The 72,089-nt window shown below is 33.2% G+C and overlaps 2 protein-coding genes and 2 long non-coding RNA genes across 4 annotated transcripts in view; 2 read left to right on the top strand and 2 right to left on the bottom strand.

The window, feature by feature from the left end:
- Positions 1-899: 899 nt before the first annotated feature.
- Positions 900-8,099, bottom strand: LOC143044929 (uncharacterized). Its single transcript, XR_012968806.1, has 3 exons — positions 7,816-8,099; positions 3,984-4,136; positions 900-1,151 (listed from the first exon to the last, which is right to left on the bottom strand). It is a non-coding gene; the product is annotated as an uncharacterized LOC143044929 (long non-coding RNA).
- A 17,638-nt stretch (positions 8,100-25,737) lies between these two features.
- LOC143046775 (neuropeptide FF receptor 2-like) lies at positions 25,738-66,507 on the top strand. The gene is made up of 6 exons (XM_076219851.1): positions 25,738-25,839; positions 54,858-55,317; positions 56,348-56,781; positions 64,111-64,209; positions 64,617-64,785; positions 66,170-66,507. Exons 2-6 carry the CDS (start codon positions 54,960-54,962, stop codon positions 66,259-66,261), a joined length of 1,152 nt encoding a protein of 383 aa, XP_076075966.1. The 5' UTR covers positions 25,738-25,839; positions 54,858-54,959; the 3' UTR covers positions 66,262-66,507.
- LOC143044928 (uncharacterized) lies at positions 52,460-53,310 on the bottom strand. The gene is made up of 2 exons (XR_012968805.1): positions 53,249-53,310; positions 52,460-53,084 (listed from the first exon to the last, which is right to left on the bottom strand). It is a non-coding gene; the product is annotated as an uncharacterized LOC143044928 (long non-coding RNA).
- Positions 66,508-69,812: 3,305 nt separating the features above from the next.
- The window catches only part of LOC143044927 (QRFP-like peptide receptor), a 7,038-nt gene continuing 4,761 nt past the window's right edge, over positions 69,813-72,089 (top strand). The window contains exons 1-2 of the mRNA XM_076217190.1: positions 69,813-70,794; positions 71,046-71,437. Of these exons, the coding sequence (XP_076073305.1) occupies positions 70,422-70,794; positions 71,046-71,437 (765 nt within the window). The 5' untranslated portion in view covers positions 69,813-70,421. The remainder of the gene's footprint in view (positions 70,795-71,045; positions 71,438-72,089) is intronic.

The following is a 72,089-nucleotide window of genomic DNA, read 5'->3' as shown; positions in this document are numbered from 1 at the left end:
ACTTTTTAGACTCGGGTCAATTTAGAGATTGTCAGGTTTAAAATATTCTGCTGTGATTAGGATGATTTGATTAGTAAATAAAGTAAACGCCGGTAAATTGTTTAAAAGTCTGTATGCTGACTTATGAATGCTGCTCACTTAATATATCATGTATATGTCTTTTGGTTATTTATGTTATCGTTTTTTTTGTAACTTCCTTTCTTAAAGTTCACCTGCAAATTTATAGTTAATATGAATCCGTTTGATCTTATAGAATAAAACTTCAACGCCCATCTTTATATAGAAGTGTTTATTGCAAAATGGCGATTGTTGTTGATAATACGAAATGTCATGAAGTACAAACATACCGAAGGTTAACGATAGATATAATTTTTAAATATATTATGCTTATGGGTGAGTATTACGAATAGGATTAATGTAGAATATATACATTATTTTTATTTATGTAAGTAGATAACGAGGTCTTTGGTGGAAGTTGTCCGTATGTACTTTTAAAGTACTTGACTGGTTGCCAGTTCTCAGGAGAAGCAACACCACGATGCTACGAGCTGTTATCTTAACTTCCATAGGCTTATATACATAATAAACTTGATAACAAAGTTAACTGTTAATACCCTTTATAATTAATTAAGGAATTTTATGAACTGAAACCTCAAATCAGCACTATCATTGGTCACTGAAACCCCCACTAGGAAACCCCAAACCAACATCTTCATTGGTCTAATATCTCCTAGAAGCGGAGTACGGTCTATACATAGTTTCAGCTGGATACGTAATCGCTTGCATTTGTGATCTCGGCGAGTCAACTGCATACCTGTAACCTCTGTTGTTACCCGAATGAACCATCGGACGCTCCATCATGTATTGTTTTTGGTTAGGGTTGTCATATGTCATGTATCTTGTTTCAGCTGGATAATTATCTACAATCTTTCTCTCATCGTAACTGACGAGACTATCTTCGTCATCGTCGCGCCATCTACAAAGAGCAATGACCAGTAGAATCAACGTGGCAAAAAGGAAGAGCGCTGCTACTGAAGTAACCAACATTGACCATGGAAAGTTGGTGGCGTTGTACTCGTATGTTTCGATTTTCTTGATGTCGTTGATATGGATGTAAATGAAAAATCCTAAACTCACGCAGTAAGCCACACCTGAAATCAGAAATGTCATTTTAAAATTAAATTGACTTGATTGTTTTTTGCTTAACGTCCAGTGGCAAGTGTCACTCATATTCAAGACAAGTCATTGAAGACTTCTACAAAATATTTTTAAAAAGAGAGAGAAAAAAATGCAATAGGGCATTCGAAAATTATGTTCAGCAGACAAAACCATTGCAAAGAATGACGAAAGTACAACCACAATAATAACACATAACATAGAAATCATGACTCAGCAAAAAGAATCCCAAACATGTGTGAACGCATGTGCTTCAGATGTGTAAGCAGTTCCTGCTCCACATGTGTTACCCGTTGTGTAAAAATCCGTTAAAATTCGCATTAAAATTTAACAATTAAATGCAGGAAGGGGCTGGTGTTATGAAAAGTAGAACAAATCCGTTGACTTGTTAGACATGGTCAACTTAACCATGATGGCGTCCATAAAACCTTTAAAGGAACGACTTCACTATAAGTATGCACTTGGAACCCTTGGTGTATTAGCTTCTTTGTTATCAGTAAGCCTCGATCACGGAAATTATGATGGGGAACACAAGCCCTTGGATATCGTATCAACTTTGAGACTGAGATTTATACTCCGTATGCAGGCACTGCTGCAATGTTTCTACTCAAAAATGGAAAGTTCACAACTGGAAAATTAAAATCGTCTCTTTTGTCGTAAAGCTAAGTTTCCCACCGACCATCGTTTTCAATGTCTAGATGTTAGTCTAGATATAAGAAAGACTTAACTAAATGCGTATAGTAGCCTTTAGAATGAAATTCAAAACAGTGTAGCTGTGGCCATTGATTGACACATTAAAATCATCCATTGACTGGGACAATTTTAGGTTAACGTTTGTATGTAACGACCAATGCTCACTATGTACTTTTTAAAGACACTTAAACTATGGGGTCACCAAAGGTTCTCAACACCTAAATAAAGTAATTCGAAAAATTAATCAGAAATAACACGATATTTTGATTTATATCAATTATATAAATCAAAACACAAAGGTTATTCCTGATTAATTTTTCGAATTATTTTATAATTAAAGGCGTTAAGAAACCTTTGGTGACCCCATAGTATAAATGTCTATCGTAGGTACGTCGTGAACAGTGGTCGTTACAGACAAACGTTCACGTCAATGGATGATTTTAATGTGTCAATCAATGGCCACAGCTACACTGTTTTGAATTTTATTCTATATCAATTCATTGGAATAGATGAAGGTGTCATAGTTGCCAAATTTTGAGTAATTCAGTGAAACAAAATAAAGAATGGAAATAAGGAATTAGTCAAAGAGACAACAACTCGACCAAAGAGTAAAAAAAATGATACATTTATGTAGAGGAAGGCTAAATTTTAGCTACTTTTCATATTTTTAAGAATATGCATATGTAAAAAAAAAAAAGAAGATGTGGCATGATTTCAAACGAGACAACTCTCCACAAGAGACCAAAAAACACAGAAATTAACAGCTATATAATGTCTACCTCATTAGAATTAAGGGATAAATATAAGCGGTTTCTGATAAATTATACCTGATCATATATTTATACCACTGTCGTCCTTCGAGATGAAAAATAGGTTAAAAATACAATAATTGTCTTGCTTTGAGATTTCTCAAGGTGAAATTCATACTAAAAATTCATAACAAACGTAAACACCTTTCTTTTCAAATTTGTAATATATATTTCTCTCCCGATAAAGAATACAGAAAAAAATGTGTGTTTAAATATAAAGAATGGAAAATAAAGGGGGAAAATAGAGAATAGAGAAAAGAGAAAAATGGCCTTAAAAAATTTACGAATACAGAAAGATGGAACTTATCCAGACCCCCATTGATGTCCCGTTTTCTGGTATGGAATGAACATTTCTCTGCAATTGTTGGAGCTTTAAGAAGTTATCAATCAACCTGATTCAAAACCTTAAAGTTACCAATGTGTGATAATAGGGGCACAGTAAATCCACATCGGAATACAAATAACTTGACAAGCATGCTTTATCTCAAACGCAACGTATACACAAATCATTAAACAACATGAGTGCACATATCGCCTGTTTAAATATTGATGTTTGAATATTATATGTTGAAAGTCATAAAGATTAAAGGATTACACAAAGTTGTACTTAACTTTAAAAATGATCAATATTCAATGAAAATTTGTCAAGATCAGATTAACACTGTCAGACACGCATGTTCAGCTTACAATCATTACATATCGAATTCTAAGTTGACACATTTCTTATAGAATCTAAGGAAACTGAATATTTACAGACGATTGAATTGAGTGTTAAAGAATTATAGACTACTCCGACAGATAACCAATCTATCTGTCTTTAGGACTAGACTACTACGAAAGGAGGGTAGTATACATTACCTAATTATTACTTCACGGTTCAGCTAACAAGCAAGCTAAACAAAGATATTACCTTTACCTACACACTCGATGCAATCGGTTGTAAATGAGGTCAAAGTCTACATTTTGTATAGATGAATATTCACTGGATTAAGTGGCTTAGTGTCCAAGTTTTTATTAGAAGTTCATCTACAGGAATCACTACTCTGTCAACTCGGAGGTTGTGAGTGACACGGTGCATTCGACTACGATCTTAACGTAAAAAGGGTTTCAAGTTTTCTTGCCGAATGTATTGGATGCGTGTTTCAACTGGCAAGACAAAAAAGTGTCATTCTATTCTTAACATTTTGTGGTAATGTTATTTATAAAGCACATTAATATAAGAATGTTCCTTCCATCCCGTATTTTACAACCACGTGTATCGTGTGGCAACATGCTCGTTACTAGTTTTAACGTTATTATACTTACACGAAAATGCTATTAGTATCCCGGCCAAGACCATCAGTCCTTGGTTATAAGTCTTGGTAACAGAGGAACCGACAATGATCATACAGGAAATAAACAGGAGGCCCAAATTGACAGACATGGCTATCTGCAACGTCAGCATAGACGCAGACTCCACTGAAATAAATGATAAATAAATGTAAGCATGACATAAAATCAAGGGAAGTCGACAAGACATTGTTACCCTTTAGACATAAATATCTCTATTGAAAAGAGGAAAGTATGTGTAAATAGAAAGTCCCCCAAAGTTACCAGGCATATAATTTAATACGCCAGACGAGTGTTTCGTCTACATAAGACTCACCAGTGACGCTCAGATCAAAATAGTTATAAAGCCAAACAAAGTTGAAGAGCATTGAGGTTACAAAAAAGTTATGCCGAATAAACTCATACCAAATTTTCATAAAAAATGTTAACACATTTCTTTTTTTTTTATGAAATAGAAAGTCCCCCAAAAGAAATGACCTTTTTATTGACAATGTCCATGTAATGCTAAATTGAAGGACAGTATTTTATAAGCGAATAACAACAGTAGACAAGATACAAGCAGTAAACATAAGCCTTTGAAATTTCATCATCTGGCCAAGATCACAGAAAAATGGTATTACTTTTAGAAACTCGTTATCGCAGTTAGAATGCTCGATTTCTAAACTCTACCGATTTTTTCATAAATGATTGATAGATGTTCTGTTAGTTGTCGCTGTAAAACAATAGATCACGTGCCTCGATGAAACATCTGTCATTCAGTAACTGATAAAATGTGAATACACTGTTGCTATATATATTGCATGTTTGATGAGGATTTTTTTTATGATGTATTTAAAATCAGTGTAAATATCGTTGAAAAAATGCGGTTGCCTTTATTTCTCTTTTTTTTTTTAGAAAATTCTTTACACGGCTAATACAACATAAGTCTAGAAGCTTAATTAGAAATCGTGTTCGTGTTTTTGTTGTTGTTTTCTTTTTTGTATCAGTTAACTCGACCAATTGATGAAGTGTTATTTTCATTGAAAATATGCCAAATGCATACTAATAAACATTTTTCAACCTAGCAAATATCTGTAACATTACGTTGTTATTTACGGTCATCAAACTCAATTTGGCTTAAGGATGAAGATTTAACCGTCAATGAATAATGATCAAGACCCTGTAGATATAGTTTATGTAATGTTGCGATGGGCTATAGGTTTGTAGAACAAATGTCTTTCTGTAATATATGCAATCTTGGTCTATTAAACTTTGTACTTGTCTTAAAAACAGTGTCACACCCTATGACTGGCTATGATCATTAAGGCAGATACAATTATATCTTTGTTTCCTAATGTCATTCAAAACCACGGGGTATCGACCCCCTTTTTCCAAATATTTTGTTTTAATAACTTTTACTAATATTTATTCTATAGCTACTTTGTGTTGATAAATGTTTTTTTACTCTTATCCATACGATATTAAAATAAAAGTATACATACATGTATTTTGTATTTGATGCCCTCTTCTTATTTTCATTGTGTACAAACTACTATTTTATTTCCTCGGTATTGTATCGAGTAACAAGGCTAAAATATTAGCGAGTATTAGAAAGTAGAAGAAATTAGAATAAAAGGGAGCGCCTGTGTTTTAAAAAACGTATATAGTAGATATTGATATATTGATATGTGCTACTAATGATTTGTAGTAGTAATAGCCAGTAGTATGGTGTGATTGTAAGGTTTATATTTTTTCATTTTAGTTCATGTTCCACCCTGTTTTGAATTTTTGAACTTTGATGTTGTTAATTTATAACGGAGTGTTCTAAAACAAGCAACAAAGCATTGTTTTGAAATAAGACAGTTATCGTATGATTTAAATTGCACATAAGTAATTAAGTGCAGTTCTGAATTAAAACACATGTACATATATGTGTACAACATTGTAACTTGTGTATGGAGTCGGACGTTTCCTGGCATTGGATGATTTGATCAAGAAAAGCACTAGCTACGAGATATATATAAACAAGAATTGTGTCCAAAGTACACGGATGCCCCACTCGCACTTTCCTTTTCCATGTTCAATGGACCGTGAAATTGGGTAAAAAATCTAATTTGGCATTAAAATCATTAAGATCATACCATAGGGAACATGTGTACTAAGTTTCAAGTTGATTGGACTTCTATTTCATCAAAAACTGCCTTGACCAAAAACTTTTACCTGAAACTCGCACTTTCATTTTCTATGTTCAGTGGACAGTGAAATTGGGGTCAAAACTTTAATTTGGAATTAAAATTAGAAAGATCATATCATGGGGAACATGTGTACTAAGTTTCAAGTTGATGTAACTTTAACTTCATCAAAAACTACCTTGACCAAAAACTTTAACCTGAAGCGAACGGTACGACGGACGGACGGACGGACCAGGAAACATAATGCCCCTATACTATCGTAGGTGGGGCATAAAAATAAAGTATGATTGGTTTTGTCAATCATTAATGACAGTGAAATAGTGAAAAAAAAACATGAATTTGCATTGCTTTTTGAAAACCTTTGTTATAGGGATTTCTTATGGTATTATAAATGTACCGTTCAGAGTGTTTTTGTCGTTCTTAGAAATGTGTAAAGTTTATCGACAAAAGAAAATCGCCAATCTCTGAAATGATCTGCATACATATTAAAAGAAGAATGGTTTGAACTTGTATTAAAAAAAATTACATCACCACGTGATAAAGTCCATGCATTAGAAGCGCTTTTCTGGATTTCCCTTCATTATTAACGTTCACAGCCGAATATTTTAAAGGCAAGGATGTATATTAGAACCTTAACAGTTGAAGAGCTATATTAATGAAAATGACATACAAAAATGATGAATGTCAAAATCCATCTGCGGCCAACTTTGCCGGAGGGAGTTGAAAAGAAGTTTTTCATTAAATGAAAAATTCATGTATGCGTTGCGTTTTTATAGTCATTCAGTATACAATTATGATAAACGATCAATTTGTCACTGACTATTGAATTTGACTGAACTTGGAGGTAGGCATTGTTTTCTTTAATAAACCTGTATAAACGGAGATGTATTGTATATAATGATTTAAATGGTATGCGGAAGATATACTTGTTGTACATGTACGTGGGTTGGAGTTATTTTCGCCTATTAAATAGATTGGAAAAACAAACGAAAAAAGTCTATTACAAGAAAGAGGGTTACGCAATTTTTAAATTTATGTGAAATCAATAACGACCAAACATGTACGAGTGTTATAAATATATCTAAAAAAAAAAACTTTAAAAAAATAATAACAGAGTTGCTGAGCAAATAAAGAGTGTCGTAAATAAATCTAATACGACGTCAATATAACTAGCTACCTTAAATCCACTAGGGCTAAAATTTTGACAACAGAATTTATTACATTTGAAATGTCAGAAATGTGTTGTCCTGGTCGAACTGATCAGTTTATTGTTCCATCTGACCATCATGTTCATATTTCCTAGAAACTTAATTTCAAACCTCTGCTTTTGACATAACGTCAACGTAAATGTATAGTATATATAAGTCTTAAAACTCATTTTTTTCTCATAAAAAATCAATGGTCCACAGACCCGAATCAACAGATAAAAGCGTAGAAATAAATCTTTATTATTTTTTTTAAACCGTTTAACATAGATGAGGAAATTAAACTCAGGCAAATAAAGAACTGTTCAAACAGTCCTATATGCTTTTGTATAAATAAGTTATTTGAACTTGAAAGTCGAATGAACCGTGATCAGGTGTCACTACAACCCCCCTTTTTTTCTACAGCAGAAAAAAAAAAAACCCTCAACTTACCTAATGATTCAATTTCAACAGGAGCATTTCCCATGGAGTATTCTGTACAGTTCGATACACTGACTTTAGATGCACAATCTAGACCAAACACAATTCCAATGAAGAATCGGTCCGTCGTGGATCCTGCTGCACGAGCCACAAACCACCATGGCAGAAGATATCCTAAAATCTTTAAAACTAGTGCTATGGTGGCGAACCACAGAATCATTATATATAAATTTCTCCACCTCATGGTTCCTGTTTATTCCTTGAGTCCTGTTCGACTAACGGCCTCTGTATCGAAAGTGTGTTTACTGTGGCACGCCTTCTAATAAGAATGCGCTCTACCCGTTTGTCAAGTCTTGACAATAGACAATTTTTAACTACACACAGAACATTTCTATAGCGGATTTAATAATAACGATTGGTCACGGTTAATGAGCAGGTAAATACACAGGTAATCCTATACTAAAGGTGTAATATTCCGACCTGATGTTGTACCCCTCGGGAGTCTGATGAATTAATTATGGAAGAAAAGTTGTACTTTGTAAATGAATATAAAAGTAGTCTTTCTCTAAGAACCTTGTTTATTAAACTTATTGTACCAAAAGTGTCGATTTCAATCAATAAATCTATGTGATGCTATTATTAGATTCCAAAATACTTAAACAAATAATGATACTTTAGCGTCAACTTTAAATGGCAAATATTTTACACAACTATAAATAAAATGTATTGTATTTCATTGCATATCTATATCCAACAATATATTAAAACGATTCAAAATTAATAAAAAATTTTAAAAATATGAAAAACTAGTATATAAATTAAAACTAATGTCCTTTTGAAGTATAATTTGAAATTTTTAGTGTGTACGAAGAGGCTATTGGTAATTTAACATATACAATGAACATGGCAGACGAATATGTGATTTGCTACAAATACATATGACATTATAGATTTAGATTAGTAAATTATTAGCTACATATTTGCTGATCAGTTTGATAGTACACGAATCAGAAAAAATATTTTTTAAATTTATTATAACCCATTGATTTATTGTTACAAACTGTGTAATATCAAAATAAAATTGTAGATTCAAATCGATTTACAATAATTTGAGGAATAAGAGAAAAAAAAAACGATATTTGTTTATATATAGGTGTCTTTGTTGAAATATCGGTAATACTTTTTTACTAAGGATTACCGTGTATTAACTGTAAACTCATGTACCTCATTGTTCAGCAGGTACAGCCCAACATATTTCTTTACGATTGAATTCAATACATGTAACGCTTATTAATTCAGATAAAACCCTCCCCCATAATAATTAACCCTTTAAATTATATATATATGTGCTCGTTTTATATAAAGAAGTTTTTAAATGTAGGGATCATTCAATGTGTCATAAATTCTGAAACCTGAAGCAACTGTTTAGTTTAAAGTGTGAATGCGAATTATCATTAGATTTTGATTGCATGAACAACACGAAGCGGGTGCCACATGAGGAGTAGGAACTGCGTTCTCTTCCGGAGAACCGGAGTTCACAACCAGTTTTTGGTTGCGTGTTTCCGGGCTCAATCTTTGGTTTTCCATATAAAATGTTTTGTTTGTTTTTTCATTGATTTGTTATGTTTTTATTGGGCCTGTGATTTTCGATTTCCCCTTCAAGTGGAAACTTCTATCTCATTTAAAGCATCACATACATACTTAATATTTATGCGTTCTATGGTAACATTTTTGTATTCATATCTTTCATTTTTGCTAATGTGCTTTGTCTATATGCCTTTTGTGTTTCTTTGTTACTTACACGACGTTGCTCTGTACTTATATATATATATACATCCCGTCATTGTGTTATTGTGCTATTATAGTTTTTGTGTATTCTTGTTTTTTATTTAAGAATTGAATGCTTCTTTTTGTAACTTCATTGGGGTGTAAAAGCGTTGACCGAAGTACATTTTGTATGAAGCGCTTCCTAAAAATGTGCGCACGGTCAACGCTTTTACAACCCTATGAAGTTACAAAAAGAAGAAGTCAATACTTATAATTACATTCTTTAGCTAGGATCATGAAAACACAAATTTTATTATTGTTTTATTTAATTCACCTGTGCACTTTATTGTGGGACCACGTGTTATCATGAATGAAAAGTTATATTGAGCAATGCAATTGCTTACGGAATAACACGTGATGTGCAGTTTGCCAATCAGAATAAAGTATCATAATGAAACATACATCTGATGTAATTATTTTTGCTTATCTGCTTTGTTTATATGTCTTTTTGTGCTTCTTTGTAACACATTTGTTTTTTCATAGCTTTTGATTTTGCCATTTTTCCGTTTGATAAGGGACTTTCCGTTTTGAATTTTGCTCGGACGGCTCTGTATTTTTGTGATTTTACTTTTTCATACTTCGGAAAATACTGTTAGATTACTCGAAATGGCTGCATATTTAATATTAGGAAATTTCTACACCCCCCGTCTCCCCCCAAAAAGGCAACAACATTTGTACAAATACTTTTAATAGATGTAAAGGACGACAATGACTGAGCAAGTAACCCAACACATCTTTTGTCGGCATTTAAATTTGTATGTAATCTAAATTTCATAACTGTCTTTTTAGTGTCTGAATATGAAAATTAAAAGAAACGATTTCCCTTCTCAAGTATCAGTTAAAGAATAGTAGCAATACGTTTAGTTTTAGGATTTATAACCTACTCGATCGCCATTAAATATTCCTTTCATATTTAATTCATTTTAGTCGGTAATATATTAGTTTCTTCAATATACAACTCTTTATAGATTGGACCGATTTACTTGTGCTATCTATATCATGTGACTTTTACTAGATATCCTTCAGAATCTAATGATAAATATCGTGTCAGATTATATTCCTCTTACGAAGATACCACCATAATTTTCTTCTTAAAGTTTGCTGATGTGTTGCGTTACTTTGATTGTTGAGTGTATAAATTTACGAGTTCAATTGGGTGATCTAAGTGTATATAAGTGTCAGTGTAACCGATCATTTAAGATAATCTCTAAATAAAAGGTTGACTACTTGTCATAGACTTCCCACTCATATTTAAATTAAAGACAGATCACTAAATTTACACAAAAGCAGGTTTAAATGACCACTTTAATACATGTTTTAAATATTTGAAACCTACGTACGATGACCAATTGAGACCAATAGAAAAATATTCTATAAAAGTTTTTGTCATTTTTACAAAGACTTAAAAACAAGTATGACCTGGTATAGAGGCGGAAGAAGAATAGTTTTATTGAACGGATTTGTTGTTTTTGTATAAAATCAGAAAATAATCATGTTGTTTGTCCTTGTATTGAGAAATACCAGAATACATTACATACGAGTTATTCGTCTCTTTTGAAAAGGCAGACCATATTTTGTACAAGTATGTCTCTTTTTCAAAAGAAAAACAAACCATTTAATTTCCCCCAGTTATCTTAAGCATCAAGGGATAACATTATATAAGAATGAGCTCATTGTGGATACCAGAAATTTTCGTCTACAAACGACTCATCAGTGACGCTCGAATCCAAAAGTTTAAAAGGGTACAATAAGTACGAAGTTGAAGAGAATTGAAACCCCAAGATTCCAAAAGGTTTGCCTAAGGTTATCTTATCATGGGAAATAAAATTCTCAAAATTAAGAACAAACATGACGGTTAAAGCCTTCGTGTAATTGTATAGAATAGATCAGAATAGGGACGAAAGCTACCAGAGGGACATTCAAACTCATAAATTGAAAATAAACTGATAGCGTCGTGTCTAAAAAAAAGAAAAAGACAAACAGACACACAATGGTGCACACAAAGCATCATAGAAAATTAAATTATAAGCAAAACGAACCGCACCTAAAACTACTTTTTGAAAAAACACAAAAGGCGCAATGCGTGTCTATGAAATTAATTACAAATAACACGCTTTTTGTACCTATAATGGTCATATTTCAGAATATCATGATATATTTGAAATTTAATCTTTGGTGTATCTGATAGTACAGTAAAATTATAGTATGTTCTTCCATTAAAAGCGTTGATTTGTTTATGAAAACCTTGAATCTGTTGAATTTCCACCAAACTTGATCGTGAAAGATCAGGCAACGTATTATTTCGATCGTGAAAGAAAATGCGTGACCAATGCTGAGAAATAGCATTAAGGATACAATTGTGAGCTTTAAGAGCATCTGAAATTACAGCCTTTGCCCTGTATATATTTTTTTTTAATCACATCAATATCGTAGGAGTAGTTTTTGCCAATTTCCTTTTCATCTTTCAGTATAAATTTGTCGAGTGCGTAAGTTTGTTTGCTAATTAGTTGGCGCATGTCTCTAGTCGCAAGACTGAGATTGAAAGATACATATCTTAGGCTTGTAATAAATTCACTCTTGTCTAGTTGGCTTAGAACTGAGTCTTCGAAATGTTTTAGACGATCATATAAATCCATTATTTGATTATTCATAGTTTGAAATTGATCCTGTTTAATTTTCAGTGGTATTTCTTCATATCCAAGTAAATCGACGTCAACAGAATCAGTTGTCAAACCTGGTGCCAATTTCTTCCCATCAAATGTTAGTGCAAAAGAATTGGATGGGTTCGTTGAAACAACTTTCTTTACCATGAAATCATATTTACCGGGTCCTTTAATATCGGGTAGATTCAGATCTGTGTTAAAAGTCTCAATATGAATATGGCTGGGAACGGCAAAATTGATGAGAACGTTGTCGGGATCATAAAATCCTTTCCTTGTATGACATGATTGGCCAGTGTTTTTATATCCAGTCATAAACCTTTGAAAACGTCCATGAAATAGAATTTTACCAATGTACCAGAACTGCTTGGTTTCTTTAAACGGATACCGCATTAATATTGTTGTGGGTGTACTCTTAAAATGTCACAAAACAATAAAAAGCAAATATTTGAAAAGTCAAATTTCTTATTTGCTATAAGATTGAACAACATTAAAAGATACTGTAGGAATCCAAACCTTGCTATTTCTTTGATAACCTTAAACCTATTGAGGATGTTGACCTATCTAGCTTTTCTCAATACCAATAACAAATATCAATTGTCATATAATTGAAGAATAATTTGAACGTCTTCGTAGCATCAGATCTTTCACGATCCTTTTCACGATCTTCAAAAATGCGGTACGTGATCTTTCACGATCCAAAAAATCAATTTTGTGTAAATAGTTCTTTATTTACCAAGTTGCAGATTATATTTATACAAAATAACTATGAGAACCGTTTAATTAATTCAAATACAATACCCTTATTCTGATAAAAGTAGTTTATCTAGTCGAATTTGTGAAAAAATCGTGTTTGTTTACATTTTTTATGTCATTGAAATGTCGAGAAGCAATCTGCCTTTTGTCGTTTTGTAATAAATATGTACTTTTGAAACTGGATATTCTCACATACTGATCATAATGTTGAACCATTTTGACAGACAGTTTTATTTTGTCGTAAATGTGTCTGTGTAATTAATTAAATTAGAATATTTACTGACCTTTCACATGTCTTCTCGATTAAATGTTTTTCACGATCCGTTACCAGAACTTTCACGATCGTCTCTCAATACTTGACCGCCGTTGGATATTCTTTCACGATCATTTCTCTCGATAAACCGAATGACACCCGTGAACCCGATAACAAGTATAATTCGGTAGGTCGCATTCGTGAAAAGGGGACGGGATTGTAGTTATGACATTAAAACATATCCGCTGTCATCTGTGAAACGGTTATTCCATTACGGTCAACCAACTCTTTACCAACGAAATCAGGAAATACAAGCCCGGGAATATGGAATTAGTTGGGAGATAGACACACCGTATGCAGGCGCTGGTAAAATATTGCTACATAAAAATCACAGTGTGGGAACGGAACTGTACGGTTTTCTAATAATTTGGTCATTCGGGAGACTGACAAGCGGGGATCCGACATTCGCAAAATAACAAGTTGCTCAAGATGAAAACTTTGATGAACTCTTATGTTACTATTTTTGAATTAATACTAATACTAAATACTAAGGCTTTTCTACCTCAGGCATAGATTATCTTAGCTGTATTTGGCAAAACTTTTAGAAATTTTGGTCCTCAATGCTCTTCAACTTCGTACTTTATTTGGCCTTTTTAACTTTTTTGGATTCGAGCGTCACTGATGAGTCTTTTGTAGATGAAACGCGCGTCTGGCGTATATACTAAATTTAGTCCTGGTATCTATGATGAGTTTATTTACAACCACTGGGTCGATGCCATTGCTGGTGGAGATTTATTTCCCCGAGGGTATCACAAACCCAGTAGTCAGCACTTTTTGTGCTGACATGCATTGTCATTGATATGGTTATATTTATAAATTTATTGTTTACAAATTTTTGAATTATTTGAAATACTAAGGCTTTTCTACCTCAGGCATAGATTATCTTAGCTGTATTTGGCAAAACTTTTAGGAATTTTGGTCCTCAATGCTCTTCAACTTCGTACTTTATTTGGCCTTTTTAACTTTTTTGGATTCGAGCGTCACTGATGAGTCTTTTGTAGACGAAACGCGCGTTTGGCGTATATACTAAATTTAGTCCTGGTATCTATGATGAGTTTATTTACAACCACTGGGTCGATGCCACTGCTAGTGGAGATTTATTTCCCCGAGGGTATCACAAGCCCAGTAGTCAGCACTTTTTGTGCTGACATGAATTGTCATTGATATGGTTATATTTATAACTTTACTGTTTTACAAATTTTTGAATTATTTGAAATACTAAGGCTTTTCTTCCTCAGGCATAGATCACCTTAGCTGTATTTGGCAAAACTTTTAGAAATTTTGGTCCTCAATGCTCTTCAACTTCGTACTTTATTTGGCCTTTTTAACTTTTTTGGATTCGAGCGTCACTGATGAGTCTTTTGTAGACGAAACGCGCGTCTGGCGTATATACTTAATTTAGTCCTGGTATCTATGATGAGTTTATATATAACGTTTCTGCTTCAAGTTTTGGCAGCTAAAACATTCTTTATGTAACTATGAACCAATAAATAATAGGAAAGATATATGCATCCACACGTTCTCCTTAAAATGGTGGAGCTCCGTGTAAAACGATCAAAACTGTCACACAACAGCGATCAAAAATAAACATCGAAAAATCAATGAATTTTCACATGCACCTTTTCTGATACATAGTCTTACCTGTCTAAAAGTTTCAAAGCCATGGTCCCAGTAGAAATCCAAATATATTCATTTTCTCCATGTCGGATATTTTTATTGACTGTACAATCGCTTGCAAGTTTACTGTATAATCACTCGGAGCCTTCCTGTACAATCACTTTGAGCTTTCCTGTAGACTCTCTTGGCCAAATTTATTATATACATTGCATATGCATTGCATTGTTTGTTCCTTGTCTGTCCTATTATACTCATCTATGGTATTTGAAATGAAAATAAGCACAAAACCAGTCATTTGACAACTAAGATTCTATCAAGCCGGAACCCTTTTTAAAAGGTGACTATATCACTGAGAGACAAAAACAAAATTTGTACAATAAATATAAAAAAGAAGATGTGGTATGATTGCCAAAGAGACAACTCTCCACAAACGACCAAAATGACACAGAAATTAACAACTATAGGTCACCGTACGGCCGTCAACAATGAGCAAAGCCCATACCGCATAGTCAGATATAAAAGGTGCCAAAATAACAATGTAAAACGAGAAAACTAACGGCCTAATTTGTGTACAAAAAATGAACGAAAAACAAATATGTAACACATAAACTAACAACTACTGAATAAGTATACAAGACAAAAAAAGGACAGAAATCACTAATCTTAAATGAAAATGAAAATAATCCTCGTACAAAATAAATATTTATATATATATATATACGGAAAAGGCGACTAGATGCTCTGGAAGGGTAATTGGCATATTTTGAATTTTACTTAATATATTATTTACCAGCAATTCAAAAAAAATAATAAATACATATATTTGAACAATACAACAAAGAATTTTTCATCACAGAATCGGGATATTGTAACTTGATAAAGGAGTTCGAATGTGGAATGGTAGTAGCTAACAACGGATCCAAGAAAAGACACGTATAGGTCGATAAACATGATATTAAAATAAGAAGATGTGGTATAATTTCAAATGAGATGTCTGTTTATTACAAACTATAGCTACTGGTGGAAAAAGCTCCCGTAAAATGAAATTTTATCAAGGATGGGAGAGGACTTATTATCTGAAAGACAGAGAAAACACAAAATCCTTCAACATGATTTTTTTTATCAGTGTCACGATCCAATAACTTTTCAATATTCATCTATATCTTTTCTATTCATCACTATAGCATCCAACGAACGAACGAACGAACGAACGAAACAGGTTTTTTCTAGTGAGAACAACATTTTATCAAACCACATTTATATCTTCAATATGAAAATAAGGAGATGTGATATGACTGTCAAAGTTAAAACAAATACATGGATTTAAGCAATTGTAGTCGGCTATAAAAGGTCCCGACATGAAAAATAAGAATCAATACATTTCGAAAACCGACGATGCCTTTTATAGCTGACTATACGGTATAGGTTTTGCTCATTGTTGAAGGCCGTACGGTGACCTATAGTTGTTAATGTCTGTGTCATTTTGGTCTCTTGTGGACAGTTGTCTCATTGGTAATCATACCACATCTTTTTTTATATATAATTCAATTCATAATAAAACAATTTACGAAACACATATATGACAGACATGAACCACTGAACTACGGACTCTTGACTTGTAACAGGTACATAAAGAATTTTGCGGGTTAAAAATGTCTGTGTGCGCTCATTTCTCCCCAAAACTAGCACAATACAAGACCAAACTATTAAAAATCAGTTGAATGATCGGATCATCATTTAATACTATCATCGACGATATCAGACCAGGTGCGAAACCAGGCTTTCTGTAATACGGGGATCCAAACCCCGGAACACCCGGAAACGTCCCCAAAATAAAACAAAATAAAACAAAATGGGGTTTCAACCACCAAAATTCCCTCTCCCCGCATAACGGATCCGCTATAGCAGACTGCATCCATTAAAACAAAAGCTTCAAACACCAGTCACACTTTTGAGTGTGTAATTTAGGTTTTTGATAACAATACCAAATAACTAACTGTTATTAAATCGTAACAGAAAAAGGAAAGACAAATCATACCAGACATATGTTGCATTGGATTGCAGAAGTTTTAATAAATTTTTATATGACAGAAGTATCATGGAAAACATAAACTGATCATGAATGTGACAGGAAGTAGTAAGCATTATCTACTTAAGAGTTATAATTAGTCAAATGCCACTAGAAACTATTACAGCAAAATGTAAGTGATTTGCTATTTTCAAAAGCGTTTTGACAATTTTCACTCCAGATAAATTTAGAATCTTTTCGTAAAAGATGAGTCAGTGGTTGAACCACAGTAGCAAAATTTGAACAAAATTTTCTGTAAAATCCAATCATGCCTAAATATCTCATAAGTTGTTTTCTATTAGTAGGAGGAGGAAATTTGGAAATAGCTTCCACTTTAGCCATAATAGGTTTCACTTGACGTTGGCCAACTGCATGCCCTAAATAATCAACAGTGGCCTGACAAAATTCACTTTTACCAAGATTAACAGTCAAATTTGATTGTGACAATCTATCAAAAGTATCATACAAATGTTTTAAATGCTGTTCCCAGCTATCACTACATACAATTAGATCATCAATATAAGCATAACAACAGTTTAAATCTTTTATAACATTATTGATCATTCTTTGAAATGTAGCTGGTGCACTTTTCATGCCAAACGGCATTACAGTATATTGAAATAAGCCATCTGGTGTAACAAAAGCTGATATTTCATGAGCTCTCTGTGTCAATGGAACTTGCCAATAACCTTTCAACAAATCAAATTTGCTCACAAATTTTGCTTGACCAATGTTGTCAATACAATCGTCTATCCTTGGAATCGGATAGGAATCAGATTTTGAGACCGAATTTACTTTTCTGAAATCAGTCACGAAACGAAAGGTTTTATCTGGTTTTGGCACAAGGAGACAAGGAGAGCTCCATTCACTGTTACTCGGCTCAATAATATCATTGTCAAGCATATATTTAATTTCTTTTCTCATAGCTTCAAGTTTGAGTGGATTGAGCCGGTAAGGATGTTGCTTAATTGGAGAAGCATCTCCTACATCAACATCATGACAAACAGCAGTGGTTTTGTTCGGCACATCTGGAAAAAGATTTGTAAAAGAAAATACCAAAGTTTTTATTTCTTCTCTACGATCAAAAGACAGATGTGCAAGTTTTGAGTCTAAATTTGACAAAATTTCTGAATTTTTTAATCTAACTGTCTCTTCCATAGTTTTAGAACTAAAAGGTGGTTCAATTACATCTGGTTTGTCATGATTGTTCTCAAATTTAACCATGCCTAAAGTGGCAACTGGTTTACTCTCACATTCATTAGTACGCTCAAAATATGGTTTTAACATATTAATATGACACACTCTTTTTTGTTTACGCCGACCTGGAGTTTTTACAATATAATTCAAATCATTGATTTTACTCTCTATTGTATAAGGACCACAATATTTAGCCTGTAAAGGATGTCCAGGGACTGGCAAAAATACAAGTACCCTATCACCAGGCTCAAAAACTCTGTCCCTAGCATCTTTATCATACCATATTTTCATCTTGTTCTGTACATTTTTTAAGTTTTTCTGAGCAATTTGACAAGCAGTGTACAATTTTTCTTTAAATCTAGATACATAGTCTAAAAGATTCAAGTCATTATGTTCAGTAAGCCACTTTTCCTTAATCAATTTTAACGGTCCCCTTACAGTATGGCCAAATACCAACTCAAAGGGACTAAATCCAAGGGATTCTTGAACAGCCTCTCGAACTGCAAAAAGTAGAAAGTGAACTCCATCATCCCAGTCTCTGTCAAATTGAAGACAAAAAGTTCTAATCATGTTCTTCAATGTTTGATGAAAACGTTCTAAGGCACCTTGAGATTCTGGATGGTACGCACTTGATCTATACTGAGCAATCCCTAACTGGTACACGACTTGCCGAAATAAACCTGACATGAAATTTGATCCCTGGTCGGACTGTATAGACTTAGGAAGTCCTACTAATGTGAAAAATTTGATAAGTGCTTTGACAATAGTAGGTGTCTTGATATTTCTTAACGGAATAGCCTCAGGAAAGCGAGTGGATGTACACATGATTGTCAATAAATACGCATTTCCAGTTTTGGTCTTTGGTAAAGGTCCAACGCAGTCAATTAGAATTCTGCTGAAAGGTTCGTCAAAGGCTGGAATAGGCAGAAGTGGTGCTGGTGGTATTTTCTGGTTAGGCTTACCAACAACCTGGCATATATGGCATGATTTGCAGTATTCTGCGACATCATTTCGAAGTTTGGGCCAGTAGAAATGCTGCAAGATCTTAAGGCAAGTCTTCCTTATACCTAAGTGTCCAGCCAAGGGGGTGTCATGGGCAAGACCAATAATTTCTTGCCTATAAACTTTAGGCACCACCACTTGGTACACCACTCTCCATTCCTCCTCTGGGGTAGCATCAGGAGGCCTCCACTTCCTCATTAAAATGCCGTCCTGATGGTAATAGCATTCGACCACTTTGTCTGCTTCCTCCTGTGGTTGAACCCGCTGGTTGAGCTGAAGAACCTCAGGGTCTTTATGTTGTTCTTCGAATAAATTCTTTCGGTCTAATGAATGGCTGTTTACGTTTGGCCATGGCATAATAACATTCTTGTTAACACTAGGTGGTCTTATTATGACCTTTTCTGAGCTACCAGGACCTTCAATGTCGGCTAGGAAAGTGTCAGAAAGGTCCATGTAATCAAACTGGGTTTCTTGCAAATCCTCATCTTGTTGTTTTCTAGCCATCGCTCTAGTGACAACACAAGCTGGATAGAATTCAGAATCATCTTCAGATGATTTAACATCCACCACCGGTTCATTGGTAACAATTGGTTCTGCAACCACTTTGTTCCTAGCTAGATCATTTCCTAGCAATAATGTAACACCCTCAACAGGGAGGTTAGGACGAACACCCACAATAACTGGTCCAGTTATCAAATCTGACTTCAGATAAATACGATGGAGAGGAACATCTATACAACCTAACTCTACACCTTGTAACAAAACGGAGGCACCAACAGAAGTCTTCTCGGACAAAGGCAACACACCTTCTAACAATAAAGACTGAGAAGCACCAGTGTCCCGTAAAATCTTAATAGGCTGAAGAGTGGTATCATCAACAATAGAAATAAACCCATCAGACATAAAGGGTTTATATTCCTCCATGTAATCACAAAAACTGGACTTAAAAACCTGACTCGCAGGACATTCCAACGTACTGGTAATATAAGGTATCGTACAAGCACTGGACTTCGGCTTATTATCTCGTTCATTCTTCTTCTGGAGTCTAAAACAATCAGCCATCAGGTGACCATTTTTCTTACAATAAGCACAAATCAGTGACTTCTTCTCAAAAGTATCAAATTTTGGACTAGACATATTATAACTGGACTGACTCTTATTCTGTGCAACAGGCTTACTATCAGTACGCTCAGTGCTTTGATTTTTGTAATTTCCACTTGAAGTATTAACATTTTGACCCTTGAAACTTCTTTTATGTGAAAGGGTATAATTATCTGAAATCACAGCTGCATCATGTATTGTCCCAACAGTTTTGTCGTCTAAATGTGTTTTTAAGTCTAAATGAACACATTGTTTGAACTCTTCTAATAACATCAATTGTCTTAGGTTATCAAAATTGTTATCTGTTTTCTTTGAAGTAAGCCATTTATCAAATAGATCTTCTTTTTCCCGAGCAAATTCCACATAGGTTTGCGAATCAAACTTTTTATAAGATCTAAATTTCTGTCTATATGCTTCTGGTACTAGCTCATAAGCTTTCAAAACTTCCTGTTTTACTGTGTCATAATCGGAACTTTTTTCTGATGGAAGTGCGGAGTATATTTCAGCGGCCTTACCCTCTAAAACACTTTGTAGCATCGTAGTCCAATACGACATTGGCCATTTCAAATTATTAGCAATTTTCTCAAACTGTGGAAAATATTTATCAACTGTTTTTTCACAAAATTTGGGAACCAAACGTATGTTTTTTGCTGCATCAAAATTTTCTGATTTCGACTGGACTTTAGTGTTGCTTTCTTCTTTGACCATTTCAGTTTTCATTTTCTCAATCTCTAGCCTTTCCCTCATTTCCAGTTCTGCCTGTTTTAATTTAAGTTCATCTTGTTTTTTCTCCATCTCCAACCTTTCCTTCATTTCCAGTTCTTTTAGTTTAAATTCATCTTCTTTTTCTTTTTTTTTCCATTTCTAATCTTTCCTTCATTTCCAGTTCTGCTTGTTTTAATTTAAATTCATGTTCTAATTCAAGCTGTTTTAATTTAAAGGCATCAACATGTTCAACCTTAAGTTCAAGAGCCTCTTCACCTAAAATTTCTGCGTCAACTAATTTGTCTATAACCAAATTTTTTATAATTTGTTTTCTCATAGATACTTTAAAAACTAATTGCAGATGTTTAGCAAGCAACACTAATTCGTCTTTCTTTAAATTATCAAAACTCTCCAGGTCTGGCGTTTTCAAAAATTTACCGGCATCAAATGCCATTTTGTAGAATTTTGTTGGCTAGTTATAATAAAAATACTGAATAAATTTTGAATAAGATATTCTCGTTATCCCGGACGAGCCCCCAATTTCTGTTACGGCCAGAAATCGCCTTTAAATTGTAGCCAACAAAAGACACAAATCAATAGTAAAATTTAACAAGATTTATTATACAAAAGTTTACAAGAAGTATTACACAAATATTACTGTTAACTTAACTGTCAAAATATGAGTCCAATCTTTTATCTTTATCTGTATCCGGATATCTTTCGGAATCCAATCTGAATATTACGTTCACTACTACGGTCACAATCCAGTATGATGTTGTTTGTAGAATAAAAGTGTCAATCCAAATGCTATGAATATTAATGTCTATCAATGTCTAAGTCCAAGTGTAAGAGTAAGTCCTAGCGTGAGTTTAACTTTAGTGTCTGTATATATATATATTTGTCATGGAAGATTCTAGAACAGTCTATAATGGAACATCCTGGAAAGTTACAACAGAAGTTTCTAGTAAAATGTAGAAGTTTATATAATGCATCTTTTATTAGGATCATTCTGGAAAGTTCCAATCGTTCTGTAATTGTTCCAGAGATTTCTAAACTGCACAATTCTAAAATTATTCTGTAAACAACTATCAGGCCACACAATACAAATCAGGCCAACATAAATAAATACAATAATTACAATATCATTTATATAACATAATTACAATATCATAACAAGATTAAACTCCTTTCGGAGTAGTCTAGTTGGCAAAACGATAAATAGAAAAGCTCCAAGTGATGGTACAGGAAGGTTCCGAGTCATTGTACAGTAAACTTGCAAGCGATTGTACAGTCAATAAAAATATCCGACATGGACAAAATGAATATGCAATGTATTTGGATTTCTACTGGGACAATGGCTTTGAAACTTTTAGACAGGTAAGACTATGTATCAAAAAAGGTACATGTGAAAATTCTGGCAGCAACCATTGATTTTTCGATGTTTATTTGACATTTTTGATCGCTGCTGTGTGACAATTTTGATCGTTTTACACGGAGCTCCACCATTCTAAGGAAAACGTTTGGATGCATATATCTTTCCTATTATTTTATTGGTTCATATTAACATAAAGAATGTTTTAGCTACCAAAACTTGAAGTAGAAACGTTATATAGTAACATAAAAGTTCATCAAAGTTTTCATCAAGCAACTTATCATCGCGCTATTTTGCGAATGTCGGAGCCCCGCTTGACAGTCTCCCGAATGACCAAATTATTAGAAAAACCGTACAGATCCATTTCCACACTGTGGAAATGGAAAGTTCACAATGGGAAGTTGAAATTATCTCTTTTGTCGTAAGGTTTTGTTTTCATCCGACCCTTATTGTTGATTTCTAGAAGAAAATCAGATATGAGGCAGACCTACCTGTATTTCAAGTTTGATTGGATAGATGCGTTCAACATAGTAACCAAATTTTGAACTATTTAGTGAGGGAGCAACATCTAAACAGCGGAAAGTCAAGTTTAAGGATATATTACTGCGAACTTATATCAATATGGTATAATTTTTGCACTTTTAAAAAATATCTGCTGCTCTAAAATAGAAAATTTACGGAACTCAAATATAAACAACACATGCATGGAGGCAACATTTTTTTCTCAATGCTTAACATGATGCTTAATCATTACATCTATTGCCGAAGCTAATTGAATGATAACAGTATAGCGACAATTTGTTTTTTCAAACGGGCACAATTCGCCTTTTTTCGAATCCTAATAACTAGATGACATGATGTATTGCTTAAACGAACTGGCAAGCCAGAAACTATATATAATCATTTAAATGCATGTGTATTTACTTTTAGCTTAACAAGCATCCAATTAGAGGAACTGTAACGACACACACAAGGAGAGAACCAATGTAGTGTTATAATAGAGATACAAACGTATCATATTGAGGTCATTGTGCGCGATATAATGTTCGCCAAAATGCATAAAACAAATTGATTTAAAAGCAACCCACAAACTCTCTGGTAAGCTAAGCTTTGGCTTGGAATTTATCTTCTTAAGGTAAATTCTTCAAAAGAAGTATACGAAATAAACCTAGTGATTGTGTGACTTGAGAGTATCATTGTGTAAGTAGCAAAGTCGAAAGAAAACGCAAATTATTGATTGATATTTGCTTAACGTCCAATGGCAAATATTTCATGCATGTTCAAGCATTAATACGGGAGGTAGGTCCTGAAATAGAAAGTCGACCTTTAGCTTTGTTAGAGGCCACATAAGGATCTACCAAAGTGCTGTTACAAAGGCTCTTAACGTACAGAGAGCATGCATAGCACTCTCTATATACGAGCCATCAGATTTAATATCCCCATTCTGGTAGGACGTGGCTGCGTATTTATACATCCCGCGCAACAAAACGGACTCCCCACTTTGACAAGGATTTTACTGCTGGTTTGACCCACCCTTGAAATAAGAAAACACAGAAGCTAATCTGAAGTCTACAAGAAAATTAACATATTTGCCTGGGTTAGTTTTCTAGAGGGAAAGGAGGTCATAATAATAAATAGTTTTTAAATCCCTCGGTCAATCGTATGTTATATTTTTGGGTTGTCTTTCTTTTTTCGAGTAAGAAATTTACAGTAGCCTTTCTCTCAAATGGCCACCAGACAAAACTGTATGCCAAGTTATCTGATGTATTTTAATCAACTATTTCTATTTTATGTCATACTTATTTGCCTAAAACAATTTAATGGTTAATAAAATGAGAAAATTTATTCATAGCTTGTTTTTATTTTCTTGAACATTTGACAAATTATGTGAATATATAGTTTGGCACTATAAGATTATTTTGAAAGAGTTTATTTGATAGAAGATAATTAATTTTAAAGATAGCCAATAGAGAATTCTAGAAAACATATCACGATTAGAAAATAATGAAGGTCACAGTCTAAAAAAAGAGAAAACAATCTGTAAAAAGATTTTAATTAAAAAAATATATATAATACAGCATAAGATGTACAGATTTAGGATATTGTCCAACCAACAATTTTTTAACTGCAGAAAGTACACCGAGTGATTTTTTGGGGTATTTTATACAAAATAAGTATGTTTAAGTAAAAGGAAGCATGTCATTGTTTTGACATTTATTCAAAGTTTAACCAGTTATTTTACTGCATAGTCCAGGATTGCTAACGGAATAATCCTCGGTCATTTCCATTTGACCGGAAGAAACGATGAATAAAGAGTTGAAGAAACACTATGGCTCAACCAAACATCAAGGCTGTACTTCTGCCAAAGGAGACACAGGAGGCTGCCAATTAAGAAGTTGAGAAATCAATTTATTTTATATTTCAATGAAGTACTGAAGTACAAAATGTAGGACAAAATAGCTACAACTATGAATACAATTGCCATACTCTAAATTACTAAATAAAGGCAACAGAAGTATACCGCTGTTCAAACGATATAAATCCGGACGGAGGGAATTACGTCAACTATAACAAAAACAAACACCAACATACATAGATACGGGCTATATATATGATAACAACTTCCATATTTCTGACTTAACACAAGACATTTTAAGAACACAATGGTGGGTTGAACCTGGTTTTATTGCTAGCCAAACCTCCCGCGTATTTAAAAAAAAAAATAAAAAATATCGCTAAAATGACAAAACTACGTGACAGGAATACGCAATTACACTCAGCACAAATAAATAATGCAGTAGTAAATTTCAACATATAAACCGCAGAATAACATTGGACATCTTATTTTAATAACAGTACAGCACACCACAAACAGTGACGTATATTTGTGACGTATACATAATCTTGAAATTCATACAATTATATGAAACGAGATCCAAACATTTTCTATTCTCAACACAATACTTTTCCAAATAATCATAAATAGCTAAAACTATGAATAAAACTTCAATACTCTAAAAAGCGAGAACCATGAATAAAACCTCCATACTTCAAAGGCAGTTGATATTTGTCCGGCTAACCGGACAAATAGTACTGAGGCTATTTGTCCGGCTAGCCGGATGAATAATGCTGGGGCTAAAATTATGAATAAAACTTTCTTGCTCTAATTTTAAGTTTGCGTGTCTGAAAGAAAGGTTTATAATTCTGAGATTCAGGCTAATAACCAATAAATAATAGCATTACAAGTCTGCTTTCAACTGGAAAATACAAGCTTATTATCATTTATAACTGCCACAATATAATTTTCTTTGTGTAAACACAAACGGCCATGACAAATAGTCTCGTACAATATTGATAAGAGGAACTTTTCGTCAACTATTCTTTAAGGTCGTTTATGGAACCGAATTATGCCGAACAGGTAAGAATTACTTCCGTTTCATCTCGAGTTCATAATATTTCTATTGTTTGGAAATATTGTACTAGAAGATACAAGTTAATTTTTCACTTAAAATTTAAGATTGAAATGTTCAAAGGAAAAGGGTTCCTAGACGGCTTTTGCCATTCCGTTATCTTTTGGCACCTTTCAATTATATACTAGTATTACGATATTAACCTTTGATATAAACAAATGAGTGTGATACTTTTATTAATCTGCTACTCCATGGCGGTCATTGTGTCTGAACTGGTCATGTCCTGCATGAACTTTATATGTTCAAATTTGTTTATCGTATAAATGTTTGTGATCAGGTTGTAAGAGGGTCTGAATGGGGGGGTCTGTTATTCTGTAAACATTTAATTTTCACCCCTTTTTTCTCTAATCTTCAAAAAATAAGTCTATTCTTTAAAAGTGATTTTTTACGCATTATTCCCCAGTTTTCTTTAATCTTTAAAAAAAAAAGGTAAAAAAAACATTCTTTTAAATGAATTGAGAACGGTGAATTCCAAACAACTGCAAGGCTTTTCTCAACAATGACGTGTTGATGTGTATTGTTCTGCATGATTAAAGTGCTAGGTCCTTGAAGTAACAAGTACAAGTTTTCATCAGTTCTTTCCAGTGATTTTGACTACATATAAGAAGATGTGGTGTAATTGCCAATGAGACAACTCTTCAGAGACCAAATGACACAGAAATTAACAACTATAGGTCACTGTACGACATTCAACTATGAGCAAAAGCCAACCGCATAGTCAGCTATAAACAGGGGCGGATTCAGGTTTATTGAAAGAGGGGCCGTAGTTTGTAAAGATCGCCGAGCGGGGCAAGGCAAAAAATGTTTTGGCCCCTTTTTAGAACTAAAAACATAAAATAAGTGAAATGTGCACTTTTTTAAGCGGTTCCTGGCGTGGGGCATGCATATTTTGTAGTTGCTGGTAAGGTGTAAGGGTTGGACATTTTAGATGCTGTATCTCCCTATTAACTTCTACATTAAATGATAGTTTGGATCCAAGAGCTAATGTACTGATACATTTAATGTGTGATTTGTCAGTAAAACATAGGCATGGAAAATTCTCGCACGTTTGTTGTAAGTTACATTTTGTAAGTTAGAATAACCTCACAGAGCTCTTGTTGTTAACAAGATATACGCTGGGCTATTCGATTGAATTTGAAATACGACAGACACGAGTTAAAAAAGACAAACAAGTAATTTTTATCCAAATGTTTGGTTGATATGTTTCACCCAACAACATTAAGGAAAGTAGGCGGTTCCAAATCAATCAAAGGCTAAGAATGAGTCTAAAATGACAACGTATTTATGAATGCCGGCCGACAAATGAAGACACAAAGACCACACCCAGCGGGCAGGTTGCAGTCTGGTCTTGTCTCCTCAAATCAAATGGTTCGTACTTTGAAATAGAAGTCAATATGTTCTTGCTAAATCCTGTGTCGCTTTGAAGGTGTCATGATTGTCATCGTCAGCCTATGCAATGTGTTATTGTAATTTGAATTTCAAAATGACTGAGAGACGTTTTATTCGACGCACTGCAGGTCAACTCCACCATATCGAATCACATGACTTTGATAATCAGTAAATTCCAGCGAAAAATATTTTTATAAGTCAAGAATTGTATAAAAATTAAATAGTAGTACACGGAAAATGGCAAAGTTTACCATGTTCACGAAGTCTAGTCTGATTAATCATTTTTAAAAAAATATTTAAAAATCCGAGTACGCCCTCTACGCCCCCTCTGGATCCGCCACTGAATTAAAAGTCCGAGTAGAAGTATCGGAAACCAGTTCACATTGACTGAATCCTATAGTCTGTTATCACGAAACCAAAAAAGGTTTTCACTTTTATCATATTTTTACAATGATAATTTTGATAATTTTCTTTAAATTTTAAGAAGGGAAAATTCTGTTAACAGTTAATTTTTAGCGTTTTCTTTTATTAATCATTCAATATTCATTATATTTTTAGACCACGCATTTCTCTAATCTTTATTTTTTTTGCCCATTATTCTCTTATCTTCATTTTTTAAGGGCATTATTCTCTAATCATTTAACCCCATCCAAACCCTCTTGTAAAATACACAATTTTTAAAAAGTTCAAGGTCATTTTTAATAAGATCTACTAATTTCGTTACATTTGGCCTGTATTTGGAGACCAATTGAACATTGTTAGTGTCAACTGTAAACATAGTGATCAGTTTTTAGTTTTCTTCGATGTGTTTTGTGTGCTGTTGTTTGTCATTATCTTTTTTAGCCACAACCCGTCCTTTTTTTCTCATTTGTGACATCACCGAATTAGTACTTACCTATGAAACATAAGTGGTGCCACATGAGGAACAGGATCTGCTTATCCTCCCCGAGCGCGCAGCACCTGTGTTGATTCACGGTTTTGTGGGGTTCGTGTTCTCAATCTTTTTAAAAATTTCTGTGTAGTGTTTTGAGAACTTGTTTGTGACGTCGTTTTTCCTTTTTGCTTTGACGTGCAGTTTACTTCATCTTATATAAGTGTGTAATGTACCCTTTGTGTCTTCTCTCTTCTGGTTTTATTTGGGTCACTTTTAAGACGAGAAAATCATTAGGTTAAAGTACGTTGATGTAATATACAGATCAAAACCAGGGTAATTCCATGTATATGAATTCTTGTCAAATTTTGTCAATTATATCTTTGATGTTCAACAGCAACCAAAGTTCATGTATTACGTCAGAACGATTAGATGACACTTCTGTATATTTTAAAAGAATAAACTAGCCTTATTTTTGTATTGTAAGTAAAGTGCATATTATCTGCTCTTTGGTGTAAACACTTATTTACAAGTGTATCAATACTTATATTAACGGACTGTTACTCAGCGACGGCCACTGTTTTCGTACTGGTAAAGACGCATTCATTGCATATGTTTAAAATTCATATATCATAAAAAAAAATAGCATAATGTCTAGAAGAATGGTTGAGATAATTGAAATAAGTTCCAATTGGGCGAAAAACAAAATGACTGTCAATTTTTTTTATATGATTGATATTTTAATTTCTTATTTTCTCAACCAAATGCATTCAAACTTTATATGATGATATTATAGTGAAGTCTTTTAAAATTGTTGCGCCTTTCAAGTTGGTCAAATGGCAGAGATCATGACGGTTGTGGTAATCTAACCTTATCGAAATCACTACTCGATTCACTGTACAAAATTGAGAAACATTCAGTCATACATGATTGAGAGAAATATTTCTACGGCACTTCTGTTGTGAATATGTTTGTTTTTATCTTTCGTATGAGTTTTTGCCTTAAAACGGATATCGATTCTCAATCTTTCTGTGTAGTGCTTTAAGGAATTGTTTGTATTTTCGTATATTTTCGTGTTTTTGTTTTTTTTTTTTGCTGTTTTAAGCGATTTATAAGTTTTGAATGTCAGCTTGGTATCTTCTCTGTTCTTTGTAGTTGTAATGTAGTTCAATTCATAATGGACATTAGGTAAAAGTACTTTGAAATGATGTACACCTCTAATCCAAGGTAATGTTTTGTTTATGAATTGTTGTCAAATTTTCCTTTAACGTTAAAGAGCAACTGACGTACATGTATTACGTCAAATCGATAAGGTTACACTTCCAGATATTTATAATTATCTGAGACAACGTGGGGCCAAATGACATACAAATATATAAAGTAAGAAATATTTTATTTGGCAAAAGTACAAAATTGTACGGCCACGGCTTGACAAAGAATGGGACTGCCGAGAAACATAATTGGCAAGTCCCTAGTATATATAATTAAACCTTATAGTCCATTCCTTATTCCTTATTTCTACATTATTGTCCATTCCTTATTCCTTATTTCCACATTATTGTCCATTCCTTATTCCTTATTTCCACATTATTCTTATTCCTTATTTCCACCTTATTGTTATTCCTTATAATGTCATTTCCTTATATATCAATATAATATCCTTATTAACATTATTGCTTCCAAAATATATCGGATGCTGGCCCTGGGAAACAGAAGCTCAGCGGATACATAATTCCATTATAAGAAGCATAATATATTTGTAGATGTTGTGTCGCTATTTTCGCCATTAAATGGTCGGAGTCTTTGTCTGAAGCCGTGACGAAGGATTGGGATTACAATGGTCGGAGTCTTTGTCTGAAGCCGTGACGAAGGATTGGGATTACAATGGTCGGAGTCTTTGTCTGAAGCCGTGACGAAGGATTGGGATTACAATCGGAATAAGCTACCAGTCATTTCAACCTGAAAAATAGAACAAAAACAGCAGAAAAACGAACAACATGATATAACATAATATAACATTTAACACATGTATATTAACTACATTTTAGGAGTATGTCTTTTATCTAAGTGGTGGGTGGGTGGGTAACTTTTGAAACAAACATTAGTTAATTCATACGGAACCCAATTTTTTTGCGTCTTCCCTCTGCTGTATCGTACGTGGTAAAGAAAGAATGATGACGTCACAGTTATCAAGGTTAAAATAATTAACGTGACTCATAATACATAACAAGTTCCACCACGTGTTCAAAGCGGGACAACTCCCAAAACGTAAGCCCACTTTCCTCCGATAACCGGATTTATTCTTCATAGGAATAAATCTTATTATCTGAGACAACGTGGGGCCAAATGACATACAAATATATAAAGTAAGAAATATTTTATTTGGCAAAAGTACAAAATTGTACGGCCACGGCTTGACAAAGAATGGGACTGCCGAGAAACATAATTGGCAAGTCCCTAGTATATATAATTAAACCTTATAGTCCATTCCTTATTCCTTATTTCTACATTATTGTCCATTCCTTATTCCTTATTTCCACATTATTGTCCATTCCTTATTCCTTATTTCCACATTATTCTTATTCCTTATTTCCACCTTATTGTTATTCCTTATAATGTCATTTCCTTATATATCAATATAATATCCTTATTAACATTATTGCTTCCAAAATATATCGGATGCTGGCCCTGGGAAACAGAAGCTCAGCGGATACATAATTCCATTATAAGAAGCATAATATATTTGTAGATGTTGTGTCGCTATTTTTGCCACATGGTCGAATTCAGTGGCTATGCCAAGAGTTATTGGACACTGAGTTCGACCACCGCCACAAATGCGGTAGCGACACAACACACCCGCCGTGACCGTACTTTTAAATGACCACACACATATATTTATATTTAAATTACCTTGTAATGAAATAAGAAGAAAAAAAAACAATTGCCCACATGAGATAAAGTAACGCCGTCAGATGTGAATATATCGGGCTTATTATATATTTCAGGCTATTTTATGTAACAACCTCCCAATTGTATATATAGCTAAGCCGCAAAGGTGTACATTCTTGTGGCTGCTTTATTCATGCTTATTGGTTTTTACCATATCTCCGATTCAAAATGAAACTGAATCCATTATTCCTACATGTATTCAAACTTTTAAAACTTAGAACACATGAACACTGGTACTTGTCACCAAAGTCAGAGAATAAGGGGACTTTAACCTTTGGTCTTTGCGTTTCATATTTTTAACAAATAAATTAGACAATATTCTAGTTTAGTTTCTGTTATTTCTATACATGTACCATGACAACATTGATCCGTTTTTGAGAATGGGATAACAATAATAGCAAAATTTTGCAACGTGATCTTTCTTTACGGATAACAGTTAGCTGTCCTATAAACCCATTTAATTTGTTTCAAGTGACATATAAGCAATAAATATAGTTGCATGCAATAAAAATGCCTTAAGTGATTCTAAAAGTGGTGGCCAAATGATATCATAATTATACAATTTACGGAACGCTTCGAAAGCCACTAGACATGTACACTATGTTTCTGATGTATCTACTTGATACAAATCAAAAATACTAAAAAGGAACAATTTACAGACACTGTGTCCTATCAATGTATCTACTTGATACAAACTAAATTATCCTTAAAATACACAATTTACAGACACTGTGTCCTATCGATGTATCTACTTGATACAAACTAAATTATCCTTAAAATACACAATTTACAGACACTGTGTCCTATCAATGTATCTACTTGATACAAACTAAATCATCCTTAAACGACACAATTTACAGACACTGTGTCTTATCAATGTATCTACTTGATACACACTAAATTAACCTTAAAAGACACAATTTACAGACACTTTGTCCTATCAATGTATCTACTTGATACAAACTAAATTATTCTCATAAGACACAATTTACAGACACTGTTTCCTAACAATGTATCTACTTGATACAAACTAAATTATCCTTAAAAGACATAATTTACAGACACTGTTTCATATCAATGTATCTACTAGATACAAACTAAATTATCCTTAAAAGACACAATTTACAGACACTTTGTCCTATCAATGTATCTACTTGATACAAACTAAATTATCCTTATCAGACACAATTTACAGACACTGTGTCATATCAATGTATCTACTTGATACAAACTAAATTATCCTTAAACGACACAATTTACAGACACTGTGTCCTATCAATGTATCTACTTGATACAAACTAAATTATCCTTAAAAGACACAATTTACAGACACTGTGTCATATCAATGTATCTACTTGATACAAACTAAAATATCCTTAAAAGACACAATTTACAGACACTGTGTCATATCAATGTATCTACTTGATACAAACTCAATTATCCTTAAAAGACACAATTTACACACACTGTATCCTATCAACATATCTACTTGATACAAACTAAATTATCCTTAAAAGACACAATTTACAGACACTGTGTCATATCAATGTATCTACTTGTCAATTATATCTTTGATGTTCAACAGCAACCAAAGTTCATGTATTACGTCAGAACGATTAGATGACACTTCTGTATATTTTAAAAGAATAAACTAGCCTTATTTTTGTATTGTAAGTAAAGTGCATATTATCTGCTCTTTGGTGTAAACACTTATTTACAAGTGTATCAATACTTATATTAACGGACTGTTACTCAGCGACGGCCACTGTTTTCGTACTGGTAAAGACGCATTCATTGCATATGTTTAAAATTCATATATCATAAAAAAAAATAGCATAATGTCTAGAAGAATGGTTGAGATAATTGAAATAAGTTCCAATTGGGCGAAAAACAAAATGACTGTCAATTTTTTTTATATGATTGATATTTTAATTTCTTATTTTCTCAACCAAATGCATTCAAACTTTATATGATGATATTATAGTGAAGTCTTTTAAAATTGTTGCGCCTTTCAAGTTGGTCAAATGGCAGAGATCATGACGGTTGTGGTAATCTAACCTTATCGAAATCACTACTCGATTCACTGTACAAAATTGAGAAACATTCAGTCATACATGATTGAGAGAAATATTTCTACGGCACTTCTGTTGTGAATATGTTTGTTTTTATCTTTCGTATGAGTTTTTGCCTTAAAACGGATATCGATTCTCAATCTTTCTGTGTAGTGCTTTAAGGAATTGTTTGTATTTTCGTATATTTTCGTGTTTTTGTTTTTTTTTTTTGCTGTTTTAAGCGATTTATAAGTTTTGAATGTCAGCTTGGTATCTTCTCTGTTCTTTGTAGTTGTAATGTAGTTCAATTCATAATGGACATTAGGTAAAAGTACTTTGAAATGATGTACACCTCTAATCCAAGGTAATGTTTTGTTTATGAATTGTTGTCAAATTTTCCTTTAACGTTAAAGAGCAACTGACGTACATGTATTACGTCAAATCGATAAGGTTACACTTCCAGATATTTATAATTAATGCTACATTCTTTTAAGTAAAGTGCATATATAATCTACTCCTTGGTGTCCACACTTATATCTAATACAGTTGACACAAACATCGTTATTATCAGCGATGTTAGGTATAATAAAACCCTCAACTCATCCAAAATTAGATTTAAAATTGATCTAATGTTACAAAGGGATAAGTGTAGCTATCGAGAGCACAAGTCTCGAAAACAAAAACGATATCTCTCTTACCTAAATTCTCATGATAAATGAAAGGCTACAATTTTTATAATAAATAAAACTTTTTTTGGTCCCTTTTGGACATATAGCTCCTTCAAATCATTTTGTTTCATTTATTTTTTTTTTTATTAATATCAGTTTAGGAACAACCCCTCAAATGAGGGGCAACCCCTAAATGTAATGGCTAGCCATTTTATTAGAGTAAGAAATCAATTAATAAATTATTTTTTGAACCATCTCTAAGCACAAAAGGGCACATAGTTTTATTATTTGTAGAAACTTTGCCATAAAAACAGTACGTCTATCTGGTATGATATTGTCACAACATGTCAAGGTTTTTTGGAATAATAATTAATTTGAATCTTTATTTATTTTTTTGAGGATCTCTCTTTTGGAAAAGTTCACCAAATATAATGAATTTCTTTATTTTTTCCGTTAAAAAAATAAGAGTAAAAAATAAGAGTAATTATTTTTCTTATAAAAACAGCAAAATAACCCCTTGTCTGAGGGACAGTTCCTCATTTAAGGGATATTCCTCATTGGGAAGGAGTTTGTTGCTGTTCCAGACCGTATGAGTATTTGGACCGTACGCGTACGGTCCGGACCGTATACGTATACTCGTACGGTCGGACCGTCCGACCATACGCGTACGGTCCAGCTGACCATACATGTTTTGGGATCATATGGGTTAAATTCAAACAAATATTTATCAAAATCCTTATTATTAGTTATACAAATTGTTATTATTACAATAAGATGGATAAAGTGAATAAGCGAACAATTGAAATTGAATATTTGTTTGATTTTATATCCGTGAATCCTTCTGTGTTACTCTGGCCCAAGGTGACACTTGCTTCCACAAGGAACGTCATATTTTTTTTACATTTTCATGCATGTTCCTTTGCATATGCATTTTTTTGTAAAGTTCCTAAATATTCTTCAACAATTGTCCTCCCACATTATGTTTACTTCCGAGAATTTCAATGAGCATACTTGGCTGAAATTAATGAATTACTGACATGTTTAATACAGGAGATTAACAGATTAAATAAGCGTGATTTTTTTTAATTTAAAATATTAAGTTTTTATTTCAATTACTATAATTGAAATTTTTATATTAATTTGAGATAGAAGTTATTTTGATACTTGTTATATATACATTTGTATGTAATAAACCTGACCAACTTCTTAATATTAGTCAGGCCGTACGCGTACGGCCCGACCGTATGCGTATTTTGAAAAAGTACGCATACGGTCCAGACCGTACGCGTACGGTCCAAATACTCATACGGTCTGGAATATCGCCAAACTGTTTACGCTGTTTTAAGGTTTTATAACAAAGAGTTAAAGAAGACATTCTTAACCAAAATAAAATTTCGATGGGAAGTAGAACTTCATATTGCCCTTAGAATACAAATTTGTTTAATCTTATTTGAGATGTCTTTCGATACAATAATTTACAAAAGCATGTAAAATGTGCAACTGTCCAATAGCAGAATGGAGTGCTGAATTGTTGGTTTTTTTTATATTTGATTAAAATATGTAAAATTATTGTTTATTTTTTAGAGAATATGATATTCATGTATTTTGTTTACTATTTTAATACTAGTAGATTTTAACAACTTTCAGAATTTACCATGTAAACACGACGGGGGATATTGGCTCTACCTCTGTATAAAGTGTGTTTTTTTTTTTATTAGTTTAAACAATATTTATTCAGATAAATCAACATTAAACATATTATACAATGAAATAATATTAGGGATTCAGAAACAAGCAATTTGCTTTTACAAATCTGTCTCCCTTTACAGACATAATACACTTATTGAACAATACATAAATATAAATACTGGCATGCTCTGTAATAAATATATGAATATGAAAAAGGTGAAAAAGGAAGAAAAAAAAATTTCATGAGAAAAATAAAATAAAAATAATAATAAATAAACGTGAATAATTGTAATTTATACAGTGTGAAATGCTTGGGTTCCTATTGAGCGATGAGGCATTAACATCACGGGTTAAAACGTTTACTTTTAATAATATATTTTTGCACCAAACTGAATAAGATACTATTTTGCTCATCTGAGAGTACCGTTGATCCAAAAAGCAAAGTTTTTGTGTTTACTTGGACAGGAAGAACTGAAATAGAATCTAATAGTTCATGTCTTAAATTAATGTATATAGGACAAGATACTAGTAACAGAAAGTGAGTATTTGTTTCTACATCACCACAACGACAATTTGGAGAGTCTACTAAATTACGAACGAAAAGGTGAGAATTCAAAGAACTTGAATCCATTCTTAAGCGAGCATGAAGAATTTGACCAAAACGATGTCCTATATAATAATACGTTGGGACCTTACTATTTTGGGTACTAATTTGTTTTTTGAATAATGATAGAGATTCACATTTTCTTATGTTTAAGTTAAGAGTGTTCCATAGTTTTGTTGTTGCAGGGATGAAATATTCAGAATATAAACGGGTCCGTGTGTTGACTTGGGTAATATTATTTCTTTGTCTTGTATTATGATCATGCCTACTTCCTACTGAATCAGGCAATAAGTCTCTTAAATACTCTGGAGTTTTATTATTCAAAATTTTGTGATAATGAATTAGTCTATGATTGCGTCGTCTTTCAGATAATTTTTCCCATCGAGTTTCAATATATAAATTGTTTATACTGGTAAGTTTAGTACCCCCCGTGACGATACGCGCTGCGTCAAGCTGAATATTTTCAAGTTTAGCAATCAAATTCTGATTTTGGGAGTCCCAAACGACATCGGCATATTCGAGAATTGGGCGAACAAATGATATGTAAACTTTTTCAAGTGAAAATCTATCAAGAACATTTTTCATTTTTCTCATTATATTTATTCTTTTGTAAGATTTAGAAACTATATATTCAATATGGTCGTTCCAGGATCCGTTGTTAGAAAAAAAGACACCTAGATGTTTGTGTTTGCTAACTGTTTCTAGCTCTTGGGTATTCATATTTAATGGAGGATGAAAGGGTCTATTTACTTTTTTTGAAATTATCATACTTTTAGTTTTTTGGGCATTAAAATTCACAAGCCATTTTTTTGACCAATTATAAATCTTATCTAGATCGTCATTTAAAATTGTAGCTGTTTCTGTTGGATTGTCAACCATAATATATAATGAAGTGTCATCTGCGAATAGCTTAATTTGAGCTTGAATGTCTTCTACAATATCATTTATAAATATCAAAAAAAGGAGAGGGCCTAGAATGGACCCTTGTGGGACGCCTGCATTAACAGGTAACCATTCGGAACATGAACCGTTTATAACCACCCGCTGGACTCTGTTTGTAAGATAATTTTCAAACCACCTTAGTAAAGAACCTGATATACCCGCTTGTTGAAGTTTAAATAGCAGTCCCTTATGCCAGACTCGATCAAACGCTTTACTTATATCACAGAATACTACCCTTATTTCTTTACCGCTATCTAAAGCCTTCCCAAAATCATTTGAAATGTTAATTAATTGATTAACCGCTGAATCCCCCCGTGTAAAGCCTGATTGATTTTTCGTTAAAATATTATTACGCATAAGGCGATTGTAAACATGTTTATATACACATCGTTCCATACACTTTGAAATTACACTCAACAAGGAAATAGGTCTATAGTTTTTAACGTCATTCGGTTTACTATTTTTATAAACTGGGGTAACATTTGCTCTTTTCCATTGATCTGGAAAAGTATACGTACTTAACGATAGGTTAAATAGCTTACATAGTGGATACTTCAAAACAGAAGATGCTTCTTTTAACAATTTGGGACTTATTAGGTCTGGGCCAGAAGCTTTTGTGGGATTAACAATTTTCAATATATCTTCAACTTCAGTAACAGTAAGTTCTATATAACCAATGTCATGACTAATAGTTTTAAGTTCTTCAGGTAACATAGCACTTGAATCATCAATATTTGACTGGGAAGAAAAAAATCGATTAAATTCATTTGCCTTTTCGATTTCATCAAATATTAAGTTGTTATTAACCATTAATGGAGGTACACTTGCGTCGTTTGCTTTTAATCCGGATATTTGTTTAACCGTTTTCCACCAGTTAGTAGTGGACGGGCTACTGTTCATGATTTTTTTAATTAAATTGTTGTTATAATCATCCTTTGATTTTCTTATTAAACTGGCAACTTCATTTCGTATTTTCTTAAATTTTGAACAATCCGATGGGTTATTATATTTTTTAGCCTTTCTGTGGATTCTATTTTTTTTCCTTATCTTTTTTTTAACATCATTTGTTAGCCATGGAGGTTCATTTTTACGAACAGTTATTATTTTATTTGGAATACATTTTTCAGCAGCTTCTATGATAGTTTTTGTTATTTCGGTTGTAAATTGTTCAACGTTATTTAAGTTTATTACGGAATCCCAATTTTTTTCTGATAAAATGTTACGATATCTGTCAAAATCTCCTCGATCATATAGCCAAATTTTCCGCTTAAAAGTTTTTTGACGACATTTTGGAAAGTTCAAAAGACTAATTATAGGGCAGTGAAAGCGTATTTGGTCTAATAAAGGTGGCCCGACTCCACAGTAAGTTATTATGTGAGCATCGTTTGTTATGAAAAGGTCTAACAATGATGACGACGATTCAGTAAAATGAGTAGGTTCATCTATCAATTGAGTAAGACTAAATTGGCTTAACAAAGGTGTAATTTTTGAATTAACAGGGGCTAGTTGGTTATCGTTAAAATCGCCTGTGGCCATTATGAAATTAATAGTATTATCATTAGACGCCATATCAAGAGAATATTCAATTTTTTCCCAGATATCTGGTCCACTATTGGGAGGTATATAAAAGGTTCCGAGCAAAGCCTTTTTATCTTTTTTATTATTTCCGTTCTTCGCGACTTTGTCTTTTTTTAATCGAGAAGTAAATTACTGGAAACGCCTCGTTTCAAGCTGTGTGAAATAAAAAAAAATCAAAATTGATATTGATAATTACGCGCCAAATTCGTTCAAACTGTACACGATGATTATCAAGAAACGTCTTTTCAAAGTTTGTCCATCACAAGTTGATAGTAGGTATATATGATGACTGTTATTAACAATTCAACCTTATTCCAAATCACAACTCGATAACTCGAAAACAAAATAATTAAGTAACATTGAGTCGTACATGAGTGAGAGAATCATTTATGAATTATCTTTGTGACAGATGACCACGGGTATGATCTAATTATCTTTCCCCTTATCACGTCCTCTTTTCTCCGATTGTGACATCACCGAATTAGTGCTAACATCAGCAACACGAGGAAAGCCACTCTCTGAACATGGTCTGCTTACTTTTTTTGAGCACCTGGGTATCGTCCCAAGTATTTTGGCTATGACTTATGATTTTTAAATGTTAACTTTTCTCCCTCTATTCCATTTTTATGACGAGAACATTCAATATGTTTTAGGTGTTATACCACTAAATTATGTGAAAATTTCTCTAGAGTACTGAACAGAATAAAACTTTACTCATGCGAAATATTTCTTTAAAATAAAGATAATTCTGCATTTTTTTGAAAAGTGCAAATTTAACAAAGACTAATAGGGGAAAACAATGGTGGTATTACACTTGAAATGTAGGTTGAATTCACGTACAGCTGTAATCAAAAGTAATACTATGTTCGTCAAACTTTGTCAATATATCTTTGAGGTTCAAGAGCACCTGACGTACATGTAATACGTCAAACGATAAGATGACACTTCAATATATATAATAACTAAAGTCCCATTTTTTTAAAAGTAAAGTGCATGTTATCTACTCTTTAATATAGCCATTTATTTCATGCAATTCACATAAACATCGCCAGCCTTAAGTTTATAATTGACGTAAGGTTATAGAACACTCAACTCTTCAAAGATCATCCAAAATAGAATACTATTGATATAAAGCTAAAAAGGGGTTAGTAGGACATCGAAAGTGTAAGTTTCGAAAGCAAACACGACATCTCAGACTGATTCTCTAACCAAAGGTCTTATAATATACATATGGTTATAATTCTTGAGCTTTTAATATAAATTAATTTAATTCAAACTAAAACTTCCCTCAAACCCTATTTTAATTGCTGTTGATTTAAATTTGATGAACTAAAAAACAAGAAAGGTCCAATAGTTTAAAAGCTATGACTTTCCAGATGAAAGAATCTAAAACCAAATAGAATAAAGTACGAAATTATACCTCTAGTTTTTTTATGACAATGAACGTAAATCTAGAAATGTGCTTCGATTGCAATCAACTAATTCAAGTAGTATTTTCCTTTTCTAGTACCGAGTCGATAACGCTGGTGGCGGTCTGCTGGTTTATGAAAGTATTATCAGCTCAGTGTTAAAATGATTTACAACAAGTTTGTTTTTTTATATTATCACCGATAATATTATTAAGAAACTCATTGACATTTATTTTCGTATTTTGGATTTAAGAGATTCTAAAGATTTATAATTTAAAATGTTTTAGAAGACACCAAAACCAAAATTATGTCGGAAGTATACCTCTATATTGTCATTCAAACACTTTAATTTGATTTGAGACGTCCTCCGATGCAAATTAAAAAAAAACATGTGTAATGTGTAGCCCTTTTTATAGCAGTAAGCAGTGCTGTTTTTTGTTTTTGATTTTATTTAATAAAAGTGTGTAAATTGATGTTTATTCATGCAATACTACAATATACTAGGTTTATTATTTTAATGCTAGTAAACTTGAACAACTTTTTAGAATTGACCATGAAAACACACAAGAGATATTGGCTCGACCTCCTCATACATTGTTTTTTCCCCATTTATATGTTCTTCGCGATTCGAGTCTTTTTTAATCGAGAAGTCATTGAAATCATTATCGAAATCCCCTCATTTCAGATTTGTTTAAACAGAAACAAGTTAAAAATTTACCTTGATATCTACACAGGTAACTGTGTTTTTTGTGTGTAAATTGAACAGCAAAACCAAATTCGTCCAAACTTTATACGAAGATAATTGAGAAAAGTTTTTTTTTATAAATATTGCGCATTTTGCAGTTGATCAATTGGTATATACGATTACAATTGTGTTCAGTTTACCCTTATTCAAAATCACTACTCGTTAAGATAATTTTATTATTCGAATAAAATGAAGAAAACTCGATAACCCGAAAAAAATTAAGTAACATCAGAGAAACATTTCCATGGAACTTCCGGTGTGTATGTTTGTCTTCAAATTATTGTTCTGCGAGATTTTGCCGTAACAAAGCATATGTCATTTTTTTTCTATGTCCCTGATTAAGACGCCTTTATAACAGATAAAATTGAGAAAGGAAATGAGGAATGTGTCAAAGCTACAACAACCCGACCATAGAGCAGACAACAGCCGAAGACCACCAATGGGTCTTCAATGTTTAAACAAAGACAGAGTTGGTTAACCGTTATGGAATATTTGTGTCAACGATGACCACGGGTCTGATCTAATTATCGTTTCTACACTCTCGCCCTCTTTTTCCCGATTGGGACAGCGCTGAATATGTGCTTCCCAGAGTAACATGATAGATGCCACTATCTGTGCAGGATCTGCCTACCATTCAGGAGCATCTGAAATCATCCACAGTTTGTGGTAGGATTCTTATTGCTCAATCATTAGTTTTTTGTGTAGTGTTTTGCTTTTGTTAACTTGTTTGTCCTTTTGTCTTTTTGTCGGTTTTTTTTCGTAATTTTGTTTTGTCATAACGTTGTCAGTTTTACTTCTAATGGTACTTTGACTTTTGCATGTCTATTATGTACGTTCACTCTTTTATGTTTTGTTTACCTAGTTCATTTTTATGGCGAGAAACTTCTATATGTAAAATGTAGACTTTTATATTATTTTTTAGACTTTTTGCACGGTGACCTATAGTTGTTAATTTCTGTGTTATTTTGGTCTCATGTGGACAGTTGATTCATTGACAATCATACCACATCTTCTTTTTTATATTTTCAATATCCTCTTGATATGTTCTTCTTCTTTTTTAACTAGTTTTATGACGAGAAAATTCAGTATGTAAAATGTACTTATTTTTGATGAACAGCTATAATCCAGCATAATTCTATGTTTATGAATTCTCAATATTTCTTCTCTGTTCAAGAGCGACTGACGTACATGTATTACGTCAAAATATTGAAGAGACACATTCATATATCTGATAATTAAAGTTATTGTTTTTAAAAGTAATTTACATATTATCAACTCTTTGGTGTAAACACTTACTAGTATTTATTAATTTAATATAGTTGACACAAACATTGCCATACTTAACTCAAAATAGAACACTCAACTCATTCGAAATTTGAATAGAGTAGATCGGATGAACCGAAGAGTAGGACATCGAAAGTCCAAATACGAGATCTCTTAGCTTTTCATAATATAAAAACGATGTTAATTTTTTCACAAAGATTATAGAATGCTCTTTATGCTTTTTGGCTTCAAATGAAGCCTTAAAAGGTATATACTGGTGAAGGTAAATCTAGAATCTTCGGATCCTTTAAATTAATACTTGTTCAGGACCATTATAGTCAATGCCTTGCTACTGATAGGATTTATAACATAACTTTCTGAATTATCCATTGATAGCATTAGTAAAAAACTAAGGTTCAAACTCGCTCGGGAAAAGTTGACCGACACTGATTTTATGTACCCTCTGGTTTTGGCGTCTCTTTTAAACTTTTTTTTTATTCATATTGCCCTCATGCACCCCCTTATTCAGTTATTTTGATTCGAGTAATTTTGTTGTTTTGTGTTAACTATGTTGCTATTTCATAGTACAACAAAACCAAATTTGTTCAAACTTTATACGATCATAATGAAGAAAAGTCTTCTAAAACATTGCGCATTGCAAGTTGACTGTTTTAACCTTATCTGAAATCAGTTCTCGATTAATCGAACAAAAATAAGACGCATTGAGTCATACATGATTAGAAAAAAATATTACCTTGGAACTTCCGGTGGGCGCATGTTTGTCCTCGAATTATATTTCTGAGAAATCGTGCCGTAACAGAATACATAAATATAATTTCTTCTCTTCGTTCCTTTGACAGTTTTGCGGACGGTTTCCTGATTTGGTTGATCGATAATAAATATCTTTGTTACATATGACCATGGGTATGATCCAATTATCATCACCCCTATCTCGTCATCTGTTCCCAGATTATGACATCACCGAATTTAAACTTCCCTGAGTTACATGGCGGATGCCACTATCTGATCAGGATCTGCCTACCATTCAGGAGCATCTGAGATCATTCATAGTTTAATTGGTTTCGTGTTGCTCTAATTTTTTTTTTGTGTATTGTTTTATAAACTTGTTCGTCTTTTTGTTGTTTTCCGTCATTTTGTTTGTTTTATTTGGCCATGACGATGTCAATTTTACTTCTTATTCGACTTTTGAATGTCAACTTGGTATTTTTTCTTTTTTTTTCAACTAGTTTTTTGACGAGAACATTCAGTATTTAAACCGTACTTTAGTTTGATGTACAGCTCTAATCCAAGGTAATTCTATGTATATGAGTTCTTGTCAAAGTTTTTCAATATTTCTTCTCAGTTCAAGAGCACCTGACGTACATGTTTTGCGTCAAATCAAGAAGGTGACATATCTATATGATATATTCAATAATTAAAGTTACATATTTTTAAGTAAAGTGTATAATACATTCTCTTTGGTGTAAATATCTAAGATAGTTGACACAAACATGTCAGACTTAACTTTATCAGCGAATTTAGGTAATAGAACACTCAAAACTCATCCAAAAGTAGAATACCATCGATCTAGTTCAACAAAAGGCTTAGTTAGACATCGAAAGTGTAAGTTTCGAAAGCAAAAACGACATCTCTCTTACCTAAATTTCTATACATGTGATATACAAAAACTTACTATTCTTGCAGAAATAAATCAAAACCTTCAAAAGTCACAAAAAGACAACTTCAATGTATGCTACAAACCCTTGAGTCAATTACTGTGAATTAACATCTGATGAACTAAAGACTAAATAAATTCCAATGGTAAATAAAGGCAACAGTAGTATACCGCTGTTCAAAACTCATAAATCCATGGACAAAAAACAAAATCGGGGTAACAAACTAAAACTGAGGGAAACGCATTAAATATAAGAGGAGAACAACGACACAACATTAAAATGTAACACACACAGAAACGGACTAAGCATTAGACAAAATCCTATGAGAATAACAAATATAACATTAAGATAGCCAAGATTTTCCAGATGAGAGAACATAAAACAAAGTATGAAATTATACCTCTACATTTTCGAAGTTCAGCGTTCAGTACAATAAAAAATACCGAACTTCGAGTAAATTTGTCTCAAATAAATTGAAATTTTTCATTGTCTTTATTCATCCGATTTATATCTACAGTGAATTAAAAGAGGGGGTTGAATGCATGAAATTTTTCATTTCAAGCTAAAATAGAGTATAATGTCGATGTGCAAGAATTTTAACCGTTTGATATAATAAAAATGAGAATAATTTTGGTTTTCGAGGCTTGCACTTGCGATATCTAACTTAGTCCTTTGTACCTATAGATCGGCTTTATTCTATATTCGACTGAGTGTTCTCTTTTGCCGGTGATAATGTTCAGTCTGACAATGTTTATTTCAACTGGTTTTGACAGAGTAGATATTATCCAATTTATTTTTATAAAAGAATGTAACTTCAAATATATGGAAGTGTCACCTTATCATTTTGACGCAATACGTGTACGTCAGTTGCACTTGAAAAAATTGAAAAAAATTGACAAGAATTAAAAGACAAATTTTAATGTGCGTATTGTTATGCGTTTACTTTTCTACATTGGCTAAAGTTATAGGGGGAGGGTTTAGATCTCATAAACATGTTTAACCTCGCCGCATTTTTTGCGCCTGTCCCAAGTCAGGAGCCTCTGGCCTTTGTTAGTCTTGTATTATTTTTAACTTTAGTTTCTTGTGTATAATTTGGAGTTTAGTATGGCGTTCATTATCACTGAACTAGTATATATATTTATTTGGGGGTCAGCTAAAAGACGCCTCCGGGTGCGGGAATTTCTCGCTGCATTGAAGACCTATTGGTGACCTCCTGCTGTTGTCTGTTATATGGTCGGCTTGTTGTCTCTTTAGCACATTCCCCATTTCAATTCTCAATTTTATTGAATTACCTTAGATTAGAGAACACAACACATCAAAGTATATTTAACACATTTTAGTTCTCGCCATAAAAAGTTAACTAAAAAACCAAAATATATATAGATAATAACAAGAGGACATTCAAAAGTCGAAGTAGAAGTACAACTGACAATGTAATGTAAAAAAAAAAGACAATTAAGTCCACAAAACACTACATTGTACATAGCAAAACTTAAGAATGAGCAATTAAACCTATCAAAACTATGGGTGATATCAGTTGCTGCGAAATAGTAGACAGATCCAACTCAGATAGTGGCATCCGTAAAGTTGTTCAAATCCTTCCCTGCAAAATTTTACAAAAGCATATAAAAAGTGCAATTGTTCAACAGTAGAATGCAATGATGTAAAATATGTAAAATTGTTGATAATTTGTGTGAGAATATTAGATATATATATATATATACTGCTCATTCTATTAATAACTTTCTGAATAGACCATGTAAGTTAAACAAATAAAGAAAACATGGCTTATCTTCTACAAAACGTGTTAACTTCATTTACTGTTCCTCACGACGGTGTCTCTTTTAACCAAGTAGTCATTGGATAAGTAACTTGAAATGCCCATTTCAAGCGTTGTGAATTGGAAGCAAGTGTCTTAAATTCAAAATTGACCTTCATATTAACACGCGTTACTGTGTTGACATTTCATAGAACTGACACTTATTTACATAGGACCTTTGTTTATTAAAATTTAATTCCAAAACCTACACGATTATTAATTTGGAAAGTCAGAAGACTTACATTTCCAAGAACTTTTAAATACAGTCTACTTGTTTGTGGCTATTTTAAAAATTGTGCTGATGATAAGTCAATGATTCATATAAGTATTGCCGATATTATACATGTTTGATAATATAGTTAACGCGGTGTTCTTAACATTGGTATGTTGCTTACACTTGAGAGCAAAGTACTTTAACAACTATTAGAATGTTGATGAAGAAAAATATCAATAACAATAGTTACATCTAAGCGTCACTGTTATGTAGGCGAAACGCGCGTCTGGCGTATTAAGTTATAAGCCTGGTACCTTTGAAAACTATTTACACCACTTGGTCGATGCCACTGCTGGTATCACCAGCCCAGTTGGGGCAATATGCGTAATTGTTTCTCCATAGACCGTAATGGTAACGTTTTCTTCTGTTGCTCAGTCCATATCGTAAACTTGTATATGTATGATGGCTTGTTTCGAAGCTGAGACATATTACAATTTTCGGGGTACGAAGTGTGATTCATTTTCCCGTAAATTAGCAAACCCCGAGTATCCTTTTGCGATGAGGCTCCTCGTGGTAAAAAATCCTAGTTTTAACACAATAAGTTTTTTGAAAATTTAATACTTTGAACACATTTAATAGCTCCATATTTTTTACACATTTATTCTGTGTTCCCTTACTTTCTAAATTAACACAAATGGTTCAGCTCAGTCATTTGTTTATCATAGAAATATGTCAAATATCACTACACAGAGATTTTTTGTTTACACGTGACTTTTGAGTTCCTCATTTTAAGGCGCATTAGGGATATTGTCCCATATGTCAGCACTGCGGTGTTGACTGTAAAGACGTAGGATAATCGGATTGTCAGTTGACCAACATTCATAGAAACACAAGTAAAAAATAATATTTTACTAAAACAAAAATAAACAAAATCAAACAAAACTAAACATAATTATAACATGCAAATGAATACAAATAAACAAAGTAAACAACTGAAATGTTAGTAAGTATAAATTGAAACTAATCAGAAAAATGTCTCATATCTGCTAACATTCACTCTGTTTGCGGTCAAGATCTAGGACGTCGCTTGGAACGAACATCAAATACTTTCAGATTGAATTATTCTAAACTTTTACTTTATTAAACTTTTCACTATTTAATATTGACTTGTGTACACTTGTAACATCAATAAGATGTATGGCTCACTATATATTCACTTATAAAATATATTTCACTAATTGCATAGCTTCTATATTGATATGCCACTTCCGGTAAACTAACACCAACTTCCGGTGAATATACCACAGCTTCTATAAACGCAAATACGTAATTTCTGCCACATAACATTTATATATTGGCCGTTGTATGATACGTTAAACTAAACCTCACAACTGGTATTTGGGAAGATCTGTGTCAACAAAAAGGAGGTAAGTTGTCTGACCATTTAAACGTTGCCACTCCAAAACTGAGCATTAAAACTGCATGGACCAACCCCTGAAACAAATAATTGAACCCCAAATAAATTTATAATCAAATGAAAACAAGATTTCAAACCATAAATCGACCGCCACGTGAATGAAAAATCTCCAGGTCTGTTTGATATGTCAAAATGACAACTAAATGATAACACCTTCAAAAATATAAACAAATGTTCTTACCTGAGCTTATTCATTATATTGTCCTGTGAATCTCCATGCCCTGAATTGACAATTCTGAGGTATCACCAAATATAATTGAACTGCAGCAGACAGAACGTCTGTTCACATCAAAATCTAGGTGTGCCCTGCCTAACCACTTTACCTGTATGAAAAACCATGTGCTACTTGTCACATGATTTTTACCTGGCGCGTAAATCAATGAGTGGGGTGCCAATCAGGGTGCAATTTATACATACCTTTATAAACCATGAAAATAAGATAGTGAGCTGCCTTTCATGAATTACAATTTATGAACAATAAGCTAATAATTAATAAAAGATAAAAAATCACATAATGAAGTTCGTCACATACGTCCCCCTTCAAAGGACTAAACTATGATTTAGTCCAGCCAACACCAACGAACTTCAAAACAAAAATAATCTGAAATTAATACCTCATATATACATAGATACTAAATATACACATCAGATGCTAATAACTGCTCAGGGGTCAATCTTCGTCACACCTAGAAAGTGCATCTGCTGCTATATTCTGCTTTCCTGGAATATGTTTAATCGTGTACCTAAACTCCTGTAAAAATAAACTCCAGCGAAGTAAACGCTGGTTGCTGGTTTTCATTCTATACAGCCACTGCAAAGGTGCATGGTCACTGAAAATAGTAAATTCACTACCTTCTAAATATACCCTCAATGTTTTTACTGCCCATACAATAGCATAACATTCCTTTTCGATGACTGCATAGTTACATTCTGCACCACTCAGCTTCTTACTGATAAAAATAACGGGATGTCTGTCATCTTCAAATTCCTGCTCCAAAACAGCACCGAGACCAAACTGTGAAGCATCTGTCTGTAAAATAAATTTTCTATTTAAGTCAGGGCTTCTCAAAACTGAATCCTTACAAATTTCATGCTTTAATGCATCAAAAGACCTCTGATGTATATCTAACCATTTGACCTTGTTAGGGACATTTTTCTTCGTAAGATCCGTTAATGGTAACGATATCTCAGCAAACTTTGGAATAAATTTCCTGTAGAACCCTATTAAACCTAGGAACGATCTGACGTTTTTCTTTGTCTTAGGCACCGGAAATTCTCTGATAGCCGATACCTTGTCCTGTACCGGTTTTATAGTGCCATTACCTGCAATATGGCCCAAGAACTCAAGTTCAGAAAAAACAAACAAGCACTTGCTTGGCCTTGCGGTCAACTTCGCTTCTCTGAGTAGCTGAAACACTATTCGTAAGTGTTCAAGGTGAAATGACCAACTGTCACTAAAAATGCCTACGTCATCAATAAATGAATCTGCATAGTCCTCATGACCACACAAAACCTTCTGCATAAGACGGACAAAAGTGGCTCCTGCGTTAACCATACCAAATGGCATAACGGTGAACTGAAAATGCCCGAATGGCGTGACAAATGCGATCTTGCGCTTGGCGTCGGCGTCAAGTGGGACCTGCCAATAACCCTTGGTCAAATCAATTTTGCTAATATAACGTGACCTACTTACCTTGTTCAAGATCTCGTCCATACGAGGCATCATTCTTGGATCGAAAAAAGTCACTTGATTTAAAGAACGATAATCCACGCAAAATCGAATACTGGAATCTTTCTTCTTAACTAGAACCACTGGTGCTGCGTAAGGGCTAGTTGAAGGTTCAATAATACCAGACTTCAACATCTTATCAACTTCTACCTTGACTTGGTTTCTAAGTGCATACGGCAAAGGGTAGGGTTTCTTGTAAACCGGCTCATCTGTCTTGGTCTTGACTGTATGCTGAATGACATCAGTAACCTGTGGAACATCACTGAAAATATCAGAAAATTCAAATAATAACTGACCAAGTTGTTGTTTCTGTTCAACAGACAACTCTTCAGAAATTGTGACGTCATCAAGTCTCTTTAGCTTCAATGACAGGTTCAACCTTGGCATTAAAGTCAGTATCTACTTCGTCATCAGTACTACTTAGACTTGAAATAATATCTAAACAAGCGAGTACCTCAGTTTTGCTACTTTCAAGATCATCAGACCTTTCATACCAAAGTTTCAACATGTTTATATGAAAAACCTTTTCTGTAGTACCTTTCATTTTAATCTTGTAATCTACCGGACTGATCTTGTCTGTAATGACACACGGGCCTTTCCAACTAGCGAGCAACTTCGATGTATGCGTTGGAAGTAATACCAAAACCTTTTGTCCAACTTCTAGATTCCTTGTTCTTGACTTCTTGTCGTAATATGTTTTCTGTTTTCGCTTAGCTTCTATCTCATTCTGTCTTGCTAACTCGGTCATATGTTGAAGATTGTCTCTAGTTTCAAGTACGTAGCTCAGTACAGAATTATCACTATCTGTTGGTTCTTCCCACTCTTCCTTTAAGATGGCAAGAGGTCCACGTACATGTCGACCGTAGAGTAACTCAAATGGCGAGAAACCTGTTGTTTCATTCGGAACTTCTCGTTAAGCGAACAAGAGATACGGCATGTATTTGTCCCATGTGTTTGGATACTTTCGAGCGTAGCTTTTGAGCATCTTTTTTTAGTGTTCCATTGAAATTTTCTACAAGGCCGTTTGCAGCAGGATGATACGGTGTTGTGCACATTTTATGAACTGACAATAATTTACATACCTGAACCATAAGATCGGACATGAAATTCGAACCTTGATCTGTCAACAATTCTTTTGCAACACCAACTCTTGAAAATAACTCTATTAAGGTATCAGCAACTGTTTCTGCTTCCTGGTTAGCCAAAGGGAATGCTTCTGGATATCTGGTTGCATAGTCCATACAAACTAAAATATATCTATTTTTATTTTCAGTTAAAGGAAGTGGACCTACAAAATCTATCGCTATACGCTGAAATGGTTCGTCCATAGGAGGTATACTGATAAGTGGAGCTTTAGAAACTCTACCTTTCTGAACTCCTCTCTGACACTATGGACATGATCTACAATACTGAGCAATATCGCCAAATATTCTAGGCCAATAGAAATGCTGCATAATCCTATACCTGGTTTTAGTGATACCCAAATGACCTGCTAAAGGAATATCATGACCTAAGGTCAAAATTGTCTTCCGAAACTTCTGAGGGACAACAATTTGACTAATTGCCTCCCTTGACTGTGTCCTAAATATCCTGTAAAGAATATCAGATCTTATTGTAAAATAAGACTGTTCATCCGAGTCATCTGTAATATAAGATCTAATAGTATCTAAAGTATGATCAGACTTCTGTGCATCAATCAGCTCCTGTCTAGTACAAATCTGAAAATTAGAGTCAGAATTAGTAATTTGAAAAGGCTCTGTTAAAGGTAAATCATCACTATACTTCTCTGTGTTCTTCTCAATTCTTATCTCCTCGTCCGACTGTTTAATCTTCTGTGATCTTGTCTGCACTGCTTGACATGGCTCTGAAGATGGATCTAAAACTGGATCTAAAACTGAAAAATCTACAGAATCATCACTAACTACAACAGTATCCTTAACACTAGTAGGTATATAAGTGTTAACATAGTTCCCTATGATGAGCTCTGCGAAAGGAGTACCCAAAACTAGAGCTAAAACAGTACCTGAAACAAAAGGAGTGATAATATCTATCCAAACTTCCTTGCATACACGTGTCGAACCATCTGCAAGACAAATATCTCTACTCTTACCTGTAAACTTATCGGAGTCAACAAATTTTTGGTTTACAAAAACAGTTGAACATCCTGTGTCCCTTAACACTGAAACTGGTTTACTGTTTACCTTACCTTCAACTATATCTAATCCTGGTACTTTGTTTGTCTTCACCTTGTCACATGACACCCCTGGTAACCGAATTGTCATGCCACTTGCATATTCATCAACTGTACTACATGGTTCTGTATATCCTGGCTTATCTAAACATAATCCTATTTTACCTTGTTTAAACGGCTGTTTATTCCTTAAAGTACAATCTGGAGCAATATGTCCTTTGCGGTTACACACAAAGCATGTCCTGGTTTCACGTTTGTACTGACCTTGATTGCTTCCATTCGATTTACTCTGTTGTTTCTTCTGATAATCACTGCTAGACTGTGCTTTATCATTACCCTTACCTACATCTTTGTGTGCTGTTTGATAAGCTTCGGCTAGTTCTACTAAAGACCTAAGATCCGGTGGTTTATGCTCCTGAATTCACAACCTTAACTCCTTAACACTACTTACTGTCAACTGATCCCTGACCATCAAATCATAGAGCTTATCAAAACTACCATCAATGTCTTCTCTGGCACACCAGTGCCTTAAAAAACCCTCTATCCGTACAGAAAATTCCTTGAAAGACTCCCCAGCAAACTGAGCCGAATTCCTGAACTTACCCCGATATGCCTCAGAAGTTAACTCATACCGAACCAAAATAGCTGTCTTAATCTTGTCGTATAACCTACTATCCTCATCACTCAACCTGGAATATGCCTCAAGAGCTTTACCACAAAGAAGGGGAATAAGTCGTAGTGGCCATTCACTCTTTTGAATTTTATGAAGTGTAACAAGTTTTTCAAAAGCTTTCAAAAATACATCTGGATCTTGACCTTCAGAAAATTTAGGTAACTTAGTCTTAATAGACTCTGACGTTTTAAAACTACTTTTACCTCCTGTTGCCAACTCTTTCTCTCTCAACTCCAGCTCTCTCAGTCTATAACTATTGTCCATCTCTGCTTTTCTCATATCTCGTTCAGCTGCTCTCTCATCTCTTTCTGCAGCTTGCATCTCTCTATACAAATTTAAACAAGTAGATGCTGTTTCACCTTTATCAATCAAGTCTGCCATCCACTGTGGCAACTTTTCTGACGTCATGTTGTACACAATCTAATCTGATAATGATACAAAAAATATACAAATATTTCAGAGTAAGGTTACCAGAAATAAAGTCTCAAAAATAAATCAACAGTGTCTGTTTATACCTTCATAACAAATGAACTCTATGAATGTTGGACCTGTGACAATCCCACCGCTGCCACCATTGTAAAGACGTAGGATAATCGGATTGTCAGTTGGCCAACATTCATAGAAACACAAGTAAAAAATAATATTTTACTAAAACAAAAATAAACAAAATCAAACAAAACTAAACATAATTATAACATGCAAATGAATACAAATAAACAAAGTAAACAACTGAAATGTTAGTAAGTATAAATCGAAACTAATCAGAAAAATGTCTCATCACATCTGCTAACATTCACTCTGTTTGCGGTCAAGATCTAGGACGTCGCTTGGAACGAACATCAAATACTTTCAGATTGAATTATTCTAAACTTTTACTTTATTAAACTTTTCACTATTTAATATTGACTTGTGTACACTTGTAACATCAATAAGATGTAAGGCTCACTATATATTCACTTATAAAATATATTTCACTAATTGCATAGCTTCTATATTGATATGCCACTTCCGGTAAATAAAACACGGACTTCCGGTAAACTAACACCAACTTCCGGTGAATATACCACAGCTTCTATAAACGCAAATACGTAATTTCTGCCACATAACATTTATATATTGGCCGTTGTATGATACGTTAAACTAAACCTCACAACTGGTATTTGGGAAGATCTGTGTCAATAAATAGGACGTACGTTGTCTGACCATTTAAACGTTGCCACTCCAAAACTGAGCATTAAAACTGCATGGACCAACCCCTGAAACAAATAATTGAACCCCAAATAAATTTATAATCAAATGAAAACAAGATTTCAAACCATAAATCGACCGCCACGTGAATGAAAAGTCTCCGGGTCTGTTTGATATGTCAAAATGACAACTAAATGATAACACCTTCAAAAATATAAACAAATGTTCTTACCTGAGCTTATTCATTATATTGTCCTGTGAATCTCCATGCCCTGAATTGACAATTCTGAGGTAATCTAGGTGTGCCCTGCCTAACCACTTTACCTGTATGAAAAACCATGTGCTACTTGTCACATGATTTTTACCTGGCGCGTAAATCAATGAGTGGGGTGCCAATCAGGGTGCAATTTATACATACCTTTATAAACCATGAAAATAAGATAGTGAGCTGCCTTTCATGAATTACAATTTATGAACAATAAGCTAATAATTAATAAAAGATAAAAAATCACATAATGAAGTTCGTCACATTGACATGAATATCAATTGTTTGGTCATTTTTATAAATTTCCTGTTTACAAAAGTATGAATTTTTCGAAAAACTAAGGATTTTCTCATCCCAGGCATGGATTGCCTTAGCCGTATTTGTTGCAACTTTTTGGGAATTTTGGGTCCTCAATGATTTTTAGCTTTGTACTTGTTTAGCTTTATAACTATTTAGATCTCAGCGTCACTGATGATTCTTATGTAGACGAAACGCGCGTCTGGTGTATTAAATTATAAGCCTGATACCTTTGATAACTATATACACTAATATGTCGTTAAATGAAATTGGATACACCACGTTAATCACGTTTTTCAATATCATATGATCAAATCGCTGAAAGACTCCTCTCCAATTTTATTGAAAACTATCATTTTACATTGACAATAATAGCTTGGTGTAAATTAGATACATGCATTCGGACTTGCGCCTTCAATGATTATCTAATAACTTAATAGCCTGAAAATAGGCAAGACATCAGTTACATGCAAATTCAAGATAAATCTTGAATACGAATATATTTTGCATCTTGAATACAAATATATTTTGCTTCATAAAAATGAAATCTGGCTATGATGTTTTGAGAGTAATTGTACAGGCAGTCTGATAAAGCCGGGCTGGTGTTTTAGCCTGTGCGATATGAATAAATAATCAACCAAATCTAGTCGGAATGACAACGTTTAATCATGACTCGCATTTAGGGAAAGTTTCGGGCTCTTTGCATCTTAAAACAATTTTGCAGCAACTATTTAAAGAATAGTTAGGTCTCCATTAATCTCAATCAAAGTTTTGAAAACTTTCTTCGAATAGTGTATTAATTTTAACGTTTCCCTTTTAGAAAAAGCATGAATTATTTGCCACTATTATTTAAGCAAACTGAAATTAATCTGTATCATTTGCATTATTTTGTAGATAATATAACATGTACTTGCTTTTTGTTATTTCTTTTCTATATTATTCCTTTTCTTTGATTTCGTTTGGAAATTCCAGATTTTGAAAAGACGAATTTGATTTGCTGCAATCTTAACATTGTTTTTCTATTTTGTTTGCCGGGAAAGGAAATACTTCAAAACCGAATAACAAAGTATTCCGGTTGAGTGCATTACGCAATAAATAATACGTCATCTGATCAGCTGCGGGCATACTGCAGGATTGTGTTTGTCTTGGATGTCAACATTTCCTCCGAACAAATTATTAAATTGTTCCGTACAAATTAAAAATCACACAACCAATTAATTGTTTCCAGGTATAAAATGCAGATTACTAATTGATTTTTTACACAACTCTTTCATTTTAGACTGACCAACATCAGAAGTTCACTCCAGATTTTCAAACTGAAATTTTATGTATTGGAAAAAATCACATTCTAATACCAGAATATTAAACGTGATACGGAAAGATGATGATACATTGCAAAAGTATCCCAGGAGAACGCGTTATTGTGAACAGTAGTGTAACAGATCTTCTGAAACTATTTGATGCACCTGAAATCCATTCAAAACCGATACTAGAAGTCACTCTGAAGATCATATTTTACATAATTGCAATTGCTGGTGATATTGTAGGAAACTTTATAGTCATTTTGATAATAATATGTCACAAGAAAATACGGACAACTACAAATATTCTAATTCTAAACTTAGCAATTTCTGATATTATGGTGGCGTTTTTCTGTATGTGGGTACATCTTGGAAACCAGATTTCTCCAATGTGGCCATTTGGTGCTTTTATGTGTAAATTTGCAACTTTTGTTCAAGGTAAGTCTGAATACATGTTTTTTTTTATGTGTTGATGTTTACAATTTAAAAAAAAAAAAATTGGTGGACTCTTCATGTCTCTTGTTTAGTTGAAACAATACATTCTTTAAAAAAAAATAGCAAAAGGAAGTAATCACAGCAGTACAAGAGGCGTTCTTTCCCTTAACTCTTGCGCAAGAGGATGTGGGTTCATTTTTTTTAGTTTCTTTGGTGGACTCTTTGAACTTTAGTTGACATTAACTTTTTTTACAAGAATAACAAAATAGAGTAGTCACAGCAATAAAAAAGGCGTTCTTTTCCTTGACTCTTGAACGGGAGAACGTCGGTTCAACTTTAGTTTAAATTTATTATTTGCTGATTCTCCGCTAGTCCCAAGTACACGACAAACCGCTATTTAATGTTTAATATTTTTAAATTTTGCATTGTGAATTAATTTGTATTGTATTGTTGATGCGCCTTCCACTGGGTATAAAAGTGCTTTTCATTAAAAGAGTAATGTATAAAAGCAAAAACTGTTCGACTCAGAGTTAGTATACTGTTTCAATATATATATATATGTAGGTATCTTTCTTCCTATCGAATTTACTTTAGATCCAACTGCGACTCATTTCACATAAAAATCTTACGAGATAAAATACGCGTAGGTCATGAACATTTGAATTCAGCAGAACAATACGATGATTTTTTAAGACCTTTTGCGTGTCAGTCTAATATATGTCAAAGCAGGGAATATTCATAATAACATTAACAAGTGAAAATTCAGTGAAGAGCACCAATTGTAAACAATTGGTATGAATTCATTGCATGTTCTTGATTTTTGTAAATGGATTCGTTGTAAATTGTTTTAGATAAAAAAAAAAAAAAAAAAAAAAAGAGAAATATGCACCGAACTTTTACACCATGTATCAACCTTCAAAGAGTCTAGTTCAAACTTCTATCGGGATAATTTGTTATTGTTGCTTATTTTTTTCTACAATCTGTCTTCTGATCTATTGCATATAAGAGATACATACTATTTTATATATTTCAGTTCTTTCAGTGACGCTCAGTGTCTTAACCCTTACCTGCATATCAATAGAGCGGTTTTTAGCTATTGTTTTCCCGCTAAAGGGAAAGATGACAATACGCGGAATATACATATCAATTTCAGTGACATGGATTAGTTCACTGGCGATTGCTTCCCCACATCTTTTCATTCACGAACTGGTATATTTGCAGTTCCGGAACAGGAAAGACACAATTTGTCAAGAGTCATGGCCAAAGTACTACACTGATACTAAATGTAAAACAGAAGAACCTGGGAAGAAAATTTATTATACAATTGAGGGCGTGGTCATGTATTTCATCCCAATACTTGTTATGATAGTTGCCTATAGCATAATAATTATGAAGTTAACATTTAGAAAAATTCCTGGCAATATCACAACAAGTTCGACTTCATCACATGACAAAATCAGAAGAAAAGTAAGTTGTTTTATTCTTTCTTTATCTGTTGTTGTGTTTTATCCAATCTGTTTTCCACCCATTTGATGACTCCAACTCCTTTATCGTCGTAATCTTTAACTTAATATACCCGAAAACCGTAAAAATGTAAATCGGTTGACAAAACAAGATAAATTTTCATTTACATTTGAAAATCAGGCCATTTTCAGATATTTCGGGTTAATACTATTATTTGATAACACGGGCGGGTATTGAAATGTCATCTTCCTCTTGCAAGGGATGAACTATTACATTCATAAATAAACTTGAATGGAATCTCCGATAACCTATCTGCAGGAATAATGTGGCTCATAAATAAATCTACTCTAGATCAATCTGCTTTTATTTAACCTAAACATATATAAGAACGCATTGTCATTCCATATTTACATTTAAGGTTACTATCTTCCATTTACCTTTTCAATTAACGTGGCACATTAAATTGAATAAAGCTTACTCTAAACCAACCAGTTTATTCTAAACATACTAGTTTACGCACTTATCGTTGTAATATTTGTTTTAAGGTTATTGAAAAACTTTACTGTTTCAACGACAGAAAAAAATGTAAAACATAAAGTAAAAAATAGTGAACGCACTCGAGAACAGAGAAACAGTTTAATTGCGAAAAAAAAAAGTTTTAGTGTATATTTCAGCCTGTTTTGAATTGTCCTTATAGATTTTGCATGGAATAACCGATTTAATTCATAGCAAAGTTGAATGGAATCTTCTATTGTATAGATGCATGCATAACGTGGGTCGCAAATAAAACTTTATCTAACCCAATCTTCATATAAGCATGTTTCGTCGGTCGTTACATTAGTTTTCAAGTCACTAAACCATCCTATTATTTACGCGTTAATTTTCAATTGCAAAAAAATCAGAAAAACGTAGTGACCATATACTGTATAATATGAAAAAGTACTATTGCCAAAATTCAAAGTTCCAATGTTCAAATCAGTTTATCTAAAAAAAAGTTTAACAGCTCTTGCATGTGATAAGCGATTCCATTCATAGAAAAGTTGCAGGCATCACGTAGCTCGTAAATAAAGCTTTCTCTAACACAATCTTCTTAAATTAGGAATGTAAACATGTTTCATCGTCCATCTATCCATTTAATTTTCGGCTTTAACGTGCAGTAAAAATTAAATTTAGAAGACTTAGTCAACAGATACTCGGGGAAAATTTTTTATTGCCACAAATAGAGTTCCAATGATCATATTTAGTTTTGATCCGTTCCGATGGTTCTTGCATGTGATAAGCAATTACATTCCAAGAAAAGTTGAGTGGAATCCTCAATCAGCTATAGCTGCAGGTAAAGCGTGGTTCAATAAAAACGCTTAGTTTAAATAAATCTTATTATAAAATAAGACATATAATCAAGTATTGTCATTAATATGTTTTAATGTTTCTAAACCATCCTCCAATTAACGTTTTCACTGGCAGGGGAAAAAGAATTAAAAAAAAACCAACTAAAAAACATGCAATCAAATTAAAATTCAGAAGTTTTTGTAAACTAATACTCAATTAATAGAGAAACAGTACTATTACAAAAATAATAAAGTTGGAATGCTCATATCAGCTACCTTTAATAGTTATCAAAGGTACCAGGATTATAATTTAGTACGCCAGACGCGCGTTTCGTCTACATAAGACTCATCAGTGACGCTCATATCAAAATATTTATAAAGCCAAACAAGTACAAAGTTGAAGAGCATTAAGGATTCAAAGTTCCAAAAAGTTGTGCCAAATACGGCTAAGGTAATCTATGCCTGGGATAAGAAAATCCTTAGTTTTTCGAAAAATTCAAAGTTTTGTTAACATGAAATTTATAAAAATGATCACATTATTGATATTCATGTCAACACCGAAGTGTTGACTACTGGGCTGGTGATACCCTCGGGGACGAAACGTCCACCAGCAGTGGCATCGACCCAGTGGTGTAAATAGTTATCAAAGGTACCAGGATTATAATTTAGTACGCCAGACGCGCGTTTCGTCTACATAAGACTCATCAGTGACGCCAATATCAAAATATTTATAAAGCCAAACAAGTCAAAGTTCCAAAAAGTTGTGCCAAATATGAAATATGAAATGGAATTTTGCATGGTATTATTTAAAATTACATTCTTAGAAAAAGTTAAGGGGATCTCCGATCAGCTGCAGTCATATAAACCTGGCTCATAATTAAAGCTTACTATAACAGTAACAAATCAAATTCAGAATACTTAGTGAACAAATACTCTATAACAGAGAAACAATACATTTGGCAAAAAAATTCTTTGCATGAGATGAGTGATTTCATTCCAAGAAAAGTTGAATGGAATCTTCTATCACATATAGCTGCAGGCAGAACGTGGTTCATCAATAAAGCTTACTCCAAATCAATCTCTTTCAATAAGACAAATAAGCACGTATTGTCGTTAATTTCTTTTAAGGTTTCTAAATCATTCTATCATTTAATTTCTCAATGGAAGAAAAAAACATGTAAAACATATGATAAATATCAATTGAAAAAAACATAGTAAATAATAATCGACAATAGAGAAACAGTACTATTGCAGAAAATTAAGATTTAAAAATTCATATTTACGCCAGACGCGCGTTTCGTCTACAAAAACCTCAATAGTGACGCTCGAATGCAGTAAATGCAGGTCATCAGGTAAAGAAAAAGGGGGGATATGTCTACGAGGTTTGGCATGCCACAAAACCAGGTTCAACCCACCATTTTTTCCTTTAAAAATGTCCTGTACCAAGTCAGGAATATGGCCATTGTTATATTATAGTTCGTTTCTGTGTGTGTTACATTTTAACGTTGTGTTTCCGTTTTGTCGTTTGTTTTCTCTTATTTTTGAGTGTGAATTCACATTACTATAAGACGTGTCACGGTACTTATCTATCCCAAATTCATGTATTTGGTTTTGATGTTATATTTGTTATTCTCTAATGCTTAGTCCGTTTCTGTGTGTGTTACATTTTAATGTTGTGTCGTTGTTCTCCTCTTATATTTAATGCGTTTCCGTCAGTTTTAGTTTGTTACCCCGATTTTGTTTTTTGTCCATGGATTTATGAGTTTTGAACAGCGGTATACTACTGTTGCCTTTATTTTGCATTGGATAAGCGATTACATTCATAGAAAAGTTTAATAAAATATTTATCATCTAGCTGCAGTCATAACATTGTAAAGATTACTTTAAGTCAATCTTTCTAAATCAGAAAATAAAAATGTTTCGTCGTCGTTACAATTGTTAACCATCCATCCAACTATTTTGAACGACAGGAAAAAAAAACAGTAAAAATATGCAGTAATAATCAAATTCAGAAACTGAAATACCAAAAAAAGCGTTAACAGAGAAACAATACTTTTGTCAAAATTTAAAGTTTTAATATTCAAATCAGCAACATTTAAAATGTCCTTACAGGTCTTTAATGGAATTACCGATTCAATTTATTGAAATGTTGAATTAAATGTTTCTTTGATACATATATGACGTGACTCTGTTGTTATACATCCCGTCATTGTGCTATTGTACTATGGTGAATTTTTGCATTCTTGTCTTTAATTTTGGCTAATGTGCTTGGTCTATATGCCATTTAGTGCGTCTTTGTTACATATTTGTTTGTTATAATAGAGATTAACATTTTTGACATTTTTACCTATTATGTATTTTTGTTTTGTTTACACATCGTGGTCAATACAAAGGATTTTGATGCGACTGTTATACAAGAGAGAGGTTTAACTAGCTTTGAAAACCTGGTTTAATCCACCATTTCCTACATAATAAAATGCCTGTACCAAGTCAGGAATATGACAGTTGTTATCCATTCGTTTTATGTGTTTTAGCTTTTGATTTTGCCATTTGATTGGGGACTTTTCGTTTTGAATCTTCCTCGGAGTTCAGTATTTTTTGTATTTTACTTCTGTCTATTATCTAGCTGCATGCATAATGTAGCTCGTAAATAAAGCTTACTCCAACCCACTCTTCTTGAATCAGGAATATAATCATGTTTTGTCGTCGTTGCCTTTGTTTTAATGCAAAATTAGCCCTAGTCACAACGAACCTACGACACATCTATACAGCGCCACGACATGAAATTTGGTCAAATCGTGGGTAATCTGTGGTCGTCGTACGACAATCGCACGATATTTTGGGCATCGTGGCGCTGTCGTGTGTCGTGGGACGAAAATTGGACATGCACCTGTTTTGCTCTACGATTTTTAATCGTGTCACTGTCTTGTGGCTGTCGTGAAAGTGACTTACAAACGTCGTGCGACTGTCGTGCGATAAACACATTGTCGTGGGTGTCAATATAATGCATTTTCATCAAACAATCGTCGCATGGCTGTCGTTCGACAATCTCACGACTGTCTCAAGACACTCCTGATACAGTCGCACGATTGTCTCACGAATATCAAATTTCGTACGATGATCGCACAACATTGATTGTCTGTCGTACGACAGTGGTACGTTCGTCGTGCAACATATTTTCGTTGTATTAAGAAGAATACAATTCGGTGGAAATGAATGTTTGGAAAAAAATACCGTCTACTGTTTAAACAGGATGGCTATTCCATCAGAAAGATTATGCTTGGCCCTGCTGAATAGGCGCCTTGCAGAACTCCAACAAGTGCAATATATGGTCCTGTTAGCGTTAATTCGATTTCGTGAACAGTATAGGAGCCAGCAAAACGCCCGACGTTGGTGGGTTAGGCCATGGATCGAATGGCGCCTGATGTTTGGCAGTAAAGTAAACTGATGTGAGAGTTGGAGATTTCGTTGGATTCATGCGGATAGAGCCTGGCATGTTTCAAGAGCTTTTGTTGAGAGTCGCATCACAGTGGCACGAGAGTCGTACGACAGTGACACGACAGTGACACGCGCATCCGTTGACATAAAAACCTGAAAATAGCCCCAAACAACTCACGATTGTCGTGTACGATTATCGCACGACTGTCATACGACCGACTTGCGAGAAACCCACGACAGTACAATTACAATTTTTTTTCTGTCTTCTACCCATCGTGGAACTATCGTGGACACGTCGTTGATGTGACCACTCGAAATATTTTTTGACATTTTGCACGAGAGCGCCACGACAACTATTTTATAGATCTTTCACGACAAAAAAATCGTACGATCTGTTGTGACCGGGGCTTAAACCAGCCTGCCATTTACCACAATTTTCAGAGGCAAACAGAAAGGTAAAACATGCAATAAAAATGCAATTCAGATAAACTCAGTGGACACATACTGGATCATTATGAAACATTTCTATTGCCAAAATTAAAAGTTTCAATGTTCATATCCGCTAATTATGCCCCACCTACGATAGTAGAGGGGCATTATGTTTTCTGGTCTGTCCGTCCGTCCGTCCGTCCGTCCGTTCGTCCCGCTTCAGGTTAAAGTTTATGGTCAAGGTAGTTTTTAATGAAGCTGAAGTCCAATCAACTTGAAACTTAGTACACTTGTTGCTTATGATATGATCTTTCTAATTTAAAGCCAAATTAGACTTTTGATCCCAATTTCACGGTCCACTGAACAAAGGAAAATGATAGTGCAAGTTTCAGGTTAAAGTTTTTTGTCAAGGTAGTTTTTGATGAAGTTGAAGTCCAATCAACTTGAAACTTAGTATACATGTTCCCTATGATATTATCTTTCTAATTTAAATTTGAGTTTTTACCCTAATTTCACTGTCCACTAAACATAGAAAATGATAGTGCGAGTTGGACATCCGTGTACTATGGACACATTCTTGTTTTAAAATGTTTTAACAGTTCTTGCATGTGATAAGCAATTCCATTCATAGAAAAGTTGAATATAATCTTCTTATATTTAGTTGCAGACATTGCGAGGCTACTAAATAACGCTTACTCTACCCCAATATACTTGAATTATAATTATAAGCATGATTCGTCGCTGATACATTTGTTCAAAGGTTACAAAACCATCTATCCATTTAATATTTTCCATGGCAGAAAAAAAGAACTGTGAAACGTGCAGTCAAAACAAGTTTCAGAAACTTAGTGGACAAATATTAATACTCGATAATAGAGAAAAAGTAATATTGCCGAAAATTAGAGTTTCGTGGATAAAAAAAAATCAGCTAGTTTTGAACTGTGCCGACAGGTTTTGCATGTGATGAGCAATTACTGGTACATACAAAGAAAAGTTGAATGGAATCATGAATCACCTATAGCTGCAGGCAGAACATTAACATGGTTCACTAATAACGCTTAATCTAAATAAATCTCCTTTAATAAGACATATCAGAACTTATTGTCGTTGATTTGTTTTATGGTTTATGAACCTTTCCCCCATTTACTTTTGCAATGGCAAATAAAAGAAACCCAAAAGACATAAAATTATGTAATAAAAATGAAATTCAGAAATATTGGTAAACTAACACTCAATAATAGAGAAACAGTTTTATTACAAACAAGAATGTGTTCTTAGTACACGGATGCCCCAACCGCATTATCATTTTCCATGTTCAGTGGACCGTGAAAATGGGGTTTAATATGTAATGCATTAAAATTAGAAAGATAATATCATAAGGAACATGTGTACTAAGTTTCAAGCTGATTGGACTTCAACTTCATCAAAAGCTACCTCGACCAAAAACTATAACATGAAGCGGCACAGACGGACGAACGGGTAAACGAACGGGCGAACGAACGAACGAACGAACGAACGAACGAATAGACGGACGCACAGACCAGAAAACATAATGGCCATAAATGGGGCATAAAAAATCATGGAATATTCATATAAGCTAGTTTGAAATGAAATCATGCATGGGAAAAGCGATAACATTCATAGAAAAGTTTAATTGAATCTTCCATCATCTAGCTGAAAGCATACCACGGCTCATAAATAAAGCTTACTTCTTAAATCGGACATATAAGTTGGAATTGGGGTTACATTTGTGTTAAGGTTACTTAAACCATTTACTTTGTCAATGACATGAAAAAAAACTGTAAAATCCGAAAGTATTTTTTTTAAACCTTGCAAAAAAACTTAATAATATGGAGAAAAATTTAAAATGATACAAGATGTACCGAAAATAATTTTATATCTGTTCTTATATGAAGGCTTCAAATTTAAAAAATAAATAAAAACAATTTCGAGTATTTATAAAATTCTACATCTTGGAATAACAACAAGTTTGCTTTCAAATGCGAGTTTCCTTTAAGAAGCAAAGGAAAAATAAACATGTTTGTATTTTTATATAATTATAACGACATGCATTTCTCATGTTTATGTTACTGAAGCAATGTAAATAGTTATTTTCATGTTTTTGGTTTTTTTTCAGGTTATTCGAATGTTATTGGTTGTTCTTTTATCATTTGTTATATGCTGGACACCTCAACAAACATTTCTCCTATGGGACGTTTACAGAAGCCGTAACGTAGTATGTTTATATTTACCATTTTATTTGCCTTTTGGATCTGTCATTCTTTAAAAAAAATGGATGTGTAAATTGAAAATTAAATTGTAAATTCTTAAAACATGTATAAGGAATGACTCAGCTTTAACGTCAAATTCCCTCTGTTTGATGCAGTTAACGCCAAAAAGCCTACTTTTTCATCGTCATTTGGGGCATCATATATTTAAGATATCGTTAGCATAGAACAGAGATAAATGTTAAAGATGTTCGCTACGTTGTTTCGACCAAACGATTCCGAATATCTGAAAAAAGTTGGGGGGAAAACATATTCTACAAATGATTAACATTAATGGTCATTCGAGAACGCATTTATATCCTGTTATAACTCCGATGCTTTTTTTTTTCGTTATGATCAGCTTTTATATTTGCAGCAAATACCAAAATACGTCATATCCTTAAAGTATGCGGCTGTGTACCTGGCATATTTCAATAGTGCACTCAATCCTATAATATATGCAGGGCTGAATGAAAATTTTAGAAAAGGCTTCAAAGAAGCGTTTAAATGTCAACTGTGGGGAAAAAGAAATCAAGTTCGTCCAGGTTAGTATTTTCAATTTTTTAAACAGATTTAATGGTCAGATCATATGTTTTCGTACGTCTTATGAATTCGTACTATAGAAAAGAAGATGTGGTTTAATTTGCCAATGAGACAACTCTCCATAAAGCCCAAAAAGGACACAGAAATTAACAACTATGCATGCCTTTTCATTGAAATTGTGACGTCACAATGCATTCTTTATGGTACGAAACCCCAAGAGGCGAAGATAATGATTGGTCAGTGTAGTAGTCAGTGCTTCGGTACTGGCATGGTTTATAACATACTTATCTTTCTTCGATTCTCCGTTTACAAATTCGAAAACTATTTTTTTAATAAGGTTCCTACTACCTTAGGCAAAAATTGACTTCAAATCGAATAGACTATTAGAGGACCTTGTTCCCTTTCAGTCATAAATCTCAACTTTAAGAAAGTGTTATCAATCCTTGACTTTCAAAATTGTGTTTGAGTGTTGTGACGATAGATAAGTAATAGAAAATGTTATGAAATTCAAATTATTGACCTATTTATGTGCTTAATTCTTATCATACTTGTGTAATAGAATTCACATCTTGTTTCAGCGATTTTTTACACATTTAAACATAGTTGACATATCTCGTTATATAAAGAGGCTTTTTTGACAATGACAACTTTACATATTCGCCGTGAACGCTGAGTGAGTTACAATATATTTTGGGAGTATTGACAAAAGTCATGGAAAAAGATGGAGAAGACACAAAAGAACTTAACATAAAGAAAAAGTCGATAGAAACATGATGAAAGTCAAACAACGGTCAACAAAACACTATACACTTAAAACTAAACACAGACCAACACAAACCCAACCCAAAAAGCCGGGCGAGTTCGGGTTCTCCCGAAGGATAAACAATTCCTGCTTTTCTACTGGCACTCGTCGTGCTGTGCATGAGAAGAACAAATTCAAAATATCACAGTCTGGTGATGCGGCTAGCACAAATGGAAAATATGTGAAGTCAACTGTACCTCAGCGTTATAGCCAATCAAATCAAGATGACTTTTGTTAAACTTTTAAAGGGGTGACGCCAAACTTATCTATTAAGCCAGATGGTTCAATAGCTTCCGTATAAACAGTATTTTAACTATCTGACAATAGTACATAATAGACAACAGAAGCACTGAAATGTTGAAACATAAATATATAACTTTTAATTTAATAGGCTCTTAGAGTTTCAATCTACACTAGAGTTAATCAACTTTCTAATACTGATCGTGTGGTTGACATTTATAGTAGACAGTGGCCTTTCATTGACTCTGACTTGACCTCTATGCCCAACATGATAATATAGTTTATGATATATATAAAATAATACAATTATACTGATTAATTTTTGAAATATAATTTGTATATAGTTACAGGTCCAGTGACACCGTTAACTGTGAATGTTTCCAGCTTTCAGAATATCAGTTCAGTTATTACAGATGATGGTTTGGTTGATTTATAAAAAAAAAAGAGCGGCACCTGACGCATTTATATGTCCATATATATGTATTAGATTCAAATTATATCGAATCTATTACAACATTAGCAAGACTCTATATATATATATATATATAAATCCTAACTTACTTTGTTGACAATATCATTTATGCATTTTGAGTAAGACTTGTGGCAGTTACAATTTTCATATCAGTTACCGGTATATGCTGTGAAGAATAGTTTTACAAATAAAATAAGAAATTTCCATGCATTTGTTTTTCTGACAAATTTTAATGAAGAAGAGAAAATGTATTGTTTTATCATGTATAGTATCTTTAAAGAATAAGCTAGCTTAATTGTCCGTTAAAAATAGCAAATTGTTTTTGTACGTACAAAATAAATTTCAAACGAATTATAATATGTAAAAATCCACTACTTTTTTTTGTGTGTATACTACGACATATTTTGATCTGGGAAATTGGGAATTTTCTTTAAGGATGTTCGCTTCTTTGTTTCAAAATAACAAGCTAATACATAAATAAAAAAATAAAAAACGCAGAAAAAAATGAAGCATGGCGTGTATAAGTCATTGAAAATTTGGCGGGAAATAATAAACTCTAAATTTTTTAATACATTTAACATTGGCACCCTTTTTCTCTCAAAAACGATGAAAAAATAACAAGAATTTTATTCAAAGATGAAATTTTAAACTATATGTAGTCAAACTACGAAAAAGTAGAAGTTAGTGGGCCAAATTTTTAAATACACTACAGAATAACACCAGAGAATTGAGAATGTTTGACAAAAAAAAAAAACAAACAAAAAAAAACAAGATAAGCGAACACCCTTAATTTCAACGAAATAAAATAATAAATTCTTGTCAAAATACCTGGTACGAATTTTAGTGCGCATGCATGTCACGTGTTTCTGTGGTACCTTTAGACCAGAAGTTTGTGAAGTCATACATAACGTTTAAGAGCACAAACACCAGAACGACCCACTCTGCAAAGGTCGTCTGAGGTTAAATTAACACTTTTGGTCAGCTTTTCTATCTATTTCAAGTGTAAATTTTATTTTCCTGAATAGTTGATTGTATAAAACAATTAACAAGCAAGATTCCAATAAAGAATAAGATGATTTATTCAAACTTCACCATAAATTTGTGTACTAATTGTGAACTAGAAAATTAACTTCGATGTTTTTCATTGTGGTATAAATTGACAGAACTGTTGTTTTCTGTATCGTTCTTCGTATGTACTTTCCGACTTTCCGTACTTCGGTCTTTTTAAAATGAATGGAGCGACAATCGGCATATTAAACAGGTTAAAGTTCAGTCATAGATAATATTTTTGTAACTTTATCTTTTTTTATTTTAATTTCTTTAGTTCTGAAATCTTACTATTATAAATTATTCATAAGGATTTATATTATGAAATAAGTAAAATATAACGACCCCCTCTCCCCAAAAAAATAAAATAAAAATGCAACCGGAATTCATAGTAAAATGTTTTTAGAATAAATTCAATTTATCCTAAACCATTATCATTGTAACAGATGTCAATTTTCACTTTGATTTGAAGGAATTGAAATTCTAAATTTGGCTAGATAAAATTCTATTTATGTATGAAAATGAAGAATGAAATTTTGAAGATATAACAATATGGATGTGGACATCACGTTTCATTTCTAATAATAGTAATCGTCATCTAGTCCACTAAATTAGTGAAATAGTTTGAATATTTCAGGTTCTTATTGGGCCAAATTTTAAATATTATGCCCTCAAACTTGTAAAATTATGCTTGCTGCTTTCTCGCTTAGCACTCGGTATAAAGGAGTAAATTTAAAGACGGATCGGTTTTGAGTCAGAATGGTAGATTTCAGTATTTTGTATACATACGTAGATTAGTATGCACATGCACACTTCTATGTTATCAATTGGTTAGAGGTATATATGGATAAAGCGAGAATTTTGTTATTCCTCATTAAGACGTCAACCCATTGTCATTACAGCTTGACCCCAAATATACCAGAAGAGACATAATAGTTATCAAAAGTACCAGGATTATAATTTAGTACGCCAGACGCACGTTTCGTCTACATAAGACTCATCAGTGACGCTCATATCAAAATAGTTATAAAGTAAAACAAGTACAAAGTTAAGAGCATTGGGGATCCAAAATTCCAAAAAGTTGTGCCAAATACGTCTAAGGTAATCTATTCCTGGGACAAGAAAAATCCTTAGTTTTTCGAAAAATTCAAAAGAGCATTATACCAACATACCAGCTTCTATAACGGACAAGTATTTTCATAAGGTTTCTATATGTAATAGTTTTAAAGGACTGACTAAGTAACAGGGTCGCTACGACAAAAGGTGAATTTCAATGTATTGTACAAAACAGTTGCATAAAAAATAATACGTATATAATGTGGGGAAAGTGCAGTGAAAAGCAATGTTCTGCGACCGGTATGAAGGACACGCTTTATACAAAGTGCTACAAAATTTGCACGACCGAAATTCATTCATCTAATATTTTTAACAAGAGTACATTTAATCATACAAATTTAAAATTAAATATCTAGCTCTTAATATGGGCGAACAATGTTACACCCTTTTCTATCTGTAACATAATTTACTAGAGTACATACGTAGTGATGACGTAAATAGAATGACAACACAACTTTTAATATACTAAATCCATAACCTTATTCCAATTTATATCAATTACAAACCACTTTATGATATTAGCGTTTATATTTAATAAATGTTCCACCCTGTCAAGGTCACCCCTGTCAAGAAAAGACAGTCCAAAGTTCAAAACTGCTAGTGATAGATATTCCGCATCGTCAGTGTAACACGTTTCATCTAGATTGACCAATATATGACAAAATGAAACATCAATTTCATGAATATCTTCTCGATCTACAAAAATTTGAAGTTTTTAGAAATTTTTCATTAGTTTGCATCATAAATCGCTGAATCTAAATAATAAACTATACTCTGTGTGTGTTTTTATGTGTATGGCTTCATTTTACATGTAAATTTTAATTTCCATTACTTTGATTTTTTTCATCAGTCAACACACTTCCATTGTCATTTTGTGTTACGCTCCTTTAACATCCGCACTTTACCAAAATCTGTAAAGGACCAAAAATAGAACATCTCAGTCATCTTTTTTAACCAGTTGATGGACAACTAACGTAGTAACGCATTTGATTATTTGATAAAGTTTTAAATATTGATATATGTATACGTATATAATTTACTGTTTAACAATTTTCGAAATTTTTTAAATCAAGGAACAACAAATAGAAATTTTTCACTACCTATACAGCCCTTGTACGGTCGGTAATCTCCCTGGTGCACATATAGCTCATATGCCTTGTTCAAGTATGTCTTCAAATTTGGGTCTTTTTTGGTTATCATTTGTTTTCTTCAGCATTTGTATTAGGTTTTGGATTTTCAAATATTTTTAATCGAGGATCACTGGAGAAGTATAAATTATCGTAATTCAGATTGTGTGTAACAACAATGATTGGTACCGTTAATGTTTCAAAGGTATAATTTAAAAGGTCCATCACGATTCTGAAACATGATATCAAATATCAGGAAGAAGGTAGAATTGTTTGATATTACGGTCAACACAGATCAGTAAAGTTCGTAAACAATGAAAAAATTAAAAATAAATTTGAACGAAGACCACCACAAAGATAGAAAATACAAAACGGAACTAAACACTCCAAGAGCTAAACTGGGAACAGCACGCGACTACTTGCAGCGGATTGGCTAATATCGATCTTGTCATACTAGGTACCAGATCAACAGAGTGTTACAGCAAAAGTATTTACTCTGGATTCTATTAAACGGATCTTAACCTGGAGGGAGGAAACGAATACCGAAAAGTTGTCAAGTGTGTCAACAACTCCCGTAAAACAAAGATTTCCAGACTTGATTGTTTACATTGATATTTAAATTGATGTATTTGTATAGGAAAGGATTAAATAAGATTTCAGTATTTAAGATAAGAAGTTAAATGTCATTTTGATTTAGAGGTTGGTTTGCAGACCTTATCTTTCCTACTTTTAGAAACATTTGTATAGTCTCTTCTACTATAGTCAATAGGTTATTTCACCATGAACACTTTAAAGTAAATCATAGGATCTTTGAATGAGAAATTACAAAAAAATATGGATAACTTGAATTCGCCTTTGGATTTTGGCTTTGGTAATCATACATTTGATTTCGACTTAGGCAATTTAAGTTTAAAGGACTTGTTTGGCAAAGTGAAGAAACATGAAATGCCAGACGATGAAAAAGCGATCAAAATATTCGCCTATGCTGTTGCAATGTTTTTATCATTCTTCGGAAACCTGACGTTGATAGTTGTAATTTTGTCTACCAAAAGCCTTCGAACAAAATTCAATTATTACATTCTCAATTTGGCTGTGGCGGACATATTAGTGCCGTTGACTTGCATGTGGCTTCATTTAGTGATCGATTTTAATCCGTCAACATGGATTCTTGGGTCTTTTTTCTGCAAAATTAACACGTTTTCACAAGGTAAGAAAATACCCTATTTGTTTTATAACTCATTCTTAAATATCAGCAAGCATGTTTTAAAAATACGAAAATATGTGAACATTATTTAAAATGAAAAAATAATAAAAAAAAAACAAAAAAACAAAAAAACAAAAATCTTATTTTATGTATATTAAATAACAGCTAAATATAAGTTTTAATTTTTCAAAGTAATTATTTTTAGACACTACTGTTTGTACAGAAATTTAGATTTCGTTTTCCGTCTTTTTTAGTTTTCGTAGTGTCCGTTGGTATATTCACATTACTGGTTACCATTTTGGACAGATTCCTAGCTTCGGAACACCCTTCTTTATTGTGGCTCACTCAAGGGCACCAGATTATCGTTATTATACTGACATGGGTCTGTGGTGCAGCTATTGCGTTGCCATGGCTATTATATACACATTTAGTGGAACTTGACTTTTTGGGAAAACACGAAGTGCTATGTCAAGCAAAGTTTCCTTCCAAGGATTCTCGAAAGGCATATACGACAATATTTTTCATAATTGGTTATGCTATACCGTTATGGATAATGTGTGTTTGTATTGTACTTTCTATGGGGAAGCGTAAAAAGTCGGACATTCCAATAACATTTCTTCATCCAACCCTCGACATGAAGAGAAAGGTAATTATATTTTTATATATTGTTTTTCAAATTCATGTTACAATATACATAGATTTAAGAAGAGTGCAAATGAGACAACTCTCCATTCAAGTCTAATTTATAAAAGTTAACCATTAGAGGTAAAGTTCGGTCTTCAACACGGAGCTTTGGCTCACAACGAACAGCAAGCTATATGTATATATATATATATAGATAATTTAGCTGATCTGTAACAATAACATCTTCATGCCTTATATATCATGTACTGTAGTACGCCGCTAGATTAAAACTGACGTGGAAAGGTAACACATGGCCAGCGAAAGCTCTTTTTTTGAGAGCCCAGGTGGTCGTGTGGTCTAGCGGGACGGCTGCAGTGCAGGCGATTTGGTGTCACGATATCACAGTAGCATGGGTTCGAATCCCGGCGAGGGAAGAACCAAAAATTTGCGAAAGCAAATTTACAGATCTAACATTGTTGGGTTGATGTTTAGACGAGTTATATATATATATATATATATATATTATAAACACCACAAAAAAAAATTGCGACTATCATTTTTCGTGATTTGCCTCAAATGTGTGTTTCTTTAGAACTTAAAAAAAGATATTGTATTATGATTAAACAAGGTTTAGAAGTTAAATAGAAAATTCAAATGAATTATACGGCTCGCAT

Source organism: Mytilus galloprovincialis, chromosome 9 (assembly GCF_965363235.1).
Source record: "Mytilus galloprovincialis chromosome 9, xbMytGall1.hap1.1, whole genome shotgun sequence".
Taxonomy (NCBI): Eukaryota; Metazoa; Mollusca; class Bivalvia; order Mytilida; family Mytilidae; genus Mytilus; species Mytilus galloprovincialis.
The sequence above is the reverse complement of the archived record's forward strand: the minus strand, read 5'-3'. Positions and strand labels throughout refer to the sequence as shown.

Excerpts from the sequence above, each read along its gene's own strand:
- LOC143046775 (XM_076219851.1), top strand. The coding sequence starts at position 54,960 with ATGATGATACATTGCAAAAGTATCCCAGGAGAACGCGTTATTGTGAAC. Across the intron at positions 55,318-56,347 it reads ATTTGCAACTTTTGTTCAAG|TTCTTTCAGTGACGCTCAGT; the intron begins GTAAGTCTGAAT and ends TATATATTTCAG. Across the intron at positions 56,782-64,110 it reads ATGACAAAATCAGAAGAAAA|GTTATTCGAATGTTATTGGT; the intron begins GTAAGTTGTTTT and ends GTTTTTTTTCAG.